Source organism: Dermacentor silvarum, chromosome 1, assembly GCF_013339745.2.
Source record: "Dermacentor silvarum isolate Dsil-2018 chromosome 1, BIME_Dsil_1.4, whole genome shotgun sequence".
In the NCBI taxonomy this organism is placed as follows: Eukaryota; Metazoa; Arthropoda; class Arachnida; order Ixodida; family Ixodidae; genus Dermacentor; species Dermacentor silvarum.
The window spans coordinates 404,353,368-404,425,456 of record NC_051154.1 but is presented as its reverse complement, the minus strand read 5'-3'; the positions used below and the strand labels follow the sequence as shown (position 1 = coordinate 404,425,456).

Below are 72,089 nucleotides of genomic sequence, written 5' to 3'. Positions count from 1 at the left end.
CCTTCATGACAATGAAGACAGTGCGTGATCGACTCGGATACAGCAAAAAAATTTTGGGCGTTTTGTCTTGCTTCGACATTTGCGGTAAACTATTGCAGCAGTAAACGCCTGAGGGGATCGTCTTAAAACCTCATAATGTATGAAGCATATTTGTCAATTCAGCGTTAAATCTTGTTTCGAAAATCTGTAACCATAACCTATAATGTATACAACAGATGCTGGAGAGACAGAAATACGTATAGTTGTATAATAGCGCAATACGAATTGCGCTAATTAATTTGACAGAAGCAAGCTTAGGTACAACTTCATACAATATTGTCATTACAATTTCTTCGGAGATGTCGTCAAATACTTATGAGAAAAGGTGAGAGGAAGTATCGAAGTACTAGTTCTTCTAGGAGGCGGTTACTCACTGCGGCGATGGTGTCATCGTTGAAGAATCGCGCATAATGGTCGTGTAAAAACAGAGTGGGCACCAGCGCCTCAGCAAGACGGAGACAGACCAGGGGCCTGGGCCAGCGGTACTGTGCTCGGCCCGTGATTTCCTCCATGCGGGCTTCCAAGAGTTCATCTCGTCCAGGCACCGCAGCTGACAGGTGCAGTAGTGCACGAAACCCCATGTAGTTCAGCAGAGAAGCACTGCGAGCGATTTAAAAAAGACCTGAATCCTGCACCTCTGTAAATCTATTGACAATCCCTCAAAAAACCTGATTGGGGATATACGGGAGCTACCACTGGTCGCCGCCGTACTTTGGGTTTATCCCATACATTACAGTTTGCAGCACGCACAAGGCTTGTTGGTTGGAGTTCGGAATTCGTGCTGCTTTAACCTTCACCGCGATTTTAGTGAAGAATTATAGAGCAGGCGCGCTTTGGCAAGTGTAGCCTCCCAAAGCTAACGTGAATACATGGTCCAGAAAATCACCTCGTCCCACCTTTCTATAACATTTGCATTCATATCCCTGCCTTTGCTTTGAAAAGGACACTTCTTCGACAGTGGGGTAGGTGCTTTCTTTTCCTTCTGTAGGGTTGTCTCACGGTGCATTTTTATGATGACGCACACCAAGCACAAGGCAACTTGGTGTTGGGAAATAGGTACAATGTATATCCACGTTCTAATGCATTTTCAAACGTCGTTGTGCCGTGAGCTGCCTTCTTCGTCCCCAAACCGGTGCTCTTGGCTGTTCGTACGTGCTGTGCGTACCCGAGGCATGCCTATTGTTTCCGAACAACTGGGGCATCTCCATTTCGATTCAGTGCCCTCTGTAAGGAAAGTGGCTTTGGAAGCGCCAAGGTAGGACAGACAGACGCATCGCACGTGTTTGGTAGCAACCTTTCTTGTATTGCAAAAGCGTACGCATTTTACGCGTTGCAAAAGCATACGCATTTGTGCACACTCTTCGCTCCAACACCTTTGTTGCCATATTCTCACACACTACAGACGAAAACACTTACACATAGACACGGCGCGCCATTCGTCTGGATTATTTTGACTATGACACTACTTTCTATATGGCATTCACAAGGTAAGAACACACCACAAAAAGAAAGAAACTTCAACACGCACTCAAAGACAAGATTGTCAGGCCCACCTGTACCCATCAACACGTGCTGGGGCCACAAAAAAGCCACATTGTTTCCCTGTTGACGCGGTAGAAGCAGCGCTGACAGTTCTTCCGGAGCTTCAGCCCCAATAATGGCTCGAGTGCGCCTATTCTAGCTTCGATCAACAGTACTCACAGTAAGAGATATACAGGGTGTTTCAGCGAACACTTTCAAAACTTATTTAAGGTTGCCTGTGGCAGATAGCCCAATTCTGGTTAAAGAGCTGATCTACTCGAAGAGGCGGACATTACTTGCACAAAATATTGAAATGCATAATCGAATAATTAACAGAAATTCACTAATTAAGTTTTTAACTAATTGCCTGATGGCCCATATTGCAATGTACAAATTGTAGCCGTGGAGTTCGCAAGGCGGATCCACTTGGAACGAATGCTCGGAATGACACCAGTTTCGAGATAATGATTCCCGAACTTTGCGGAGAAATGCATTGGCGTTCCAGTTAAGTTCTTAAAAAAACGTCGCTTTATGCATTGAAGCACAAAATTAACTGGAACGCCAATGCATTTCTCCGCAAAGTTCAGGGATTAATATCTCGAGACTGGTGTCACCCCGAGAATTCGTTCGAAGTGAATCCGCCTTGGGAACTCCACGGCTACAATTTGTAAATTGCAATATGGGCCATCAGGCAATTAGTTAAAAACTTAATTAGAGAATTTCTGTTAATTATTCGATTATGCATTTCAATTTCTTGTGCAAGTAATGTCCGCCTCTTCGAGTAGACCAGCTCATGAACTAGAATTGTGCTATTTTCCACGGGCAACCTTTAAGGATTTTTGAAAGTGTTCGCTGAAACACCCTGTATAAATATATATATAGTGAGTCCCACTGAAACTATCTACAACGTTTTTATGAACTCAGCGATCTTCGCTTACCGTGTCATTCATAACCACTCGTTTTTTCAATAATAGTTTGGCCGCAACGCAAAACACGGGAAAGCAAAACAAGCAAATTCCAGCACCCGTCTCGATTATGTTTCGCGAGGTGTTGGGTGGCTATCGTACTTTTAATTTATTTTTGTTTAAAACTACCTCACAGGCCTTGATATTAGGCATTTAGTAACCACATGGCTTGATTGGCTTGAGGCATCAGACAGATAATAAAAGAAGCAGGATACACAAGTAAAACGGCAAAAATATGACAGCAGCACCACTGGTAAGCGCAACGGAAAAATAATTGAGCAAACCTTTTCGAAGAGGAAAATTTGCGAATTCAATCGAGTACAAATGTTGCAGCAAAACAAACTTCAAGTATTGAATCACATACCGAACACTTATCATTTCTAAGCAATGTGGAGGACAAATGCTACATTTAATGAAAAAATTAATAAAGCCGATTATATTTACCACATGGAATGCCGATCACAGATTTGCAGGCTGCGTACTCACAGATCACAGTGTGAGTAGGCAGCCTGCAAAAATGTGCCGTTTCTTCATGCATTAGTGCATTTAAGATATTTTTAATTGCAATTAAATTTACGAAACATGTCCAAGGGCTCCTGAACTGAAGGCATACAGCTTTGCTTGGCGAGGCCCCGGGCCCCTTGGAGAAGCAGTACGCACATAAGTGCGAGCAAGCTGCCTCAGAGTTACAAGCACAGTGCGAAACAATGCAAGCACAAATTATAATTTATTATTATAATGCGAGAGTATGGTGAGACGTACACTTCAGTAAGTTATGATTTAATTAGACATTTAAATAACCTTCTCGGCTCATCCTCGCACGCTTTCCCTCGCACCTACAGCATACGGCGCGCGGCCACAACGTTATCGCACTCGGACTATACACGGAACATTACGGCAGTGTAAATTCGCCTATAGTGTTTATATATGTGATATCGCAATAAAGATAGGTTGTCGCGCCCAGGGCAAGTTTCACTTTAAGCGACTTCTATCCAATGGGCGTTGTATGTTTGCGGACTTTAGTGGGATCATTGTCATCAATATAGGCTAGAATCGATAGTGTATTCAGGAGTCTGATGAACGGCAAGAAGGCAGAAGCTTGCAGCAAGCCTCAGGAAAATAAAATGACTTTTTGAGCAACATTGTGAGGTGGTGTGCTATGGTAAAAACGTCTATGAAAAATCCTCAAAGGATCAACAGATGTCGACAACAATACGCGCATCATTGGAATAGTGAAACCACTGGAAATATCACGACAGCACTAAGTTTGTCTGGTTAAAAATAAGAACCTATAGCAGTGACAGGATGGGTAGGCAAATTTCGCGACGAATAAATTGGCTGTTGAAAGATTTCAGCTGAAGCGCAATAGTGCGACATAAGGTGAGGATATCAAAAGGCCTTGAACAAAGGCCCAGCCTGTCCGGCGGTCGGCGCCAGCACCCGGATCTATCGGGCCCAATATTGGGCATCTGGCCCAATATGCCAGATGCCTGATCGTCAGTCGTCACAGGGTGAGTCGGGGCTGAAATTTTGGCCGTGGACTTTGTCATATGAGCGACAATACAGTCCTCGGTGCCACTATTAGACTACTCAGTTGAGAACACTGATCTTCGCTTGATGATAACGCGAACAAATTGTCTCAAGTGCTGATTCTCACCATCCTCAAACTTCGAACATTCCATAATGACGTCCGTGACAGTCGCACAACTCTTGAATACAAGTTTATGGAGTTCTGCGCGTTGCCTTTGGTTATGTGAAACACGTTTTTGGCTTTCGATATCTGCTTGTCTACATTTCGGATATATTATAAAGGCGGAACGGCAGTATAGCAGACTATATGAAAAAGAGACAAATACCGGATGTATTACTGCACGATCATCTAAAAATAGCGATGTTGCTTCACGCACATGGATAATAATGATGGGACAGTATTTTGACAACTGCAAGTAATAGTCAGACAAATAACGTATTCACAAGGTCCTGAGAAGCCCTGCCCTAGGGCAGAGCTGCGGGCCGCTTCCACGTGGGGACAGGTAGGCCGAGCCTAACCACCGCATCGTGGGCTCTCTGGACAGCCCAAGTTTGTCGTGAAAGTTCTGAGCTCTGGATGGCGTAGCTGCATTCTTCTTCCGTGATGCGATTGGGACCCTGTAACGAGGGGCATCGCCAGCACCTGTGTTCTAGATTGCTAACAGCCGCACAGTCGGGGAACGTAGAACTAAAAGCCTCCGGAGTGATCGAATAAAAAAGGTCCAGGTTTGGATAGGACTTAGTCTGAAGCGTGCGTAAAGTGGACGACAGAGATCTAGCCAGTTTGCCATGAGAGGGAGGATAAGTCTTCCTACCCAGGTGAGAGTGCTTAGTGATTTCGTTGAAAGTAGCGAGAGCGTCCCGAAACTCGAGAACCCCGGCCTCTGAGCTCGCCTTTGGGAGTCCCGCACGGCGGGTTAGTAAGCGCGCTTGGGAGTGGGCGATGTAATTGAGATTGGGCAAGGAGTCAAGCTGGGGGCCGAGGTGCGCCGGAAACCAAGTGATGGTGTGCGTAGAGATTATCTTATTCTTGAGAATCTTGTGAGCCTCCTCGGCAATGGACCCGGAAGCAAAAGCCCTGACCGCCGATCTCGAATCAGTGAAGATTTGTGTTTTGCTGTTATCCAGCAGTGCCGTAGCAATTGCGACCTGCTCCGCTCTGGATGGAGTTCAGGACTTCAGGGAAGCTGCATTCACTATCTGTCCGCTGTGATCGACGATGGCAGTGGCAAAGTTAGACGACTGTCCATATTTGGCTGCGTCGACAAAACATGCCAAGTGGGGATCGTCTCTGATACTCTTGAGGAGGGCGAGGGCTCTTGCCCTGCGTCTGCCTACGTTGTGTTAAGGATGAACATTACGGGGAAACGGTGCGACTCGTATATTATTCCTTTGATCTTCTGAGATTTGATATTTCTGTTCTTCCATGAGTATAGGGTTGATCCCAAGAACCGCCAGGATCTTCTTTCCAGCCGGGGTGCAGGATAGACGGGCCAGTTGGGCCGACTCCTGTGCCTCGATTATCTCGTCTAATGTGTTGTGCACTCCTAGTTGCATAAGGAAGTCCGTGCTCGCCCGTAATGGAATGCCTAGCACTCTTTTGATACTCTTTTTGATGAGCGTGTTCAGTTTTTTCTTCTCGGAGTTATACCAATTGTGCATGGCGGCCACATAAACTATGTTACTCATTAGGAAGGCGTGGAATAACCTGAGGAGGTTGTCTTCCTGAAGTACTCCACGCCTATTCGAGACTGTTGATGAGCCTGATCATGTTCCCGGTCTTGGCTGTGAGCTTGTTGAGCGTCGTGTTGTTACTGCCATTGGATTCGATGAACATGCCCAGGACCCGAATGATGTCTACTCTGGCGATGGTACATGCGCTTTTAGTGTAGAGTTTTGTGTCTATTTCAGACAACGGTTTCAGGCCTCTAGGTTTGGGACCTCTCCTGACTGGCCTGTAGAGGAGGAGCTCAGACTTGCTCGGGGAGTATCTATGCCCCGTACTTTCCAGGTACATCTCTGTTTGATCTACAGCCTCCTGCAAGCCTAATTCAACATCTCCTTTGCTTCCTCCGGTGCACCAGATTGTGATGTCATCGGTGTAGAGCGTGTGATTGATCCCTTCTGTGTTAGAGAGCCTTTCCGATAGTTTCTTCATGGGAATGTTAAAAAGTAGTGGTGAGACTACCGCTCCTCCTGGCGTGCCTCTGGGGCCCAAACTGAAGTTGTCAGACTGGAGTTCACCAATTTTGAGCGTGGCCTTGCGATCACTGAGGAACGAGCTTATGTATCTGCGGAAGGCTTCTCCCAAACTGAGCTCAGAGGTGGAGTTCAGAATGTGCGCATGGGAGACATTGTCAAACGCCTTCTCCAGGTCTACACCTAAGATGCCTCTTAAAGCTCTTGTGGTGTTGTCAATGATTTGACACTTGATGAGCTTCATCACATCCTGCGTTAACAGGGCCGGACGAAAGCCGATCATGTTGTAGGGGAACATTACTTGTTTCTCGACGGGCTTCGAGATGCGGTTATATATGACATGTTCCGCCACCTTCCCCACGCAGGACGTGATTGAAGTGGGTCTGGAGTTTTCTAGATTCGGGGGTCTTCCAGGCTTTGGGATGAGGATGACCGAGGCCATTTTCCAGGAATCCGGACAACCCCTCGTTCCCATGTTTCATTGATCTCCTCTGTCAACCGTTTCTATGGAGCCGTCGTCCAGGTTTCTCAGGGCCCGGTTGGGGATGTCATCTGGACCAGGAGCTGACCTGCCATTTAGGTTCTGGAGGGCTTCCCTTAGTACGCATGACTTGAAGGGGCCCTCTAGCTCGGGGCAAGATGAGTCTTTGTAGGCCGCATAGTCTTCGTCACTCGAGCTGCCCAGTGGCAGGTACTTGCGACCGAGTCTTTCCAGTACGGTCTCTATTGTCTCTGATTGTGAAGCTTAGTGGAGAACCATCGCAATAACTTGTCTTTAGTTCGACTTGGTATTGGTGTCATCGAGTAGATGCTTAAGTAGGTTCTATTTAGCTCCAACTCTCATCTGACCATTTGCTGAATTGCAGACCTCATCCCACTGTTGTCTGCTCAGGGTTTGGCAGTGATCTTCTATAAGTTTGTTGAGCTCAGCGATCGTTTCCGGAGCCTTCGGTTTAGTTCCTGCCCTTTCCGTCTGTTTAACAATGACTTTTTAGCTTCTAGAAGATGAGCGAGGCGGCTATCCATCCTGTCCACCTCCAGTTCAGTCTGGACTTCCTTTGTTGCCGCCCTGATATCCTCTTTAAACTGTTCAGCCCACTGCTCTAGACTAAGTGCGGAGTCGTGTTTTGATGCTCGCTCCTCCTTAATCTTGCGAAAGGAGTCCCAGTCTGTAATAGTGAACTCTTTGAGGTTCCCGCTTCTCGCGTAGACGCAGGTGGCCAGGATATTGTGATTGCTGTCCAGGTCCACGTGGAGGTTGGACCAAGAGGCGGACTCTGCATTCCGGATGAAAAAGAGGTCAGGCGTGGCATCCCTAGAGCAGGAGTTGCCGATCCAGGGTCGGAAAAGCCGGTTCTGTTATAAGTGTGAGGTTATTATTGACTGTGGCTTGCCATAGGTCAACGCCCTTGCGGTTAGCTTGTGGGTACCTCCATGCTTGATGCAGAGCGTTAAAGTCTCCGGCCACCAGGAGTGGGAATCTCTTGGCCTTGCTAACGGCCCTGTTGATGATTGCTGTGAATCTTTGCCTGAGGTCTTTGGGTGTACTGTATATGTTAAGTATAAATGCACTGGTCTTGAACTGTCCGCTGGGGGTGATTTCCACGAGCGAGTGTTCAACCTTATTGGATTCGAGATTAGGATCGTGGACTATGAAAGTACATTTGTTAGTGACTAGCGTGCTGATTCCCCTTTTCCCATCACCATACTGGGTATGCGATTTATAGCCCGGTAGGGTGATCATATCCGTGAGCATTTCTTGTAATAAGACGGCATGCGGTTTTCCCGGGTGGGAGCGAATGAAATGTTGGAGGATGTTCTTTTTACGATGGAGTCCCCTGCAGTCCCAATGCCAGACATTAATTACCCTGTGATGTGCCGTATTAATTACCCATGGTGGTACGTAGTAGTTGGCTTGTCTTATAAAATGGTGGGGACTGCAGCCGCTGCCGACCTTTCAGTGTCGGTAGTATTCGGTTTGTCCGTCGACGTAATTGGAGCCGTTGCCAAAACCTGGCGTTCCAGAATATCGCATCTGACCTCTAGTGCTCTGACCGCCTCCGCGAGTTTGTCGATTACAATTCGAACTTTTTCGAGGGATTCGTCAATTTTATCTATCACCTTTTCCAATTTACGAACACTGGAGCTCTTGTCTAAGGCATGAACCGCCAACGCCCTCTTCTTGAGTAGACCAGTGGCAGTCGATTCCACTACTGGGATCTCCATGGGAGTTTCTGCCGCAGGGGCCTGAGTGGGTTGAACCGTCTCTCGCTTGCTAGCCTTTTTGAGTTCTGCAATTTCTGCTCTAAGCTGCTCCATTGCGCATTTTAACGAAGCGTTTTCTTTTTCCAACTGTGCTATCCTATTATGCTCTGGCGATTGGCCCCCCGTTACCTTTTTCGGCGATTTCGTGACCCGATCAGAACATTTGGTACCACGATCAGCAGGCTCTTGGGTCTGGAGTCCTGGTCCCCTGGAATGGGAGCGGCCCCTTGAGCGGTAGCGGGTCCTGGAAGCCTTGCGACCCCTGGAAGAAGAGCGTTCCGTGGGACGTCCCCTAGAAGGGGCGCGGTCCTGGCAGCCGCCATCGTCGTCGCCGGGGTCTCGGGATCGGCTCCTGGATCTGTGCGAGCTGCTGAGGGCCGGCGTGAGAGGGGTTGGCGACCTAGTTGACAGGTTGGATTGGTCGCGGTTGTGCCGTTCTCTACTCCGTTGTCTAACGACGACAAGAATTTGATACTTTTGCTGGCAAGTTCTGTCAGCCGTGGGGATCAGGGCCTCCGCAGAGGGGGCACTTCGGTGTACATTCGTGTTTATCGTCCGGTTTGCTCGCACCACAGCCGCGGTAGATTGCATTTTCAGGGGTTGGGCAAACGTCGGCTCTATGAACGAGCCTTCCACATGCTAGCAAACGTCAGTTTGTCTGCGAAACAGTGAGCATTTGACCAAACTGGGACCGCATTTTACGTAGTCCGGGACTTTGAGTACATCAAACAGGATTTCTACCGTGCTTGCGTTATTGATTCTTCTCACCTCGAGGGCGCTTGGACCCTTGGGTTGAATGATGAGGCGTTTGGGCTCCTCCAGCTCGATGGTTGGATCGATGCCGCAAATAACTCCCTTGCATGAGTTTTCTGGGGCAGCGAAATAGGCCCTGACTTCGTAACTTGCTTGTCCAATATGTATTGCTTTCACATCGGCGTAGGCGATGGCGTTGCGCTTTGATGGTGTGCTTGCCACCAGCATGTTTTCCACCATGTTTGGACATGTGATATTCTCCGCCGTATCCGCCTCCGTAAGCCTAGCGGCGGTAGTGAGGGCCTGGGAAACTCTGAGGTGGTTCATCTACCTGATGTCCAGTCCTCCACGGTGACGGATTATGACTCGAACGTGCTCTTTCGGTAGTCGAGGCAGTCTGGAAGCAGTGGTGGGGCGTTTCTTAAAACTCGCCGGAGCCGGGCTTTTGTTCCCGCCGCGTGGCATGTTGGGCGCTCGGCCGCCCTGCTCGATCGGGTTCGCGCTGATGGATTTTCGCTTGTATAATGCCGTGGTCCACCCAACGCTTTCGCTGACTTCGTCGGGAAGGATATCCTCACCCTCAACAGTGATTTGCATAAACGTAGATATCGTGGCTTGAGCGCGCGCCTCCGCGCAGAGCTCACCCGCCGAGCCTCTGGCGGTGGTCGTACAAAAAAGTCCTCCAAAGATTGGAAAAATGTCCACCCACCGTTGAAAACTTGGTATCGGCGTAATGTATATAAATAACGTAATAAATAATATTGTATACAAAGTAACGTGTATACCCATCCCAAAGGTGTACCTGGCCCGGTGGCCACTAATGTGACATACTATTATGAGCTCCGTCGGTCATAGCGTGCTATCGGACGACGACACAGAGACAGTTTGCACTATTGTGATGGCGTATTTTAAGCCTCAATGAACAAAACCAACTTGTTCAAGTGTCTATCAATTTACTTACGAACTTCCTTTCTCAATCTGCAGCTGCTGCGGTAGCCTGTGAGTGCGGACAGGAAATTTGTTTGGGAATTAATTGGGAGAACCTTAACGAAACCGATAGGTCGGAATCCAGAGCCTTCCGCAAGCGTCTCTCAAAGCCGCTGTGTCATTTTGGGACGCTAAATCTGACTATTTAAGACAGAACACGTTCTCACCAAATAAAGCTGCTTTGGAGCGTGCTCTATGATTATTCTAGCACGTTGACTTCCCAGCGTTTAAACATAGAAGAAAATAAAAGAAAACATTTCTGCCTCCATTCCACCCTGTGAAAGTGGACGTACAGCAAAGCTGTTGCCAACGTTACACAAGCGCCACCACCACAAGGCGTCGCACCATCGATATCAATGTAACGCCCACGAGCTCTTTCGCGCGCTTTCCGTTGGCGCTACGACGCCGCGGTGCACGTTCGCGGCGTCCATGCACTTGCGCGAAATCCGCGTTCACGAAGTGAACGTCACTGTAGTTATTTAACAGTCTAGCCCTGATGTTGATTACGGTCGCAGCACACTGCGCGTCCGATGCAACGGACAGAGCGCCCACTCATCAAGGACAGATACATCGTGTGCACACGTTCGTCACGCGTGCACGCAGGTGTGCCGGAGGGCAGCATATATCCTCATTCTAGTAGACACTCCGCCTGGCGCAAGAACGTTATCGAAGTAATTCAATTTCTCAAAGTCAATTACGTCTTAAAAATTGTAAAGTACGATTAACACACAACCTGTAGACATGATATAGCATCGCATTATAATTTTAACTTATGAGAAAACATAAATCTGTTACGCAGAAACTCAAAATTACACTAGCTCCGGAGACGAAAATGTTTCTCTGTCATCACGACGGTGTACACGCACGGACGCAGGAAATTTACTGGGGTAGCAATATACAACTTCGCTGTGAAAGAACCGTGGCTGGCTCTTCGGGAAGTCTCTCAAAAGCCCGGAATCTATCATCGCTGTGCTTTTCGTGTCGCGACTAAACGTTCTAAGCATAATAAGTCATTTCCAAGCCTATAGGTGCCTATTCCTTATCAGAGGGCACCTGTCATAATAGCCTATAAACTACTATTATGACGGGGCCCTTCACCGTATAGTTGCTAAAGCGAGGGGGCCCCCTTTTTATTCCATCACATGTTATGTTCAGATAGTTGCGCTTGTGAGTTGTTGGCCCGTGTAACTGGGACGCACAGTAACAACGCAACAACGAGTCATTATTAACTAGTCTGCGGCCGCTAAAGCGGCATCTACATAAGAATCCAATCCCCTAACCCTAGGCTATGCAGCGGGTCACTTCGCTCCCGTTGGCAAGAGCCCTATATGTCAGATCTGGTGGCGAAGCATAGGGCAAAAGAACAAGTACGGTACAAGTCAAACGAGAAAAATAATAAGCCAGCAACGTGAACAAAAACAGAAAAATTTGTTAGAACGCGATTCGAGCCTAGGACCCCAAAATCATGAACCCAACACTTTTCCTTTGCGCCACGAAACTAGACGAGAATGTCTGCATCGCTGCGGAACCAGAAACCAGAACACAGGTTCTGCATCTGTTGTTGTTGCCCCGTCACTATAGTGTTATGGATATTTTAAAGGGACCCCTCGCTATAGTCAGTCCCATATCAAAAACAGAAATAACACCCGAGGTACAAGGTTTGCGGTGAAGTTGAGTGCGTCAGAACAACATCATGGCGGAAAGTTTGAAAACTTTCCGTCACGCGAGCTACACTGATGTCCACGAAAGCTGGATATGCATGAACAAATATTCGACAACTTCGAACTGGTATATCTCAAATACAATAGGAATAAGTAGTATGAATAAGGTTCATTCAACAGTGGCAAATACCCAGTGACCGAAGTCGGCGTCAAAGAGGTTCATTGAAGAGCAACACATGCCTAGTGGCCTATGAACAGTGGCCCAAGTTGGTTCCAAAAAGGAACATTAAATAGCAGCGGATAGCACATGGGTGCGCTGACTAGTTGAAAGCAAAATTGTCGCCGCAAATGTGCACGAAGCTAAGGTGAATGTGCTATGTGCGAAGAGCGCAAAATGTAGTTTGAAGGTCTAATTCAAGGCGTAATGACGAGAGCAATAACTTTTGTGTGCTCTCACAAAAAGTACTGCATAGTTTTTCTTTCAAGTTTCATGCACTGCTGAATAAACATTGCTGTGAACAACCATCATACACTATTAGTCAAAAAAGCTTTTGCAAAAATGCAGTAATAGCGAAAACGCCCACGTTTGTTTTGGAGTACTCATAAACATAGATAAGACAACGGTTTACTTTTTCTGGAAACAGTCGGACACAAATACGAAAGGGATATGTTTAAACACAGCCGGCCTCTATTTCTACTGTCTGCACTTGAGCACTCGTTATGCTACGATCCTTCCTCTACAAATTTCCAGTGAAATGCCACTAATTCTTACACTGCTAGCTTACGCGCTTCTTTGTAACTGAACAAAATAGCAGCGTAGTTTCAGGCTAATTTCTGGAAAATCTACGATTACTTTTCTGGAATAGCCCTGCTAATGCTAATTCATTTGACAAGTGTTGAATAATTAAGACAAGGCAAAGTGGCGTGCTCTCAGTTTGTATTTCTTGAAAGTAAAACGTGCCTAACTCAGGCTTCTCGCAGCCTTTATGGTGAGGATAGCTCAAGACCCTTTGTAGCAGCTGGGCCCACAAAAAAAATTGTCGTTATTTTATGTACACTTCTTTCACTTCAATGAAAACGCATGCATAATGCTCACAAATTTCCGGGCTCGAAGACGTTGTCCATGAGGTCCACAAAAGCATGACAAGGAACGCCTACGCTGTTCTCTGCGTGGTCAGCGACATCCACCACGCTGGCTTGCACCACCACCGGCAAGGTGTCGAGGCTGACGAGGACCACGCTGTTCGACCACTTCTCATCACCGCACAGAGATCGTACCTGCAGCCAGAACGTGCAACCGGGTGAAACTTCCCTAACTGCGGGGACATTTGCATATGACAGAGCAACCAGGCCTTTTGACAGTCTATTACGCGAATTGCACCGTTGCCTGATTTATTACGCAAATTACGCGAATACTTGCACCTGTTACCTGAAAGAGGTGTAAGGGTGAGAGCTGAGTGTTTGAGAAATCTCTCAACACGATAACTAGCGAACACACAGTGTACGCACGCTTGAGGATGAAACAAGAGCTACACCACTGGAGTGTATCCATTTGCTGCTCGATGCGCTGTGTCCTCACGGAGAGGTGCGGTGTCGATGAACTGCATGGCACAACTTCATATTCAATATATTTCCTTCATGACACCATCACGGAAAGCCTTGAAAGAAACAGGATCGATTACTCATGAAGGCGTGGTACGAATCAAGGTGGCGTTTGAACGAGTGGGTTATAGTAGCTCAACGAAAGAAGGCCATTCGTTGAGCAGGTCTGCGAAGAAATACGAGGTGTGTTCAAAAAGAAACTGAACGTTTCAAATATCGCGCCAACCGTCACAGGGAGCACTCTGCGGCTGCTGAGTGCACGTAGCTGTAGGCTTAGACAACAAACTGCCGTTTGCCGCTTTTCGCTCTGAGCGTTAGTGGGCGAGCTAGAGTAACTGAAGTGAGCACATGCACAAGCTGTTCGTCGGATTAGTGCCGAAGTAACTATGAAAGAGTTTGATGAACAACGTTTGTGTGTGTGTGTGTGAAAGTTTCCTACAAACTAGACAAATCTTTCACAGAAACACTTGAATTGCTTAGCCAAGCGTACTAGGACGACTGTATGAGTCACACGCAGTTCTATGAGTGGCTGAAGCGTTTTGAACACGGCAGATTGTTGGTCGGTGACGATCCCTAGCCTGGATCACTTTTCACATCGTCACATGGTGACCATGTGGAGAGAGTTAGTGGTGTGATTCGTGCAAATCGTCGTTTAACTGTACGAGAAGTTGCTTACAAAGTGCGCATCAGCGTAAGATCATTCCACCAAATTTTCAGTGACAAACTTGAGGTGCGTTGTGTCAGTGCAAATTTCGTGCCGCGTTCATTGACTGACGATCAGAAACAGACGCTTGTTAATATTAGCGTGGCACTGCTTGCCACTGCCAATAAGAATGGTAACTTTCTTACCCCTTTCAGGCGCCACTTTTTCCTGTTAATTCAAAACTTACTTTCACCACACTCCTTGCATCTCCCGAATCATAGAAAGTGTACAGCTGCAGAAAAGATTAAGATTTTTCAATTCTTTAATGAGTTTTGTCAAGATTACAGACTGTGGACTCCACGCGAAAACTCACTAGAGGAACATCAAATATGAGAACGCCAACTATTTCGTGTATTGAAAGCCTGAAAAGCACTTATCCAGCTGCTTGAAAATTGTGCCTGGATGCATGTGTTGTGAATAACAATGAAAGAAGTGAACTCGCTACAAACAACACCATACTGACACCTAGCAAAAACACCCAACCGTCTACCTTACCACTCATTTTACTAAAACATTTTGCACATGTTATCCAAAATTGCAGCACAATTCCAATCCTAAGAGTTTCAAGATATATGCGATACATTTTAAATACCCTTACTTTCATCAGTGATTATTATGTTGATGCACTATCTTGGTGTACACCATTATGTACATAGTATTTCAAAGGATTAAGGACATCTTAACAGGTGATGAGACCTGGGTTTAAGGCTATGATATTGTAACGAATGTGCAGCCGTCGCAGTGGGTGGGCAAAAGTTCTCCTCGTCCAAAAAAAGAAGCACGCATGAGTCGGTCAAAGATCAAGGTGATGTTGGTTGTGTTTTTTGACTGCAAAGGCATTGTACCAGGGAATTCTAGCGCGTTTCAGGGATGCTGTGCGGAGTAAGAGGCCTGAATTTTGGGATAACTAGACTTGGATGTTGCCGGCTTACGCGTCGCTTCTTGTCCGCACCTATCTAGCAAAACATCACACTCCCGCTGTGCCCCATCCACTGTATTCTCTTGGCCTAGTCCCAGCAGACTTTTTCCTGTTTCCAAAACATAAAATCACGTTGAAACGACCTGGTTTTCAAACCATAGAGGAGATTCAGGCCAATGAGGCGAGAGACCTGCGCTCCAACCCATAAAGTGCGTTCCAGGAGGCTTTCCAAAAATGGAAAAAAACAATGCGAACGGTGTATTGCCAGTAGAATGCACTACTTTGAGGAGGACATTGCTTAAAATATTGTGCAATAAGCAATAACGATGTTGTACCAAAAGTTAGGTTTCCTATTGGAAACACCTCGTATGACGACGAAAAGGTGGTAATACCCGCATGTGGGTGAGCAACGTTTAAATGATAGTATGTACATAGCGATATGCGTGAGTGTGGTAGAATATATAGCTCGTGGCGAAGCAAATCGTTATTGAAAATGTGTAAATAATCCTGCACTCACGATCCGAAACGATGTCAGAGCCCGACCCTGCCTTTAATGGGAGACATTACCATTTAATAAAATGAATTAATGAACTTTGTCGAGCGAATGTACAGGTTTTCTGGTGCGTTTATAATAAATATCTGGCGAGAGTTTCATACTGGTGACATATGTTCGAACTTTTGCGGAATGAGTGTCTTGCGTATTTCCAACTCTACATGCACAGGAGCGTCATGTAGGTTACGTTTTAGAAACCTTGGACTTTATAAGCAAATGAGCTAACGTTAGCAACATACGAGTGCCAGTTTAAAACAATAGATATATGACATAAAGTAATTCGGACATGATTAAACATGCAGATGCTGTCATTGGATGCTAGCAACCGGGTAAGTGAAGAGAAAATGAAATTGAGGGGGCTCTAGACTGTATGAAGAGAACTAGGCGGTCAAATTTAAACTGTTCCCCTTTATGTGCCAGATCCACGTTCTGATTAGCAGGATACTTTATGAGACTTTATTCTTCTTATTATTATATTGAATTTAATTTAATTGAATTTTATTCTCCTTGAACAAATACACAAGGAAGGAGTAGCTACAAAGAGCTACTGAGGTTAGTAGCTTTTATATAACGAAGTTGTGTTTGTTATTTTCTCCTTGAAGTCGATCAAAGTCTATTCAAGGTGATTATAGGCATTGATGAAGCAGGAGGCAGGTTGGAGGTAACAAAACTTCAAGATATATTGCAACGAAAATATTTACACAGTCAAATGCAGAGTTAGCAAAAGAATACTGATGTAAAAACACACAAGTAAACAACGCCTTACTCTTCTACTTTTTCTTAAGTTAGAGCCTAGGACAACTCTCACTACATACGACGAATCGAGTCTCACCGTTCTACCACCAAGTGGTTACGGCCCAGACTAGCGTTGCATCGTACAGAGTTACTGATCTATCATGTTTAGTGATTACAGCCAAGACTGAGGAACAGCACCTCGTCTAGGTTGTTATTGGTGAAAGAGACAAAGAAAAAGGGCGGTAGGGCCGTTGGCCCGCCCCAGAGAAGCAGTTGCCAATTAGAGCTAAAAGTTTGTTAAGCCACGATCCAAAGGGATGGGCTTACAGTTAAACGAAAATGTATTGGAAAACAACCCTGTTTTCTATCGTTCTGCAACGTCGTTTCCCTCTCCTATTTCCACGTGGTCAGTAACAGTCCCAGCAAACCCGCCAGGCTCGCACCATTTATTGCTCAGCTGTCTCAAACCTCGGTGGCGTCTCTAGCGAGCAAAGGGCTCGGGAGCTGGTATCACAACACCGCGTGCCGCAGTCCCCCCCCCCCCCCCCTCGAGGTTTGTACGCGTGAAAAAAGTATGACCGTTGGCGCCATACGGACTCGCTGTTCTCAAGACGACGTTCTCGGAACGTGATCTTCGCATGCGCACCGCGCCTCTACGGCGCGCACTGCAAGTCGTCACTTGACACCACGCGAGCTTTTCTCAGCACTCAAACAAGATCCACGGGGTCGCCGCCCGGACGCATAGGGGAGTGGAGCCCCTCTCCGTAAACGCAACGTGTGGTCAACATTGCTAGGCCACTCTAAACCTCGGCGCCGTCTCTAGCCAGCAGGGAACTTGGAAGCCGGCGCCAGAACGCCACTCACAACAGTCCCACTCGGGGTTTTTCAGCGTGGGCCTATTACGACCATCGGCGGAATGCCAACCCAGTACGCGCAAGATCGCCTTCTCCGAATCCGTTCGCCGCATCGGCACCGCGGCCCCTGGCGCGCGCCTCGGCTCGTCACCTGACACCACGCGGGCCGTCCGACCCCTCAAAAACAGAAACGGACGCGCTGGGGAGTGGACGTCACCCTATTTATAAAACACGTGGGCAACTCGCGGCACTACGAAAGTATATACGAAACAATCATGCAGCCCTACACCGCCCATTCTGCATGCTCGAGAGATGAGCGGCCTAACATAGCGCCTAGGCAGGTCACAGAGTGTCAAGGGGTACATAATTATTCTGATGGCCAGCACATTATACCGGTACAAAGCATAATGGTACAGACACCCCCTATTCCGGCATCACTGAATAATGTTTGCCCCATTGGGTTCTACAACGTGCGCCTAAACCAAATTAAACAAATGTTCGTTTGTGCTTTCCCAGACTTCTATGTAACGAATTACATGTCAATAATTGTCGTAATCAATCACACCTATTGGTAGTATTGTAATTATATCATTACATTTTAATCGGTAAGGCTCACTGTAATCTCATTATTTGCAGTAGCCAATAAGCAATTACATGTAATCACATGTAATCAGTTACTGAAGAGATAAGCTCTAACCAGCGAAGCAGCTTTGAACACTTGAATTTGGCGTGAACGAGAGGAGAACTCTGGAAGTCGCGGCAAGTAGCGTTAAGCAGGAGCCTCCCGGATGCACATGCTCAGACAGGCAAACCCTGCGCTCAGTATTTGTTTCCCCTTTCTAACGGCAGGTTACAAGGTCTGTATTGTCATCATTTCATTCCGCCTCTGGCGATGATTGCGAATTTTTATGCGGCTCGAGCACCACTACGTCAGGACACTCGTGTTCAAGGAGTTTAGACTGCGATTTTTTTATCATCAGATGGTTCCCGAGAATTGTTCGCTAACTTTTATATTTCCTGTCCATGCGTTATTAGGTGCTCGTGAGTTAGAACGCCACCCTCCACTCCAGCGAGCACTTGGAGCGAGTTTTCAGTGACGCAGATGTATTCACAAAGAAGCGATGGAAGATGACTGAAGGAGACGAATTTTTGTGAAGTTAAAGCAGTGTATGAAGGGCTGCAGAGGACGCACTGAAAGAGTAAGCCCAGCTTGTTCTGTTTACTGTGTTTGCGGAGTGTTAATAAACGCTTGGGATGGAACTAACGTAAAAGTGACCGATTACTTTCAACTAATGGCGTGATTACTTTCGTGGGGCAGTATTGGTCATTGTATAATCAATTAGATTTTTCATAAAGCAATTCTAATCGGTTCCTATATTCTGTAACACGTGCAAGTCTGATTTCCTCCATCGAAATGCAGCCGCCGCGGCCGGCGTAATGGTGCTGAGCTCGAGGCACGACCTCGAGCTCACCATTACGCCATGGTGCTGAGCAGCGTTACGCCAGCACCATTACGCTACCGTGGCAAGTAACCCACTAGACGGTTATCACACCAGTCATGATACTGTTTGTGTCATTCAGCACCAAAATGTGATCGTTTAGGCTGACTTTACACCTATAGATAACGCAAGCGTCAGAAAACACACAAGCATTCAGAGCAACAGGCAGTGGCACAATTTGTGCAAGTGAGAAATAGCAGAAGGCCTGATACTAAAATTCAGGAAATGCCAGATTATTCCGGCAAACTGTTTTGAAGTAGTGCTGATAATACATGGATAACAGTGAGTAGTTAGAAAATAAATCTTCTAAAGAAGTAGGTCAGGGTGCAAGTTCAAGTGAGAATGTTTTAAGAGTAGTTGTTGATGAGTTACTTTGTGAAAAGCAACCAGGTCAACAGCTAGGCCGGTCTGTACATGATTAAGGTCAAAACGAGCGGAAACCACAGCGTATACAACCAAGCAGACGACGGGACGAGGCTGCAACTAACTGAAAGCCGAAAGGCGCTTTGTCGCAAGACTTTGCGAAGAGAATAAATATGTCCGTTTTAGTGTAACTGTCAAATTTTGAATATATATCGTCAATAATAGCTAAGTGCAGTGTCGCAGGACGATTCTTTGCGAAATCTGTGCTGAGACTTTGAAAGAGTTTTGTCATTTAGGAGGTTCATTATATTCGAGTATATGACAGGCTCCATGAATTCAAGAAAATAGCGCATTTTGATGAGCTGGTCGATGGCCTTTCTTGTCCAATAGCCACACGCGGCGTCGACTGATGCTGTAGTAGAAAGTGCAGTATAGATTTCAAGCCGGGTTCACTTGCATTTTAACCTCACTACAGCCTGCACGGATAAGCGTTGTGTTTTCGCAAGTTTAAGGGCAACTTCTTAGATACTGGCTAACGACATGAAATTCAGATCATCAGTCAGGAGTGATATTAATATTGGATTACGCGGTAAACATTGTCGAATACTGAAGATGTCGCTCGAGCAGAAAATTTTGTTTAATCGTGTTGATCCATTGAAAGTGATATTTTTTATGAGAATAAAAACTGGTGCGCACCCGACACTAGACACGCTCATACATAGCGCCACGTACTCGTATGTTTGCGTTTTGTGTCGCTCTTGTGTCGAGCGGCGGGTGCACTACGTCTAAGGTCCTTCAGTACATCATACCAACAAACCCAACGCGCTACCATAGGACATAATATGGTTGCTGGTAGCGCTGGTCTCTGTCTATTGTTTCTGCTTGTATGCCTCTCTATGGCGCTCCTCTAATGTGGCAATGTCCCCGCAGCGTATTTCTATTTGCGCCCCCGTACAGCGCTCGACCGCTGGCGCCACGCTGCGCCGCTCTCGCGTACCGCGTTTCTAGGTGGTTGCTTTCGCCGAGGGCGCTCGAACGCATTCATGTGGTTCGCGTGCTTGCAAGCCTAGCAAGTATGGCTGCGTGGCTGAGTGGTTACGGGGCTCGCTTCGGGATTATACGTACGCGGGTTCCAATCCCGCATGCCCTGGTTCGATTTTTTTTTTCATATCACGCTTTTTTTTTATTTGTTTTCCTGTCTGTTTGCCAGCGCGGTAGTTTGAACCCCGGCGCCACGGCGGAAGCCGTGGTGCCGGGCGCCGACGCGAAGCGGCGGTCGTTGGGGTGTTGCGGAGCGCAGCGTAGCAACACCCCAAATAAAAAAAATACTGCTCCAGTCAGGTAGACTGCTCCCTCCCTGATAGTGAGATTATATTTGGATCATCAAAACAGTGATGCGTTTATGAATACCACCGATCCCCTAACAGCAGGCTAGTCACCCCCAACCCAGCGTGTTCTCCGTCAACGCCTCCTCCGTTCCAACGGCGGCGGCTAGAAACATGGTACGCGCGAGCGGCGCAGCGCGGCGCCAGCGGTCGAGCGCTGTACGGGGGCGCAAATAGAAATACGCGCTCCGGCAATGATGGCGAAAAAACAACGCCAAATTCAGTTCGAAGCGGGCGACCGGGACCGCCGCCATGTTTTACGTACACTACGTACACCACGCTAACACGGTAACGTTAACTCTGAGAAATAGCGTGCGCACGGTAAACGGTATGGGTCGGTTAGCGTTCTGCGCATGCGCACTTCGATCCCGCTATTCCGGTACGCCCGCTATTCCGGTAACCACGCTAAACTAAACCTGTCTAAAGAGTGCTATTAGTTGGCTTCAACAAACCCGTTCGTTTGGTCGTTCCACTCAAATAAAAAAAATGTGGTTGATCCCTCTTATATAGGAATCGGTATAGAACACGAAAGTGAAACGTGTCTTGACAGAAGTAGTGTAATGTTTATTGCACATTGATATATAATGTCTATTGGTGTTTTGTGGCTAAAGCGCCCTTAGGCGTTGATGCACCCACGCTGACGCCTGGTGGCACGTCTCCTCCATCACGACTACCAACGTCGATGACCATGAGCAGCCGTAGTGCATATGGAAGCTGCACTACGCTGCACACGCTAGCACAACGCGAAAGACGAAGCACGTAACTGACACACTAATACAACGCGCAAGACAAAGCACGTAACTGAATCGTCACCGAGTCAAATCAGCGCGTACAGCGCGTCGTAATTGCAGCCTCCGCGATCAACTTCAGAAACATTTTCAGAGCTAATTGCGGAAGCCTCGCTCCGCTGTGCTGAGTACGGTGAACGCCACCACCTAGGTGGCGTTGGTAGTGCTTCTTGATGCCAGCGTCCCTTCGAATGCTGGCATCGAGGCGTCGTAGTGCAGAGACCACCGAAGCGTTCACTGTCGGTGCGCGTTAGTGTCATAATGCAGTACTTCTCTTTTCTGCTCGTAGGCGGCGGCACCGCCCCGAGCAAGAGCGCGGGTACACGGAGGAGTGTTAGATATATAAGGCGCGTCTGTGTAGCTCTCTGCAAATGCGTTTGTGGCGCAATGGGTTAAACGCTCGGCGATCTATCGTCGCGGACCGAGAGGTCGTGGGTTCGATTCCCAAATTTTGCATGTTTGTGGAACTTTTTCTTCCGGTTTCTTTCTTTGTATTATGTTCTATGACGTATTTCCGTGACGGAAATACGTCAGTGAAGTCTTGGTGGACCCCGGCATAAAACACTTTCGTGTTAAAACATATAAGGGAAACAACGAAGCAAGCACAACATAGGACTTTTAGAAATGGCTTACCTTGGTCAGCATGCAAGCAATACGGAAGGCGCTGTTCTCGGCGTCTAAGGTGTTTGGTGAATTCGGAGCGAGCAGCAACACCGCCTCGCTTGCCAATGCTCGTAGGCGGCTCACTGGACCAGCATGGGGATTTGGCAGATCACACCAGGGCGTCACCAGAGTAGGCTCTTGCACCTGCAGGATAGCATTACCCAACGCAAGGATTTTCGTGAACAAATCGAGTTTCTTGTCAGAAAGCTACACCGTGGCTTAGGGAGATGTGTAAAGTTCAAGCACCGGTTGACTTTCACGGTAATATCAGCACCGCTTCTGTCACAGCTGCCTTGCGCACTGTGGAATTCTGTTGTAAAGAAAAGATTGAGCGTAATCTTGTAGCAATCTCCAGATTGAAGATAAGGTGATAAAGAGTGTGTGATTTTCTGGTTCGCGTGGCTTTCTTTCAGGTCCTGCAATATCTCTCAAATAATGAATGTGGCCTCGAATCTATTATGCCACATTCAGCAGCATAGCGTGCCATCGCTCTAAATATAATAACGGCGATATTACAGACGCGATTCTGCGCCAAACACGCATTGGAATGCAGTCGCTACGTAGGCAATCAAAGTCCCCGCCTTCATACATGGGAGCATACCGCCACCGGGGGGGGGGGGGGGGGAATCTAGAAATTGTTTTTATATCAAGATTAATGCACTAGTTGCTTGAATACTGATGCAATTGCGTTTTCCAATTGCAATTTCTTGTCTGACCTACTGATTACGGTTTTTTAAATAATAAATGAAAAAGGCGGTCCCATGACAATGAGCGTGTTTGAACCTCCCCAACTGTATTTTCATTTGCTTGCCTGATATATAAGAGCACGGCTATGCCTTAAGAGTGACACCACTCTTTTTCGCGCCTAATACAGGTCATCCTGTTCTAGGCGCTACATTGACATAAATGAAGCGGAACCTGGAGAACTCATTTAAGAGACCAGTATAAATTGGCTATAAATTATTATGCACAAGACAAATATCATGTTCAATAAGCTTGTAAGGGAACAAAAATAATCATCGCCAGTTAGCCTCTAGAGTCTGTGCAGGAGTAAGTTTACGTAGGTCAATTACTCACACGGGATCCTGATCATGAAAAGAAAATTTGGAAAAGAACAAAATGGGTTGGAGTGCATACGCCAGGCATCACCAATTCGTGGATGGAAGCTTACTACTGTCGTTGAAAAGAAACGTGCACAATCATTGCATTCTACCAGTGCTAACATGTGGGGCAGAAACTTGGAGGTTAACAAAGAAGCTCGAGAACAAGTTAAGGACCGCACAAAGAGCGACGGAACCAAAAATGTTTGCCTAACGTTAAGAGACAGGAAGAGAGCGGTGTGGATCAGAGAGCAAACGTGGATGGCCGATATTCTAATTGACATTAAGAGAAAAAATGGAGCTGGGCAGGCCATGTAATGCGTAGGATGGATAACCGGTGGACCATTAGAGTTACAGAATGGTTGCCAAGGACTGCAAGCCACTCGAGATCAATAAAAAGCGTGGAGCTAATAAATCGTCGTACGACAATACAGCCAGAATGCAGGTGATACGCACTGCTCAGTAACCGACACAGTGAGCAGGGTGAATGACGAGGGCTTTTATTGGCATCTGTACTCTGGAATACTGTGTCGTGCAGAAACTGTGGGCAATAGTGAAATTTATTCAACGTAACTGCGCAAAAAACTGGGTTTTTGAAAGAAAGCTGCATCTAATGGCATACAGAGGGAGCCACAAGCTAATGTCAACCAGGCTTAGTAAGAACGCTAGTTAGTGTGCCTATGCTTTCGTTAATCCCAGATGTCACGATGTTAAACTTATAGATTAGGTAAGACTCGCGGACATCGCGATCGTGATGGGGATGAAAGCCTGATTCAAATATAGTGGTCCTGAGCTTTTCGAAAGAGTGCCCTGGTAAATGAATGTCTTGATAATGGTAGGTTATCATGCGTATTAGCATGCGATCTGTGGTTAATAAAGCGTATTCGAAACGAGGTTTCTGTTTGGCCAATATACTGTTTACTGCAGACGGTGCACTCAAGCATGTGTATAACGTTGAAGGTAACGTAATTAAAGGATCCGCGAATTTTTAGGGTAAAGTATGAAAACGTACTAATCACTTTCTCGATGGTTTGCATGTGCACCTCGCAATGTGCTTTGTGGCAGGAGGCGCAGCCAGATGTTTTGATGTGCTCATTTAATTTTGAGGATGTCCACATATCGCGGAGGGGCTTACACCGTCCGTACACGACACGAGGCGGTTCAGGAAAGATATCGAAGAGTTGTTTACTTTAGGCAAGGATATTGTGGTGGAGTTTCAATATAGAACGAAACTTTTGCCGCTGATGCCAAGAATGTAATTAACGCAAGATTAGTATTGGAACGACTATCGGGGAACCGGTTCCTGCTTAGAATGCCGGCTTTATTTAATTGGTCTGCTCGGCATATGGCGTCGTCAATTAAATTTGATGAATACTACCGTTTAACGAGAGCACTTTTAAGTTGTTCGCAATGAGAAATAAAATATTTGCGATCGGAACACAATCGCTTCAAACGGTGAGCCTGACTGTAGGGGATACCGGTTTTGCAATGTCGCACACGGCTGCTCTGGAAATGTAGAAGCTGGTTTCTATCAGTAGGGTTGCGATAAAGTTTTGCCAGCCGTTTAACTTCGTATAGCGTAACTGTGAGGTCCAGAAAGTTTACCGAAGATAACGTGTAATAGTGCGAAAATTTGATTGAAGGGGGAAAGTGATTATTCACTTCTATGAACTTTAAGAGGTTACCTTCACCATGTGCCCGAATCAAGAAGATATCGTCAATGAAGTGTTTATAAAAGAAAGGATGTAGGTTAGTTCTGGATAGAAAATCATTTTCCAGAACACCCATGGAGATATTAGCCTAATTTGGGCCTATTCGAGTTCCCAGTGACGCACCACTGGTCTGAACGTAATGACAATTGTTAAATTGAAAATTATTGAGCTCAAGAATAAGCTTTAACAGCGATCACAGGGTGTCGTTATCAACAGGTTTCTCGAAACGAGAATCTTCATGAGTCTTAAGGACTGTTGCAATTCCATCGGCATGCGGAATGTAGAGAGGGCGTCGAGCGTTACATTCATTATGGCGCTAAATGAGCAGTGCGTATCAACATTCTTGCTGTAGTACCGCACGGCGCTTTATCAGCTCCACGTTTTTTATTGATCTCTAGTGGTTTGCATTGTAATGTTTAATTAACCAACGATTCAGTTCTGTACTGCATACCACGTGTGTGCCCCATTTCCATATTTTTTATTGATCTCGAGTGGTTTGCATTGTATTGTTTAGTTCACTAAAGATTATTTCTGTACTGCCACGTGTGTACGACATTTCCATGTTTTTCATTGATCTCGAGTGGTTTGCAGTGCAATTCTTTAAACTAACGATTTATATCTGTGCTGTGTGCCACGTGGGTACACTGCGGCCACACCTGCTTATATTACTTGATTACCTTCGACCGTAACAAGTCTGCATATACTGTACTTGTGAACTGTATCCGTTTCTGTCACGTGTGTTCTGGTTGTACTGTCGCGAGTACTGAATGTATGTTAAACTTTCTATGACTTTCCGTATGATAAAATTCACCGGTGTTATCGCTATTTTTACGCTGCCTTTCCAATTGTCATAATCGTGCACAACCCTATCTCATGTATAGCGTGGTTATAAGGAAACCCAACTGCATGTACTTGTCACTTTGACAAAGGTGGGACCACCAGTGGAAACCCTAGCAATATATCCTGTACAAATGAAAAGTACGTTGTACTCTCTTCTTTTTCATGATACTACGGGGCCCATCGTGATTTCCTTAGCCACAACTATATATATATATATATATATATATATATATACGCACAAAATATTATCAGTAGACCAAGCATATATGATAACAATGACTTAGCTCATGAATGCGCAATTTGCGGGTCGCATTAGTCAATGTTTTTGTGAGCGCTGCACGCACACACAGATGGACATTCTTAGTCCTTCACTATGTGACAACCTTCGAAACGTATCGCATTCCTCCTTTTACGAGACAACCCCTTCTGATGGGCACACTAGGATTCTTAATCTCAAATGCACAATTCATGGTGTAGCGGTAACATCCACGCGCGTAGATTAAAGATTTAGTTGGCAGCATATCTATTACTGCCCTGACGTCAATACTCATTCTTGAAGACGTCTCTTTTTCTTCACGCACTTACAGTAAGGAAAATTATTCCCGTCTTCAAAAAAGGCAACAATACCGAAGACACGAACTATAGGCATATCGCTACTTTTCCCGTCTTTAGTAAAGTTGTAGAAACGCTTATTGCATCCCATATTTACATTTGCTTGCAACCATTCAGCGTGTTGAGAAATAGAAAATTTGGTTTCGTCATGAATGCTCAACTAGTATCCCCATGATTGCTTTTAGTAATAGAAAATATCGATGCTGGCAAATTAGTTGGATGAGTTTTTATTGATTGAACTAAAGCCTTGACAAAAATACCCATGATATTCTTATGCATAAGCTTGTTCTACATGAAATTACTCCCCCTCCCCACCCCCACCCCCCCACACAGACAGTAGAATCAATACGCAGTAGCCTTCAGAACAGTAAACAAACGATCTGCATGTCGGGAGCAATGTCTAACTCTAAAACAGTTAATATAGTAGAGTTCCGACGATTCAATTCTTGGTCCGCTTTTGTTTTAATTTACATCCATGACCTGGCTCACACACTAACTTCTCCTAGTGATTGTTTATTATATGCCGGCTACACGACTATAGTTTACTTTGGCTATGACATCAACCAACTAATGAACAGGCATTGTGACAACTTTACTAAATTTCTTCATCGTTTCCAACAAATAACTTAATAATAAATTCCTCTAAAACAAAGTACGCGGTGTTTTTATCGCACAACAATTATAGGGCCAACATTCCCCTAATATATATTAACTCTTTTCCTACCCGCCGTGGTTGCTCAGTGGCTATGGTGTTGGGCTGCTGAGCACGAGGTCGCGGAATCGAATCCCGGTCACGGCGGCCGCATTTTGATGGGGGCGAAAACACCTGTGTACTTAAGGTGCACGTTAAAGAAACCGAGGTGTTAGAAATTATTCCGGAGTCCTCCACTACGGCGTGCGTCATAATCAAATCATGGTTTAATTAGCGCGTAAAACACCATAATTTAATTTCTTCAATCCTTTCCTATCATGCTTATGGATCAATGTAGTTTCTGGGGGTGATGGTAAATAGTAGTTCAGAATTTAAAAACCATAATCTGGTCTTAAAGGGACAGACCGCAGATATTGTTACCCTACTCTTAAAATCTCGCGCTTATTCCATCTTGACAGCTTGGTTAGGCTTTACTATCCTTTCTTACATAGTCATAGTCATTACTGCATATCGCCATGGGATCTTACTTATTCAAGTCATTTAGCATTTATAGAACAAACACAAAATCAGCTTTACTATACATAAACTTTCTTGAAATAATGTACACATGTGTCTAATTTTTCGACAACTTCATATATTACCCAATAAAAACCTCATTACAGATTAGCTTGCCATTATGTTCTTTTACATGTTATCTAGCCCTAATCTATCATTTATCATTGGACACATCACCTAGTCAACCTAAAGAATGCTATATTTGCTTTAAATGATAACGTATTGCCTACAACCAATTGCGCGCAACTATGGGCAACAGGCTGTCGGGTTTGCTGATTTAAACCTGTGGAACTCCGTCCTTGTTGATTTAAATGTCGGTCATCTTCCTTTTTCAACTGCTCTGTGTATAGATACATACAGCGCGTTTCAACGAATACTTTCAAAGTTTTTTAAAGGTTGCCTGTGGCAGATTGCCCAATTCTAGTTAATGAGCTGGTCTACTCGAAGAGGTGGCCATAACTTGCACACAAATTACAATGCATAATCGAGGAATAAGGATTATAAACAGGGATAAGGTGCCTCAGAAAGGCTGGCCAACGTTTCGATAGGAGGACCTATCTTCGTCAAAGGCGGCCTCGTCATCCTCGGCGGGTTAGTTTTAAAGGGTTAGTGGAGTGACGTCACGTCGATGTCCGCTGTGGCTGTCTGTAAAGGGAGAAACTGAAAAGAAAACGAGCGCCGGCGCTTGACTGGCTAGGCGCGGTTTCTAAGACGAGGGGACAAGAGCGGGAGAGCGAGAAAGTGGCAAAAAAAAATTTATATATAAAGAAACACCGTCAGAGAGGGTTGGGGGAGCGAGAGGCGAGTGAGCGTTCGGAGGAGTCGTGGTCGGCGTGCGTTTGGGGTCCCTGAAGAGCCGGTCAGTGTGCAGGTCACAATACGAGTATACGACTCCATTAGTCAGCCATCTTTTTTTGATAATGCATAATCGACTAATTACCAAAAATTCACTAATGATGTTTTAACTAATTACCTGATGGCCCATACAGCAATTTACAAAGTGCCTCGTGGAAATCCATGCAGCAGTACCACGATACCTGCTTTCCTGTCTTTGCTCATGCCACGTCATCTGATTAATATTGATTAAATCATTAATTGAAAAATTGGGAGGAACAATTTTCCCGCAGATAGCACTACTAATAATGAAATCACCTCTAGCGCTTGTCGAATGGATGCCGCAGTGCTACAGTTGACCTGCCGAGGGGGGGGGGGGGGGGGGCTGGGCCCCCCTGAGCCTCCCGTGACTTTTAGCATAGCTTGAGCGTGATTACTTGGCAAGGCGTAGGGAAATCGTGGGCACGTGTTAAAGTGTTAAAAAGTTATCGGACATATCAGCGATGCACTGGCTCAGGGTACCCCCTTTTTTCTGTGTTTCTTTTTTCTGCTTGCTGCGCATATCATTCATGCTCATCTGTAAATAAAGATCAGCTGGAAGTTAGTGCTCTTTAATCTTCTCTGTCCTTTTTGTAGCGAGAGCTACATTGGCCGTATTCGCGTCATTTCGCTGTCGCCGGTGGGCGCACCGCGAGCTGAGCCGTTGCCCAGCAACCGCCGCAGCTTATAGCGCCGCTCACCGCGCCATCTGGCATGACGTCAGAGGAGGAGCCGGTGAAACCGCATTGCAACAACAGAGGAGGAGCCGGCGTTGCATCGTATATGTAGAAGGGGCGGTTCGGTGGGATTCATCGGCAGATATGGAAAGTGAGTCGGAGAGACTGAAAGAAGCCAGGCTTCGTCGTCGGAACGAAACCAAGAGGAGGCAGCGAGCCGAGGAGACGGAGGAAGAACGAGCCGCACGCCTCGAGAAGCGTCTTAAGTATGAAGCGGCCAGGCGAGCGGATTCAGATGAGGATAGCACCCGAAACGTGTTCAAATCACTGGACGACAACGCCTTATCCTCCCGCCTCACCAACTATCTTTGTGGCAATTGAGAAACAAGATGAAGATTTTCAAAATAAATGCGTTACACTTTAAAAATGTCTAGTCTTTAATGTAACCATACCTTAACTAGAGGTAATAACCAAACCTAACACTAAGACGTACGAAGCTAAACGATAACGATGTAACCGTAGAGAGAATCAAGCTAAACAATAAGATTAACCGTACCTCTCGCTACGCACACCCAGGCATAAGTGAATTAAGCCACACTCAATTTTATTTCCTACATTCGCGCGCTACGCAACACCGCCGTTAGTAACAAGCACCCATACCTTGTAGACGTGTCGCAGCTGCCCTTCGATAAGAAAAGGGGCTAGCGAAAGTCGAAAGAGCGCGTCGAGTCCGAGGCGGCGGCTGAGAGCTACGGTGACCGCAGCGACGGCCTTGTCGTCGACCGGCTGCTGCTCAGCCAGCGGCCACTCCTGGAGGCCCAGCCACGCAAAACACTCTCGCAGCACAGTAACCGTGGTAGTGGCCTCGGGTTGACCTGCACCGCGAGCCCCGGTGTCTCAGAATGTTTACCTAATTACGATGACTGGCAGATGTCACAGTTTATTCCCATCATTACGCCAGAGCTTCAGGTGATGTTAGCGACTGTGTCATTAGTTCTGATGTCGTTTTTTTTGGAGGACTTTATGGAAATATTGTTTTCCCCATGTTATTATTTACTCTTAGCACCAAATTTTTCGACTCTCGAGTACTAGTCACATGACCTGTTAATGGGAAAGCGAGGCATCGGATGAGTACCAAGTTTTGACTTTTAACAGCGGACTGTTGTAGGTGAGGCTGCGCCGTCCGTCTGTCCGCCGGTTTCACGCAGGGGGCAGGTTCCCAAACCCACCGCTAGTGGCGCCGTCGCCCCTAGCCGCGCCGGGGAAGCGTGCGCCCTTTCTCGCTATGCATTCCGCTCGGCGCGAGCGGCTGCGGGAGATCGGCCGAGAGCGGCAGCGCCGTCTTCGGGCGAATTCTGCTTTTCGAGAACGGGAATCGGCAGCGAAACGGCAGCGGCGCGAGACTTATCTGGAGCTACGCAGGAGGCAAGCGCAAGCCAGACGTAACCGCCGGGAGACCGCTACCAAGGAGGATCGTCGGCGGAAAGCGCAAGCGAAACGAAAGCGGCCGGAGGCTAATCCGGAACTACGCAAGAAAGAAACGCAAGTAAAGCGTACTTGGAGTAAAACGAACCGTGATGTGTCGCAGCAAGAGGCAGAAAAAAGACGCAAGTGCCGAGAGATCCTTTTGACCGACGGTGCAAGAGAACCTCGACTGGGAGTTACTGGTGAATGTTAAGCAGTACAAATCAAAACATAACCCATAATCACACGAAAACCACTGGAAAACAAACATAAGCACATAAACTCATACACAATCACAGAAACCCACAAATAACCACAGAAAATCACACAGAAACACAACATAATCACAGCTCCGCTGTTTCAACAGATTTCACATTGGGTGGAACTAAGTTTACTTTTTTTTTTAATTAAGCCAACATTCTAGAAACCATACAGCCACTAGGAAAACCGAAAGCCAACTTATTATTTTCCTACTCATTTCTTTTCATACGCCGCCGTACTTTATGTTGGAGTTGCGCACTTTTCTTTAGTGATGCACTAAGCTTTGATACAGAAGAACATTGCATAAATGAGTTCGTACATATTAAGTAGGCTTGTGCGGAACCTTCCCCGCTGTAAGAGTGGGACTCAACGGTTCGGGTTTAATGGAATGCATTCTTTGAAGAGGAGCTATTCAATACGCATACAAAAATTGAACAAATGCAGCAGATTCAACCCCAGGTTTACTTCCAAAAACGAGATGATATATATTTTTTTTTGCATAAAAGCAGCCAATACAACTTCCACAGACCCTTTACACACGCGAATGCAGGTCAAAACATGCTCCACATATTCTATTTCGTTTAGTGAGAAGGCTGCTTACACAGTTATTGCGTTCTCTTTGTGTGCTGTGCGTGTCATAGAACATCATCATCATCATCAGCCTATTATTTATGTCCACTGCAGGACGAAGGCCTCTCCCTACGATCTCCAATTACCCCTGTCATGCGCTAGCTGATCCCAACTTGCGCATACAAATTTACCAACTTAATATTCTGCTTGCTTCTTCTTCTTTCTGGGGTTTTACGCGCCAAAACCAATTCTGATTATGAGGCACGCCGTAGTGGAGGGCTCCGGATTAATTTTGACGACTACGGGTTCTTTAACGTGCACTACAACGCAAGCACACGGGCGTTTTTGCATTTCGCCTCCATCGAAATGCAGCCGCCGCGGCCGGGATTCGATCCCGCGATCTCGTGTTCAGCAGCGCAACGCCTTAGTTGACTGAGCATGATGATGATATTTGGTGTTTTTTGGCGCAAGGGCCAAATGTGGCCAAAGAGCGCCAAGACAATGAATAGTATGTTTGCCATGATCAGTGGGTTCCGATGGTAGGATGCTATGTGGCTGTAAAGAGGCCTAAAAGCAAATCGCGGTATATAAGCGTAAAACATATATCTAATAGAATTATGGCAGTGACGTGTGGAGTGATCTATGCGTCGTGAATGTATGAGAAGTGGTCATGGTGCTAAAGTTAAGAATATAAAAGCAGCACAACGCCTACGGAAGGGCTTTGTGAACAAAGACCACGAGGCACGTGCTTTCTTTAAAAAAAAATACCGCAGCAGCGGCCTCTCCAGAGAGGCCGTGCTACAAGTCACCTGCATATATAACATGAAAGTTAGGTATATCCTTTAAAAACGCGATAACGGATTGGTATTTAAAAAGAGGTTCATTGCCCAAAAACATACATGGATGTAATGGTAGGTTCTGCCGTAATGATAATGAAAAATGTATAATGTATTGTCCTCTGAGGCTCCAGTTCAGGGCATTGCAGGAGGACGTGAAGTACACTGAGTGGCTCGCCACATTCGTCACAGACAGGCGGATCGCCACCGGACAATAAGTATGCGTGTGTACTGTATGTGTGTCCTATCCTGAGTCTGCAAAGTGTAACCTGTGTGTAGCGTGTTTTCGATTCTGACGGCCAATGAGCGAGATGAGGCTTGATAGTATGTAGTTTGTTGTTCGTTTCTCTGTCCCACAGACGTTGCCAGTAGGCTCTGACCTTTTTCTTGATAAGTGGCTTTAGGTCCATTACAGGGACGGCTGTGGGCGAAGTGGCAGCGTCTGTATGAGCAGATGTGGCTAGCTTGTCGGCCAACTCATTCCCTTCGATCTCGCGGTGCCCTGGCACCCAGCACAGCACAATTTGTTGCTTAGATGCATACGCGGTGCAAAGTAGGGAATAAAGAGCTATAATGACGGGGTTTCTGTGCCTACTGAGAGTTTTTAAACATTTCAACACGCTCAAGGAGTCAGTGTAAATGACTGCCTTGCGTATGTCTAGCTGTTTGATCTGTTTAACCGCCGCCAGGATGGCGTAGGCCTCCGCTGTAAAGATGGTTGTGTTTGGGTGTAGAACTCCGGCAGCCCAAAAGGATGGACCGACCGCCGCGTAAGACACGCCAGTGTGCGACTTTGAGGCGTCAGTAAAATATTCCGGACTAGAGTATTTGTGCTGCAATTCGAGGAAGTGCATACGGATATGTGCGACCGGCGCATTCTTTGTAACATCAACGAAGGACAGATCACAGTCAATCAGCTGCCACTGCCATGGCGGCAGCTGTACAGGAGAGTACATGACATCGTGTTCGTGGAGCGACACATCCATCTCTTCGGCAAGACTTCTTACTCGCAGTGCGTAGGGCTTTCTTACGCTAGGGCGGTTCTGAAAGGTTTGGGCACTGGACAGGTCATTTATAGTTGTGTAGGTAGGGTGAGTTTTGCTTGAGTTTACTTTCAGGAAATACATAAAGGACAAGTACGTTCTCTGCAGATGGAGTGACCATTCATTTGATTCTGCATATAGGCTTTCTACGGGGCTTGTTCTGAATGCACCCGTAGAGAGGCGGATGCCCAGATGGTGGACAGGGTCCAGCATCTTCAAGGAGCTCGGAGTCGCGGAGTGGTATATAATGGAACCGTAGTCTATACGTGATCGAATCAGGCTCTTATAGAGATTCAGTAGACATTTTGTGTCACTACCCCACGTAGTGCGAGACAACACTTTCAAGATGCTCATTGTCTTCATGCACTTGTTTCTTAGATACTTTAGATGTGGGATAAATGTTAACTTCGCGTCCAGAATTATGCCTAGAAATTTGTGTTCAGTTTTTACAGGTAGACCCTCACCTTGCATCTCGATGTTGGGATCAGGGTGCAGACCTCTCTTTCTGGAGAAGAGGACGCATGTGGACTTTTGTGGGTTAAGCCTAAATCCATTCTCGTCTGCCCACTTACATAGTTTGTTCAAACCAAGCTGAACCTGCCGCTCACAGATTGCAAGGTTACATGAGGTGAACCCTATCTGCACATCGTCGACATATACTCAATAAAATATGTTGTGTGGGATGTACAGACGCAGAGAGTTCATTTTTATGATAAAAAGGGTGCAACTGAGCACACCACCCTGTGGTACTCCAGTTTCCTGAACATATGGTACTGATAAGGCATTACCCACACGGACACGGAATCTGCGGTTGGACAGGTAACTTTCAATGATATTCAGCATATTTCCACGTATTCCAAAGTGTGCGAGGTCTCGCAGTATTCCGAACCGCCACGTGGTGTCGTATGCCTTTTCCATATCGAGGAAAACAGACAGGAAGAATTGCTTGTGGACAAAGGCTTCACGAATCTGAGCCTCTATGCGTATTAGATGGTCAGTGGTGGATCGGCCATCGCGAAACCCACACTGGTATGGGTCAAGCAGCTTGCTTGATTCTAGGAAATGTATTAGACGCCGGTTTATCATCTTCTCGAAGACTTTGCAGATGCAGCTTGTTAGAGCTATGGGCCGATAGCTGGATACGGACGATGGATCCTTGCCCTGCTTTAGGATAGGGATCACTATGGCCTCTTTCCAGGCAGAGGGGATCTCGCCGGAGGTCCAAATAAAGTTATACAGACAGAGAAGCGTTTTCTTCGTTTCAGAGGGCAGGTTTTTTAACATTTCGTATAGTATGCGGTCAGAGCCTGGGGCAGATCGGTTGCAACAGGTGAGTGATGCATACAGCTCTGCTAGAGAGAAAGGTAAGTTATATGGCTCGTTCCCGGTGCTCTTTCGGTCTAGGTTTTTCTTTTCTATTGCTGCTTTGTATTTTGTAAATGCTGGAGAATAATGTGATGAACTGGACACATGTTCAAAATGAGCACCCAGATGATTTGCTTGGTCCTCCAGGCTGTCTCCCTGCGTGTGTATCAAGGGAGGCGGATGTGTTTGTCGTCCTCTTACTCTATTGACCCTGTTCCAAACCTTGGCCTCATCCGTGTACGAATTGATGCTTGATAAGAATTTTTGCCAGCTGTCTCTCCTGGCTTGTCTGCGCGTTCTCCTACCTTGGGACTTAATTTGCTTGAAATTGACAAGGTTTTCAGCAGTAGGAGAATCGCGAAGCTGCCTCCATGCTTTGTTCTGCTGCCTACGCGCGTTCCGACATTGTTCATTCCACCACGGAACACGAGGTTTACGAGAAAGTCCACTTGTTTGGGGAATACACTTAGATGCTGCATCAATTATGAAGTTGGTAAAATACTCGACGGCACCGTCAACTCCGAGCACAGACATGTCAGCCCACGAGATCGTACTGGTAAGTGTCTGGAATTTCTCCCAGTTCCCTGCATCGACCTTCCACTGGGGGGCATGTGGTGGAGATTCGTATTGTCTTTGTGCTCGCAGCAGTATAGGGAAATGGTCGCTCCCATAAGGGTTTTTTATAACTTCCCATTCGAGTTCAGGTAATATGGATGGAGAAGCTATGCTGAGATCTATGGAGGAAAAGGTTCTGTTTGCGAGACAATAATATGTAGGTTCTTTTTTGTTTAGCAGACACGCACCGGATGAGAAAAGAAAGTCTTCAATTAAACGGCCTCGCGCATCGATGCGAGAGTCGCCCCACAGGCCGCTGTGTGCATTGAGATCCCCAAGAACAAGGTAGGGTTCGGGGAGCTCATCAATGAAAGACTGAAATTCTTGTTTGTGCAGCTGGTAGTTTGGAGGTATATAGAGCGAGCAAATGGTTACCAGTTTATTTGAAAGGACAGCACGAACAGCCACGGCCTCCAGTGCGGTTTGCAGTGGAAAATGCTGACAGGCTACAGTTCTATCGAGTATTATGGCCACACCTCCAGATGATGCGGCAGCATCCTCGCGATCTCTTCGGAAAATATTATACTGACGGAGAAAGCTGCTGTTTCTAGAGTTAAGGTGAGTTTCCTGGACACACAGCACTTTTGGATTAAATTTGTGTAAAAGTTCTTGAATGTCGTCTAGGTTGTGCAGTAGTCCCCTTATATTCCACTGAATTATTGTGTTCATGTTGGAAGGAAATGTGCTGTGTGTCTTGGTCGAGTACTTGGACTTATCCTACAGAGCCTTTTCAGGCCCTGTAATTGGAGTTTTCCCCTTTTTGGGGTGCTCGAGAGAGCCTCGTCGCACCCTAGGCGCTCCATGCGCCATCTCGCATGTGGTAGTGTCCATTGCCTCATCCGGGGCTTTGGACACTCGCTCCAACGAGCGATGTGTACGTACAGGCTTCGTCTTTGAGGACAAAGCCTTTGCCCCCACCAGTGCGGAGGTTGATGGACCCTCCTTTGCCTCTGTGCGGCCCTGGCTGCTGCCAAGGTTTGCAGAGGCCACTGGTGTGGCCGAGTCGAGGGAGGGCAGGGCAGCCTTGGCTGCTCCCACCGTAGGGGCGGTTGCCCCAGCCGACGGCTCGCTACGTGCAGGCCGGGCTGGTGGCGGAAGCCGATGCGACCGTGCCCCCTGACGTGCCGCATCAGCGTATGTAGTGTTATGAAAAGGCGAGCACCTTTTGCGTGCTTCCCTGAACGAGATGTTCTCACGGACCTTTATAGTTATTATTTCTTTTTCTCTTTTCCAGCCTGGACAAGAGCGAGAATACGCCGGATGTTCGCCGTCACAATTTACACAGTGAGGCGTGGCCTCACAGCTATCTGAGGCATGGCCTTGCACTCCGCACTTGGCGCAGGTGAGTCGACCACGGCAACTCTGCGAACCGTGTCCGAACCTTTGGCACTGGTAGCATCGTCTCGGATTTGGGATGTAAGGTCGCACGTTCAGTTTGATGTAGCCTGTTAGGATCGTCTGGGGCAGAATGCTTGATGAAAATGTCAGAATTAGATGGTGTGTTGGTATTTCTTTATTGTCCCGCCTGATTTTTATGCGTTGCACATTGATGACATTTTGGTCGCTCCAGCCTTCTAGAAGCTCGGTTTCAGTCAATTCTAGGAGGTCTACGTCAGATACTACTCCGCGTGAGGTATTCATGGTTCGATGTGGCGTAACAGTTACCGGGTGCTGTCCGAGTGATTGAAGACTGGTGAGCTTTTGGTATTGTTGGTGATCCTTAACCTCCAACAGAAGGTCACCGCTGGTCATTCTGGTGATCTTGTAGCCAGGTCCAAGGTTTTCCGTCAGAGATTTTGCGACAACAAATGGTGAAATTATTCGGGCTGATTTTTCGGTTTTCTCACTGTGGATCACGTGGAATCGCGGGAAAGTTTCAGTTGGCTTTGTAAACGTATACAAGGATTCATCGGTGCGCCCCCTCTTCTGAGGCTGGCGATCAAGACGGGGAAATGTAGGGGTTCCCATGTAATTAGTTTTGTGTTCGGCAGCAATGGCGGCCACCCACCATGGAGCCCAACTTGGGGACGCTGCAGTTCTTAATGTTTAAGACAGCATACGCCAGCCGTACATCGCTACTATAACCGAATGTATTATGCCCATGGGAGGACAGGTACACAAGGTTAACCCAAGCCGCCTATGAAAAACGTGGAAGTAAGAGAAGAGAAGAGAAGACAGGACAGTAAAGAAAGGAGATAGGAAAGAAAAAGGTCAGAGAGGGGGATAGGAAAAGGCGACCAGCCGATTTCCTCTGGGTGGGTCAGCCCAGGGGTGCCGTCTATGTGAAGCAGAGGCCGAAGAGGTGTGTTGCCTCCGCCGGGGGGCCTTAAAGGTCCAAACACCCGGCATCGGCTCAACCCCCAGGATCCCCCTTTCCCCAGACACGGCTAAGCCGCGCACGGCTACACGCGGGAGGGTCCAACCCCCATGTGCTCGGGTCCGTGGTGTCGCAACACACCAAACGCCTGCTTTCGCAGACGCCCCTGCGGGTTAGTTGACTGAGCAACCACGGCGGGTTTTCCCAACTTAATCACCCAACCTAGTTTTCTGCCGTCCTCGACTGCGCTCCCCTTCTCTTGGTATCCATTCTGTAACCCTAATGGTCCACCGGTTATCCATCCTACGCATTACATGGCCTGCCCAGCTCCATTTCTTCCTCTTAATGCCAACTAGAATATCTGCTATCTCCGTTTGCTCTCTGATCCACGCCGCTCTCTTTCTGTCTCTTCACGTTAAGCCTAACATTTTTCGTTCCATCGCTCTTTGTGTGGTCCTTAACTTTTTCTCGAGGTTCTTAGTTAGCCTCCATGTTTCTGCCCCATATATTAGCACCGGTAGAATACAATGATTGTAAGCTTTTCTTTTCAACAACAGTGGTAAGCTCCCAGTCAGGATTTGGTAATGCCTGCCGTAGGCACTCCAGCCCAATTCTTCTGTAAATTTTTTCATGATCAGGATCCCCTGTGAGTAATTGACCTAGATAAACATACTCCTTTACAGACTCTATAGAGGATGACTGGCCATCCTGAATTCTTGTTTCCTTGCCAGGCTATTGGACATAATCTTTTTCTTCTGCATATTCGTCTTCAACCCCACTCTTACCCTTTCTCGGTTAAAGTCCTCAATCATTAGTTGTAATTCGTCTCCATTGTTGCTGAATAGGACAATGTCATCTGCAAACCGAAGGTTGCTTTGATATTCGCCGTTTATCGTCACTCCTAAGACTTCCCAGTCTCAGAGCTTGAATACTTCTTCTAAGCATACAGTGAATAGCATTGGAGAGATTATGTCTTCCTTCCTGTCCCCGTTCTTGAGAGGTAACTTTCTACTTTTCTTGTGGAGAGCCAAGGTAGCTGTGGAATCCGTGTAGATATTTGCCAAGATGTTCACGTATGCCTCCTGTATTCTTTGATTACACAATGCCTCTATGACTGCTGGTATCTCTACTGAATCCAATGCTTTTTTCATAATCAATGAAAGTCATATAGAGAGGTTGATCCATCGTAAAAATCATTTCCTGAAGCCCGCCTGTTCACTTAGTTGGCTGAAGTCAAGTGTTGCCGTGATTATATTGGAAATTATCTTGGTGAATATTTTATACAATACTGAAAGAAGCTAATGGGTCTGTAATTCTTCAATTCTTTAACGTCTCCCTTCTGATGGATTAGTATAATGTTGGCGTTCTTCCAGCTCTCTGGTACACTCGAAGTCGTGAGGCATCGCGTGTAAAGGGCCGCAAGCTTTTCAAGCATATCTATTCCATCTGATTAAATCGACGGTTATTCCATCGGCTCCAGCAGCTTTTCCAGCAGCGTGTCATAGATATCACCTTTCAATATCGCGGATTCTCTCCAAGGAGACAAGATGCCGCGAAGTCAGGATCAGCATTGCACGACTTTGAAAGCGCACATGGCGCGGTGCCATCTCAATGCCGAAAATAACCATTCAAGCCAGATTGCAGTCGTCTACCACGCAATGTAAACACTCAGCAACCAGCGCTTGCCAGGGCAATGCAAGCAAGCCCCTTAATTAAAATAAGTGCTCTTCGGGTCAGATAATGGATTTAGTAACAACTTGCATGGCGCACTCGCACAACGCAGAAATTCGTACCATTTTGCCACCATTTCGAATGCTATGATGCTACAGATTCAAAATTGTAGCATTTTAGATGCAACCTTGCAAGTGTGGTGACGTCAGACTTATCTGAGGGCAGCGCAAATTAATACAAGTTTTATGAAAACGGAAGAGAGAAAACTGAGTTGCTGCCACGTCTATTTTCTGTCGCCTAAAGAAAACCTTATAGAAGAGCGTACTTTCATCGTTGAGATCCGATTAGTGGTGTTGCTCGTCCGGAGCTTCTGGGCGGTCCTCAGGGACGGAAAAGCCGGACGCACTGGCAGTTGAAATGCTGCTGATAAGCCGTAGCATATTTACGCGGACATGTTGTTGATATTCCATTAGAGTAGAATAAATATATGCAAGTGAAAATTGCGTGTCTATGCTAAGAACATTTTGAAGTACTCCTACTCTTGCCATCCGGCAAAGGCAATGAATTCGAAAGTTCGTGGACACGAGCAAATAACGTTCTTGTGTCGCCCTCCCACCTCCAAAAAAAGGAAAAAAGCCGATAGTTTGAAGCTTAGACTTACCCTCTACGCAACTTTTCCAGACGTAATGATGAACCCAGGTAGTATCAGACCTTTCTACAAAATAACAAAAAGGTGTTCATGTTAGGGCATGTTTCTCAGACTACGAACGTGATGATTTGCTATAATAAATGTGATAAGAGACAATTTTTGTTTGGTTTTCTAGGGCGCGCTGCTTTTAGTAAATGTTTACAATTCGCAACGTGTCTAGATCATAAAATAAATAACTGGAGGACATCTCGCCTGTTGGGAAAGTAAAAGAGCACACCACTTTAATCGGCCTTGTGTTTCTTTCTTTTTTTTCGCTCTGTTTGGCGTCAACCATGTATAGAAAATTTGAAAGCTTTGAACTCCAACACGAGATACAAAAAGAACATAATGGCCAATAGATGTGCATGGTGAGCTATGCATTACAGCCAATGAGACGCTGCACGGGATCGAAAACTGCCGTTTAGTAGGTGCGTTGCAACACTCATAATATTATAATTCTAAGCGCTAAGAGGACGACACAAGCAGACAGCTCGAGGCACTATTCTAACCTGACATCATTGTGAATGAATGGTAAAGCGATTAGCTTTTAAAACGAATAGTTCTTTTTTTTTTGGGGGGGGGGGGGGCATCAAACCGGCATCAAACCGTGGGCCGATCTCGAAAGCAGTGCAGTATAGTAAATCGTCTGAAAGCGCTAGCTATCAAGAGGGAAAGATTTCAGAAACGGACGCCTGAAGAACGCGCGAGATATTTCAAAGAGCTTCTTTGGCACGAGCAAAGTATTGGTGTTATCGTGGCCTAATGGTCAGAGCTTTGGGCTGCTGTGCTCAATCCCACGGTCGCTCAAGCATTTCTTTATAGCATTATAGGCGGACTTCACCAACTTTATAGATATCTAACGGAAAACTCGACCTGTGCATCGCGTACACGAGCACTCATCCGAAGTTAATAAAATATACGATGTATTGGAAAAGCCACTTTAATAAAGCCAATGGCTTTCTGGGTGCGTTCGGCTATTTGCTTAGGTTGACAATTATCTCGATGGCTTCTCCACAATATTTTTATTAATCAGTTTGCACGCATTCGTCTATGTTATGGATGCTTACCAACTAGCTCATGAATGAATTAGACAGATGAGGATAATTTCTACTGGCGTGCACTTCCAACCGGCGTGATGAGAGTCACTTAGCCTGCCCTGAACTAATTATGTTGAATATATATATATATATATATATATATATATATATATATATATATATACGAATAAAAACAGCGCGTGAAACGAGAGAAGGTAGAGGGCCGTTTCTTGCGTTGTTTTTGTTCTTAGCTTCATGTATCCCAAGAGCAAAGTCTCCCGAAGTATGCATCCATTGCAGTTCACCATTTTTCATATCTATCATTATTCTTACGTTTCTACATTACAGCCTCCACCTCTACATTAAACAGGTATACTTATGCCTGTAACAACCGCGGCTTTATCTATATCTTCCCTGTGCCCTCCCAATAGCCTAAACGCCTTTACTTATCTCCCCCGATGAGCAGTTAATGCTTCCATCAGCTTTGCGTCCCAACGCTTCTGGAAAGTGACGGAGTGAATATCTTCGTATTTCATTAGGACGTGCTGAACTACCTCTAGATATTGCAGTAGCAGACACGCTTATGATCCTGCTGCGAATATTTCCTTCGGTATGTTTTTCTTCCCCTCAGAACAGCCAGCTGGGCCTCAAATGGCAAGGCACTGCCATTTGTCTTATCGTACAAATTTTCTCTCCTTTATTCTTTCTTGCCGTACTTGTTAATCTCCATGGACGTTCTGTTTCCATCATTTGCACTGTCTCTGTTTCTCTCACTGTCTTGTTGCTGTAGCCTGATTGTCTGTTTGCACTTTCAATTATCTTGTACATTCCTGTCAACTTTCTTCGCCTTTTTCTCCCTTCTGCGATCACGATTTAGAGGCACAGTTATTTCTGAATGTTTGCTTCCGATTTCTTTTCATCCGTGTTCCTGAGACTTTCTTCAAGACATATTTTTTTGTGGTTTTCTGGCTTCAAAAGTGACCCAACCCACGTCACCCTACACGGCCTTACATGTGGTTTTACCGTAGGCCCCCAATTCCAGTCGGTCACTCGACCATTGGTAAGCTTTGAACCATGACAATATATCTAATTTCAGGCACACATTGGCATTTACGATCACCATTACTCCTTTATTAATTCCTCACACTTCCTCATAATAATTGTGTCCCCAAAGTGTTCTATGTTTTATAATACTTGTATTTCGCTTCCTCATTATCCTCATATTACCTTGGTGAATGCTTGACTCGGTGTTTCTTTTGTTTACGCGTACACCAAGGTATTATGATTGCTTATGATTGATATTCAGCGACTGAATATAACTTACCTACGGATATTATTTTCTCTTGAATTGCTACCACGTCATTACTCATCTCTTCAATAGAGATGACGATTCCCGATTTCTCTGTGCTAAAATTGAGGCATAAGATGTCGATTTATTGCCACGCATATTCGCACGTTTCTGTAAATATGTTGGTTAATCCGCTAATAGCAGTATGTCTTCCCATACACCAACCCAGGGGCCCTCTCTTGCGCCATCTGCCCAATACAGATGAAAGATAAATCGAAACTTAATCATTGTTTTCCAGTCGTCTTTCTGTTCCCTCAACCTAAAGCGTAAATATCAGTGGAGACAGAAGGGATCCTTGCTTCAGTCCTCGGTACATTTGAACTAGCTCTGTGCATTTTCGGCTGGGCTATGGTAGCGCAACATAGATAATTTTGAAGTTTCGTGCAGCTTAACTTGAAGTGTGTTTGCGCGCTTTTATTGTCGGAATTGTTTCTTGCACTCTGTATTATTTATTTATTGGAGGATTATGCATACCCTGGAGAAAAAGCAGCATGCGGCGTTCCAGACTATCAGCCACCAGAGTTCGCTGAGCGACCGGTGACCAGGACGCAGATGCCTTCAGCTCGCGCTCCATACGGCCACACACGAACTCGTAGAAGTCATTGCACGGCGCCTTGGTTAGACTCACCAGTCGCAGCAGACGGTGCTCTGGACAGTGTAATTCATTGAAAACGTACTTGCATACCTTTTGGTGCAACCATAATCGACGACAGTACGAAAACTATGGTGTAACGCAAGCCCTTATGCAAGCAACTATGGCGCGATCAAGCAGCGGTTTCATATAATTTGATTTATTGCAGCCTTAATGGGACCCAAAGATATTACATAAGGCGGCCGCTCTAACAAGGTAGTATGACACATAGGAAAGAAAACACCAATGACACAAGAGAAATGAGATGGGATATTTCAATAGAAATTAGTTGTGCATGTACTGAAACAAAGAAGCAGTGAAAAAATATTTAAAAAACACTAAAACTGGTATGTTAATAAGGCAGTAGTAAGATTCATTTCAATGAAAACAACAGTAATTCAGGGCAACGATAAAATTGTTTTCTCATGTGATGTTGGACAGTTGTTGCCGGAAGAAGACAGGGTCTGTACTCGAAAATGTGCTATCGCGAATGGCGCTCCACATGGTTGTTGCATTTGGAAAAAAAAAAAACTTCATCGGTCATCGCTGATGTGCCGTTCGCGAATGTGCGCTATCAGATGACTGCGATTAAGGCGGGAACATAATCTTGACGGTGGTTTGAATACGCGGCGGTATTAGGAAATTTGATTATTGTGTTGAATGCGGATTGTAGTAAAGAGGGGAAGAGGCTGGAGATGACGCGGCGAGAAAGGAGAGATCGTAGGTCATGTATGCGCATGAGTGCATATCTTGGGCCTCATTCAGTAGCGATAACCCTTGCAAAAAATTTTGGACTGCTTCTAGTATGTTAATAGGGTATTCACGAGAGCGATGCCATATAGCCACGTACTCAAATTTAGGGGGAACATACCTCTGGCATGAGAGCTTGTTAAATTTCTGGTGGAGCTAGCTACAAGCTCCGTCGCAAGTAACCTAGCGTGCGTGAAGGTCCCGACCAAATAGTTTCAGTATGAGCTGCCCATGAGAAGGAGGCCATGAAATGAACTCAATTATAGGATGATGTCCGGAATATGGGACCTCAAATTATATGCTATGTGATATCAACTGTTGTGTGTTTGCGTGCAAATGTCATGGCCAAGTATTCTGCAAACATTTGCTTCATGCACCATTTTTTACACCACTTTCTATTGTATTGATGCGCTTTTGTAGCGTGGTTCTGTCCCCAGCCGAGCAGATGGAGTTCTACGCGATGCAATTGTCAGTAAATAGTCTTAATTTTTTCTTTAGTTTACTAGGCAGGTTATCGACGTAGACAAAAAATAACACCGACGATAGGCCTGCATCTTGGGGAACATCATATCTACAGGGGAATCGTAGCTGTTCGTAGACGTGAACTAAACAGCACTTTTCTTAGAAAGTGTTCCAGCCAAGTGATCAAAGCATCGTGTAGGCCAAGATTAGAAAAGTTTACAAGCATATGATTGCGTCTGCTTATTTGAGTGGTCGCTATCATAAAAAAAATTATCAAATATACATTCTTTTTTTTTGTTTTCTCGACTCGCACAGGAATTGACATATAAAGCCAGAAAAAGGCACTGTTGCGGTACAATCGGCCAGCGAAACAGAAGAGTTAACGCAGCAAAGACAAGCGACTGAATTGTAGGCTGAGATCAGTAGATCTACCCTAGTGGCCGTCTAGTGTCTAAGTGCGGAAAAATAAAACCATCTGCTTTAACGTTCTTATCAAAGCAGACGTCAACACATTCGCTATTCAGTGAGATGTGCTAATGTGAAGTAAATATCCACCGCATAGCGAATTATACAGTTACATGTACCGTAATTGAAACAAGAAAATGTGAACCTAACCAATTCTATCCATCTCCGTGCGCGGAACATGGCGGAATATACCTTCCGACATGATTTATTGTCTCACGTGGGCTATAGGAGCTGCTATGTGTCTAAGATGTGGGCTCAGTTGCATGTGCAAGGCGAGCCGTGGGCTCGCAAACTATTTGCGTTGCCTAAACTTCGAGCATGCAGTGCGACAGAAACTCTAAAATCGCCTGATGAAAATTTCCGAACACAGAATATTTGTAAATATTGTCACGTTGTAGTACGTTGTTATGCGTCAAAATTCCACAAACTTCAGATGCTGTTGGCATGTCTTGGGCCGTGCGATATATCGATAACAGCGATAAATGTGTGAATATTTTTTAGACAAATATAGAACAATGCACTCAGGGTTAGATTGCCTGATGCAACTGAAAAGTACGCCTTACCTTCGGCTTCACAAATTCTGCAAGTTTCTCTTCTGGGCAAAGCTGCAAAAAGTAGCGTTTATTATTTACACTTGTCCTCATCACAGCGCTTCGTATAAGTGTTCGAAAACAATACCGACTGATAAGCACACGCTTTTCGGCAACGCAACCTTTTCCCCTTTTATAGCAATTAGCTATTTATTAGTAGCAGAAATGTCTGGTTCCCCAAGATATTCGATTTAGATATGAGGAGCTTTACGTTAGTTACTGTCAAGTAGGTCGGTTGCAGTAAAAGAAAGTGAGGGGACACTGCTGTCATACAGTTAGATAAACAACTTCCATACAAAAAGTTATTTAAAAAGACAGTAATAGCATGTGGTACAACAATATGAAGACGGTGAGCGCTACAACTGGCAGTTGTGCTCAAGTGCCAACAGACGCCTGGACGACGGAGTGGCGTCAAAAACATGGAAGCACGTGTACCGCGGCGCCTGCATCGTCCACACCAAGTACGACACCTCGCTGCACTAGCACTCGTGGCCTAGCAAAATAACAAATCAAGAAGAAAACAACGAATCGAGGCAGCGAATCAGCGAATAGCGCGTGGCTCAAACAGCCTGCAGAAGGAGAAGATACCACGTCGGGCAGGACAGATGGAGCTGAGAAGAGGAGCAAGGAAGACGTGTTGGCTTCGGTCGTAAGTCAACGTTCTGAAGTCCAACAGCTGTCGGAGAGACCCGGTCGAGCGCCAGCGCATGAGGGGACCTCTTAACGACACGTCTTCCACTCCCGCCAACCACCCGACGAAACAAGAGTCTGCGAGAGCTCGCCTGCCATCTCCGCTCGTGCAGTTTCTCAAACTCTGAGTGTGCTGTGGCAGTCTGTCTCAACGCTTTGTGGGGATGCTTGCTATCCCTTGCTCCCATGCCCTGTGTTCCCGTATTTGCACTTTCTATGTTTGTGTGCTATGTGTTGACATTCTTACCTTGCCGCCCTCGTAGGCGTCTCTGACTCTCACAATTAAGCCTGCTCCCCGAACCACATCGTAACAGCAGAACTTGTAGAAGAGCAAATGTATATTGCTGAAAGTCTCAGAAGCTGTTTCTAGATAACAGGCTAAGAACATTGTCGAGCTGATTGCGCAATTTAAATATGCCTCAATAATAAAGTTTATAGTCCCGAAACCGGCACAATCAGCAGTGTCCCCTCAGTGTCCGCTCACAGAGACACAAAAAACAAACATAGAAAGACACATAGAAACAATTATCAATTCAACGGCAGCACAGTTGATGAGAAAAAGACGAACACTGACATACATACACACACATGAACATGTGTTTAATGTTCGTCTTAGTCTCACCGAGTGCGCGGTTGTTGAATCGATAATGTTCAGTCAACTAGCCCAACAGTACCTCTTCAACATGGAAACAACACCCGCCATGCGTAGTGCATAGATGTAACACGTCAAGTCACAGGAGTGAACACAGAGTAAGCCATAATGACGTCACATCATGCGAATGACATTGACACAGGTACTATTCACACGTAGTGAAACAAGTTTTTTTACCGATAAATCCTGCCAAGAGGAGCTAGCATACATGCTTTGCAGTCTTTTTCCGTCCATAATTTTTCAGGTGGTGTTCTCACAACTCCTTTCTTTTGTTTAACTGTAGACTGCAGTCGCAACCTATTGAACAGAATTTCCAGCGCCGGTAGGCAGCCGCCATGTTTTTTGATGTGACGATGGTGAGGGGACTGCGGAAACGGTGCGGGCCGCAGAGCGTTTGCGGTTGTCAGTCGGCTGCAGTGGCTGGCTCTGAGAGCGCTGCAGCCGTCTTGTCGTCTCTGAATGCCGGTTAGTGTGCCTTCTTTAATTCGATCGCATTTCAGATCACAGAAATATACCAGAGATCCACCTGAGAGTGCCCTGTGGCGCCGTCGGCTTCACTGCAGCTGAAACGTCGTGCAGTTGGCTACGCTTTTTTCTGCGAGATATCCATAAATATAGACGTATGTTAGGCATTGACGTACTGTATGAAAGATACTAGACAACGTCCAATATGCTGTACTTTGTTTTGTTTGTGTGTTTGTGTGTTTGTTTTTAAAGAGGAGTATCATATTTATTCCTCTCGCTACGGATATATATATATATGTGCTGTATTTTTCCCGTGCTTTGTCATCTCGATTACCGTGTGCTTTAAGCATACCACGATTCATATGAGTACATTTAAGTTTTTCTCCGTTTTTCACGCTGCACGGCAGTCACAGGTTAAGCCCTAGCTCATACACGTCTATTGTGTAGGACTGACACGAAGCTAGTTAAGCAGAATTTCACACTGACCACGAACACACTTAGCAACAAAACGAATTAGTCCGCCGGTGCTGTGTGCACAAGATAGAAGCACATCTTTTATCGCGAGTGCTTCCAGTTGCAGGCGCTTTATTATTTTCTCCATGCAGTCCATAGAGAACACACAATAATTTGCCTATCCACGTACGTCATAGCTAAAGCAGGCACAAGCTATATTGAATAACTTGATTCTCTTGTGGCTGAGTCGGAGCATCCATATCCAGCTTTTCTGTACACGTACCAACGAGCGCCCCAAGCGACCGCAGCGCGAAGCTTGCACGTTTTCAATGGGACGAGTTGGTTTTTCGCGAATAGTTAAAAGTACAGAGCGATTATTGAAAAATGCAGGTGACAGACGTCTTCTATAAGACAAACCACACTACACAAATGCAGTGATTGTGCTATGAAACGTTAGAATTTTGTTCCCAGGGCCGGTATTTTGTAGCGATGCGTTATGCTTTATTCTACACTAGTCTTATCATCCACCGCTCACGGCAGGCTGATCCCGTTGATAACGTGAGCGGACCGTTGCTCTGACCACTGACCAAGCGCGAAAAGGCATTATCATCGGAAAGGCACCGCTACAAAATACCAGCCCAGGGCCGGTATTTTGTAGCGATGCCTTTCCAGGATTAATGCCTTTTCGCGCTTATCGCGCTTTATCAGTGGTCGGAGCGACGGTCCGCTCGCGTTATCAACGGGATCCGCCGGCCGAGAGCGGTGGATGATAAGACTAGAGTACACTCTTTAAAAAAAGGTCGTCATATTCACTAAGTAAATACTAACACGTTACTAGTCCCAAAAAGCACTACCTTCTTAGTAAATGCAAGTAGTAAAATGATGGTTAGTACTTTTCACTACCTGCTGAAGCTAGCAAAAAGCACTAACTTAGTAGTAACTAAATACTACCTCGGTAGTGCAGTTACTAACACAACTGAAATATAATTACCAACAATACAATGGGACCTATTCGATTTATAAGAGCCGATTGCATTGTCCTATGAAGTCGATGGTATTGTAAAAGCATAAAAAAGTGAAATAATAAATATACATGAAAAGAACCGCGTCCTATTGCTATATATTACGGCCTTAATTGGTGGCATATACGTAATGTAAATTTGCCAAGGACATGAAGCCGCACTGCCTCCGGGTAAGAATTGACTGCATATGTCCAACAAGCAAGAAAGCATATTCGCAACTCAAATGAACTGCAGGGGGCGCTGCGAGAACTGGCCGCGTCTGGCTACACTGTGCAACATGGCGGTTATACGGAGGTCCCCGCGTCGCCGAAACCACTGTGTTTGATGATTTTCGTGCGGTGTGATGCTGGTTTGCGCTGTTTTGTGGAAGGAAAGCGTGTAGCTTACGCCGACCAAATCATTTTAGCTGATCTAAGAGAGGCACAGTGGGTAATGAGGCTAAAGTGGTCGCACGGTGTGTGCAAACATCTGGCGTGACAGCGGACCCGCACGAGATTCTGATGAAAATCACCGATGTATTCTTGAACCCATTGGTCGTGGAACCAACGTATACTCGTGCATTGTTGGACGTTCGGAAATGTACAAGCACGTTTCTGCTGCTTTGATTCACTGTTAAGACGCGGATAGATTGTCCGGTGTTTCGAGCGTACGAGACAGCGGCTGGCGAAGTTGGATACGTCACGCTAGCCTCGCCAGGATTGCCGAAATCTTACAACCTGCTCAGATAGGAACGTTTAACATGGCCCGCAGCAGCGCACCGACTTGCTCGATTAGCTGTTGCCGCTGTACATGCGGATAAATGCGCAGCTGGCGCGCACTTTCTCACTGTTGTTGCCTTAACACATTTTCGTTCGGCGAAGGCGCAAACTCTGCACGCTCTTTTCTGTCCAGAGAGCCAGCGAAACTAAAATCAAGCTTTGCACCTTATCGCGAGCATGCACTACGAATCTGTGGCGAACCTTTCCCGCTACTTTTGCGTTCGTGTTATCTATTTTACATTCGAGATTTGCGCGACGTCACTGCTGCTTCACTTAGCTGTAGTTACTGCAGTAGTTGGCGCATTGTTTCTCTCGTAGAGAACAAAACGATAAATAAGAAACTGAAAGATCTGCTTACTACAATAAAAACACATTTGCACACCATGTACAGGTATGGCTTGTGCTGAGTGGCCTGACCATGACTGATTATTACTCCCCGCTGTCTACGAACATGTCGCTTATGGCTGCTGTGTAAACTAATGAAATACAACAAATGTTTCTGTGTAAATTAATGTTAACTAAGCTAATGCATTACGAATCTAATTAATTTTCTCTGTTATTGTATAATTTACGTATCCTGCACTTTAAGTGGCCAAAACTGTGTTCGCCTCTGAACTGCCAATTTCCTTCAGACACTGATGAGAGATACAATTGCTTTCATAATTACGCATTTTCAAATGAGGGCCTACTAATTTGCACTAGTTACACGGGTAGCGTGCCCAGGTCGCAAGGAAGGCGTACCGCTTTGCCGCCACATAGTTATTTTGCACGCTGGTGCCTACATGTTGTGCTTACATAGAACGATTTACCGACGTTACTCGGGAGTTCCTGAAACTCCGATGTACCGATTTTCGCTGATGTACCATACTCGGTAGTTCCACGTTGTGCGCTGCATGTATCCGATGTAGCAGCTATAATCAAGGAAAGCTTGAGTACCGCGGCGAGATTTGCATCATAAACTGCATAACCACACTGGCTATCACATGAAACTGCATGTTGCAGCACGCATACGCTGAACGTTATCACGATGGCAGTAACAACCTCTACGCAAACTTTCTGAAGTTCGCTGAAGCGCTTTAGTGCAAATATAGTACAAGCAACAGGATCGCGTTATCTTCACACAAACAAACCGACCCTCGCCTAGAAAAAAATGAGAACTTTCTCGAGCAAGATGTTGAGAACACAACATTTGCCGTTGTCTCTGATAAGATTCGCAATCCATGTGGCTCTTCGGCGCCGCAAAACTGCAAAACTCAGCATAATTCCAGGGCCGTGTGGAGTTTCGTAGGTCATATGGTGACTCCATCGTACTAGAAGCGCACCCGATCGCAATGCGAAGGTACGGTGCTAGCCACTGCTCCGACGCTCGGACCTCCGTACGCTGTTTCCGGCGCTCGCCGCTAGGTGTCGCATGAATTGCTGGAGTCGCGAATATAGAGCGACCAAGGTGCTACGCAACACTTGCTGAATAAGCAACTTCACCAGTATTTATAGGCCTAGTTTGAGGGAGCACATGTGGCACCTGTGAGCACCTATGCATTTGGTTGAATAATCAAAGCTTTGTGCTCAAATGTCTAAAGCCTACTGTCTGTACATATGTGTGATACGACGTCGCATATAACTGTTAATCCAACATAATGAACAACACTACAGTTAATCTCAATTTCGCATAAGACTGTTACAATCACAGCAAAATAGGCCAAGGCCAGACAAGTTAGTAGTTGCTTAGTAGTTACTTAGTAAAAACTACTAAGAAGCATTTCTGGTTAGTAAAGGTAGCACTTACTAGCTTTACTAACCACTGGCTAGTACAGAACTAGTCAGAAGGTAGTAAAATACACAGTAACCTAGTAAAAACGTGCATTTACTAGCTATTTACTAATTTTATTTTTAAGAGTGTAGAAGAAGTCATAATGCCTCGCTACAAAATCGCGGCCCAGAGCAGTTAAGATTGAGCAATGGAAGCCTACAGAAACGACGAAAATTTGTACTCGATTTTCGTGACAAAGACGGTCGCTGTGATAAAACTACGCAGGAATCGTAATCGCCGCTACAGCGTATGTAGTCCGGAGACGCAGCTTTGAAGCGATCCCAATCCGGACTTTCTAAGCGCGGCGTAACATTGTTCCCAGACGCGGTTTTGTAGCGTTAGCTACACTGGCCTAGCCAAGCCCGTTTCGCGCGGCACATCAATAGCCGTGCTGCGCATGCGCAAGGATCAGTGATGTCACACGGCTTGCGCACCGGAGCCACCGGAGCCGGCACCTCTCGCGCACTCCGCCGCCGCCGCCGCGCGCGACTCACCGCCGCCGGTCTGCGCATTCCAGAGGAGTGACGTCGTAGCCGTGGTAGACGCACTGGCGCCGGCGCGCGCTCGCTGTGCAGTCGCCGTCTGACACTGCGCTGGAGCCGCTGCGCTCCTGACTGGCGTTTGCCAGTGTGGTATAGCCATGGAGAAGGAGAGCGCAAATGCTGCTCAACAGCGCAGAAGAACGGAGAAGCTTGACTCATCGGATCCCGAAGTAGTTACCTGGCAATTAGCGGTTGAGCGTAGGAGAGAACCAGGAAAGCTAAGAATAATCAGCTGAACCTTTGCTAACGCTACGTATATCCTGGCATAGCCGAGCTAAGCCACTGCAAGTTTTTTTGAAACACAGTCGTGCAACTTCACGTGGTATCTTTAAAACTCCCAGCGTATCACTACCGGGGCGTTGGAAGCCGCGTTCGAATGGCCTAATAACTCCTCGTCATGCTGGCAGCGGTTCCATACCGCGCTTTCTTTAACGCCAGGTAGCACTTCGTTCCACAGTCTCTCTCCAGATGGCTGAAACACAAGACTCAAGATTTGTTTTCAGTTTTGGTTTTTTTTAGTGGTGCTCTTCAAATATGATATTTAATATTTTTACTTACTAAAACGTAGCAATGTGTCGCTCATTTCTTAACTGATCACTTTTATAATCAGATTTAATTCCTTAACAACATGACTACAAGCATGCGCATGTCCTTGTGTTACGTTAAAAAAAAATAAAGCTTTCGTGCTTTGTAGCATAGACATGCCCAGGAATTCTGAACACTTCCTCTTCCCCATTCTGTGGAACTTCAAGGCCGAACTTGGAAAATTGTATTTCAAAATAAATATCGGTCGAGTGTCAACAAACATGAAGAAGAGCCAAATATAAAACGTAAAGCGATATATTATTCCTGGAGTTTGAACGGTAATTGCAGAGTGAGTGTCACTGAATCTGTTTGCACGCCCAGGTTTTTGAGAGGCAGCAGGGAGGAGGAGTGTATATGCGTGGCTTGAGCGTGCGCGCGTGTGTACTTGCATTTGCGTGTGCGCGCTTGAACTGGACACGTCGGACAGCGTTTTAAATCCCGGAAGAGGTCGGGAAGAAGGTGCACATATTCATGAGTAGACAGAGCAGCCGAAGGTGGTTGTGGTGGGAAGCAGTCGTTGACAGATGGAGCGTAGTACCGTAGACGAGCTCCGCACTCGAGCACCCGATGGCCGACTTCAAGGGGCACCCTATACCCAGAATTACCAGTGGCAGACGTTGAACCCATTGCGATGGCGTGCCATGAGCAATCAGCGCTCACTTGAGATGGCGATGAACGCGTTCCACGAGGCCATTGGTTTGGGGATGGTTCGCGGCCGTGCGCAGACAATTAGTGCCAAGAAACCGCAGGAGCTCTTGAAAGAGAGCGGACTCGAATTGCTGTCCTCTGTCAGTAATAATTTTGCAGCAACCGGAGCGAGCAACCCATGTTGTGACAAAAGCTGTCGCGACAGTTGCAGTAGAACTGTTTTGAAGTGGCGTTGCTTCTGGCCAACGGGTAAACCTGTCGATAGAGGTGAGCAGGTAGCGAAATCCCCGACACGGTTGTAGGGGTCCAAGAAGGTCAGTGGAAAACGTCGAAACGATGATCAGGTTGAAGAAACTGGCGTGTCGGGGGAACAGGATACCGATGAACTTTTGCACGTTCCCAGTCGCGAACATCGGCGTTCATCCGGAGCCATACGTAGCGCAATGAAAGAAGGCGTTGTGGAGTAGAGTAGCTGTCTGGGTCAGTTGGTACATACTGAATAGTAAAAACCAGTCAAAAGAAGACGAGACGTGGCACACACGACGACTGGATTGTGGAGCACGACCACCTGGGTGAGCGAGCTGGTGCAGTGTGTCGAAAAGCTGCTTGCGTAACATCCTGGGTACAAATGGTATCGGTGTGCCTGTAGAAGTTTCGCAGATGCGTGTGACGCCATCAAGCAGCATATCGGCCAACCGCAGTGCTGTTTTGGATAAGCGCATTTGAAGGAGCTCAGGATCATTAATTGATGTGCGGCGAGTGTCTGCACATCGAGTGGCGCAGGACGTGTAGGTGCTGTCACGGCGTTCACATGGCTCAGGGTGTCAGCAGGTACATTCAGGTCACCGCTGAGGTGTCGTATGTCGGTGGAGAATTCCGATATAAACAAGAGATTGCGGATTTCTCGTGGCGTATGTGTCGACGACTCTCTGCAAAGCGCATACGTCAAGGTCTTGTGATCCGTGAAGATGGTAAGGGGTCGGCCTTCGACGATAGGGCGAAAGTGACGGATGGCGAGGTAAATTCCAAGCGACTCTCGACCGAAAGTGCTGTAGCGAGCTAGGGTTGGAGCGAGTTTCTTGGAGAAAAATGCTAAGGGTTGCCGTAAATTATCGATGCGCTGCTAGAGGACCGCTCCCATGGCTGTTCTGGACGCGTCAGCCATGAGGGCCACTGATGCCGTGGGGTCAGGATGTGCAAGAAGGAGGGCGTTTGCCAATGCGCCCTTGATCTTGATGAAGGCGTCTTCAGCGGCGGCGTCCCAATGCAGCTAAGACGTCGTGTTCTTTTGGTAAGGAGGTGATCCAGAGGCGCTACTATGGCAGGACAGTTTCTGATAAATGGGCGGTAAAAAACATGGAGTACGCTTAAGCTTCGCCTTTAAGAGTGGAACGCGATAGCGTTATTGGACGCTGTTGATATCGACACCGACAACGTATTTTCTGCGACATAGGCCCGATCAAACTTTTGAAATCTCGGTTTTCAACATTCCCCTCAATGTTGTCTAGAATCAAAGTACACCGAAACACCATCAGAATTGGAGAACGCTTAAGCATTGCCTTTAAGAGTACAACACAATAGCATTCAAAGATCCCTGGCTGCTTATAAGCCTTTTTTCTCCTATATTCAAGTTACAATTCGACGCTATGATGTCTCTAGATTGTGGTTAAGTCGTACTTTAGGATTTTTCTGACGGATTTTACTTTGAGAAATTCAATTTTGTTCACTAACGCCTTGCGCCATGCTAAGGGCTCGCCCGATCGGGGTGGTTCGGGATGATGTGGTTCGGCATGATTATTTCCGCCAGACGCCGATGCTGAGGCCGACGGCGACACCGAGACCGACGCTGACGCCGGATTTTCTGCGACACGGGGCCCTTAACGCTATCGCGTTAAAATTAACCCTGCCGAGGAACTGCCGCAGCTTTGTGATCGTTGTGGGCTTGGGGAAGCTCTCTGCTGCTTCCATTTTTGATGAAAGTCGCCAAATGCCGCTGGCATCGAGGTTATGTCCTAGAAACTGTCAACGCCGAGGTCGCTTTTGGAGAAGTTTATGACGATGCCGTTTTTAGATTGTCCTTGGAGCAAAAGTCGTAGATGTTATAAATGCTCTTCGACGGACCTGCTTGATATCAACAAGTCGTTGACGTGGGCGAAGACTAAGGGTAGCCCACGCGTTACCGCATCAATAAAACGTGGAATGACTGGGCGGCGTTCATGAGACTAAACGTCATTCGCAGAAACTCTGAGTCCGAATGGCGTTGTAATGACCGTCGCAGGTATGTATGTCTTGCTCAGCCACAGGAATTTGGTGGTAGGCGCGGACAAGGTCAATTTTTGAAAAGTTGTTGGCGCCGTGAAGAACGACGGTGAAATGTTGTAAGTTGTGCAAAGGGTACCGATCAGGAATAGTCTTAGTATTGAGACATCTGTAATCGCCACATGGCATCCAGTCACCCGATTTCTTAGGCACCATGTGGAGTGAAGCTGTCGAGTTACTGGCGGATGGACGAATAATGCCTAAATCTAACATGTGCTCGAACTCTGCACGTGCGACTTCGAGCTTGTCCGGACCAAGCCGACGTGGCCGGAAGAATGCAGGATGCCCGGAAGCGATGATATGGTGTCGCACGTCGTGGCAGACGGTTTTTTTTTTTTTTTTTGCAGTTGGGCGGTGCGGTGATTTAGGAAAATTCTCGTAAGAAAGCCACGAAGGATCCATTGGAAACTAGCGCAAGATAGCGTTAAATCTGGCTTGCGGCGCAGAAATGCCTTGCACCTAGAGATAAGCTGTCACTTCCAGGAGAAGTTGTCCGTTGATGTCTACAATGAGGCCATGGTCGGTGAGGAAATTCTTGGAGACGTTGTTCCAGTACCGAAGCTCAAACTCAACCGTTGTTTTATTTCTTCGCTTCCCAGTTCGCTTCCCAGCACCGGCGCCGCTCGTGACATCGCCTGATCTCGTCTTCTTTCCTAGGGCGATCGCGTCGACGTCACTGGCGCTACAGAGGATAAGTATATGCCAATGCAAATGAATCAGCGTCGTCACACTTGCGTGGCACGCCATGGTGACTTGCCGCCAGGGCATCATGGAGTTGCACGATGATGGTTTATATTGTATACTCGAGAATAACTTGCCCATGAGCCCTTGAGATACATCAGGTTGAAGTTTCTGCGGTACAAGAACACAGCCTGTAAAAAATAAACTTTCGAATACAGGCACTAAATGATTAATTACTACGGCACTTGTTAATCTTGTTCAGGATGTCGTCAGCGTTTTATTCAGCCTTTAATTCGGAGAGAACGAGTTCAAGGTATGTTTATTTGCATCACAATGGCGGCCGTGGTCCGGCAAGAAGTGAATGCATTCCTTTTCAGGGTGCCGGAGTATTCTATGTAAGTAGATTACGTACGACAATGATAGCAAGAATACAACCTTAATAAACGAATAGGATTCAAAAACAAGTTTCATTTATTAGTGCACTAACGTAAAAATGAAGCACCTTCACAATATAACTGTGAAGGACGCAAATAATGAACAGTCTGAAAGAAACAGTGTTGTATGTCGGTAGTAAACTGGTACTAAAAATAGGGGGCACCTTAACCTGGGTTGCCCTGACGTGCTCTCCGGAACACTCTTGAAGTCCACTTCAACGGCGTCCCTGTCAGAGCTTTGATCGATAGGGGGGCGCACGTCTCTGTCATGAGTGCCAATATTCATCGTCGCATGAAAAAGATCCTTACACCTCCTGCGACCCGAGTCGTATGTGTCGCTGATGGTGCGACGGTCGCTGCTGCTCGAATGAGCATAGCTCGCGTTACTGTTGCTGGCCACCAGGTAGTTATTTTTATGGTCTTTGCCCAGCGCCCTCACGACCTCAGAATTGGATTTATCGGCCTGTCTCTTCTGGTGTGACCCAGGGCAGTGCACTCGGACCCTTGCTTTTCTTAGTTTATGTGAATGAGCTCATTGAATTTTTGTCTGATACAGTGTGTATAAAACTTTTTGCTGATGACTGTACCATATACAAGGAGATATTGTGTGAGAGTGATCATGTTGTATTGCAGGAACAATTGTTCCAGATTGAACAGTGGTGTCGAACTTGGGATATAGAAATTAACGCGCAAAAAACAGTCTTATTAACAGTTACACGTAAATTACAGCCTAGTTCTTATTCCTATACGCTTTGTAACCAAGCTATAGCAAAGGTTACAAGCTATAAGTATTTACGCGTTACAATTACTTCTAAATTATCCTGGTCAGGTCACGTTTCAGATATATGTGCATCAGCATTTACGAAGTTGTGTTTCCTAAGAAGGAAACTAAACAAAGCTCCAACAAAGCTAAAGTTATTAGCGTAGAATACTTACATAAGGTCGAAATTAGAATATGCTTCCGTAATTTGGGATCCCGTAACTAAGCAGGATACATATAGACTTGAGATGTTGCAAAGAAAGGCAATCAGATTTATTTTTGGTAAATATAAAAGGTGTGACTCCCCTACTAAACTTATGCAAGAACACGGGATTACAACATTACAGGTGCGTCGAAAATATGCTCGGATAGTGTTCTTGCATAACATGTTGAAAGGTAAATTTGACATGTCCATACCTTCATATGTAAAACCCTTAGACACCAGAAAGACTCGACACAATCATGACCATGCACTGAAACCAATATTTGCTAAAACCAATGCATTTAAACAAAGTTTCTTTCCCTAGACAATTTCTGACTGGAATGCTATGCCTAAAACCATTTTTGAGGAGGCTGATTTTCAAACGGCACTGGAAAAATTTTTGTTCTAGTTTTCTTTTTGCTGGTTCCTAAGCACGTATTTTATGTGTAGCGATGTAACCCTGTTTGATTGTTAATGACATTATTCATTTGTAATCCCGATTTATACTAGTTATGTTTTGATTTCCCACTCCTGCTTGGGCCTGTCATGGCCTGCAGTATTGTGAAATAAATAAATAAAATAAATAAATAAAATAAACTTGCAAACACTCGTTTACCAACTAAGCTAACAAGCACGCTGCTACGCGCGCCATTATGAGTACATCTCGTTCGATAACCGCGGAAACTCGCTGTCAAAACGCTGCAGTCATGACGCGCAGCAGCAGCAGCAGCAGCAGCAGCAGCAGCGAGGGAATTGGCCTTCGTGCTGTCTCTCGCTTCAACGCGAACTAAACGTCGACAGCACAGCGTATACGAAGCTACTGGCCCCTGTGCCTCGCACGCGACAGAAGATGGCGCGCTTCCGCCCCGCCTTTCTCCCTCAAGCGCTGGAGATTGAGCCGCGATCGTCGGCTAGCCCTCGCAAGCTTTTGCTCGCACATACGGCGTACGGTGCGCGGCGTTGATGTTATCGTGATTGCACATTATACGGAACGTCCTGGCGACGGCAGCAATGAGCTTGAAGTGTCCATATAATTGCTATCGCAATAAAAAAAGGTCTGTTTCGCCCGAAAGGCGAAGCATCAATTGCGATAGCAATTAGGTTAGTAAGGATAGTAGTTTTATCGGCCGTATAAACCTGGAACCATTCGCTTCCTCACTTAGTTAACAAGCATGGTGTCAGTGCGCCCAAGAAAACATGAACACATCACACTCGCTGACCGGGGTCACTCGCTGTCTTCTTTCTGGGGTTTTACGTGCCAAAACCATTTCTGATTATAAGGCACGCTGTAGCGGAGGGCTCCGGAATAATTTTGACCACCTGAAGTTGTTTAATGTGTACTACAACGCTAGCACACAGGCGTTTTTACATTTCGCCTCTATGGAAATGCGGTCCCTCGCTGTCAAAACGCTGGCGTGAGCAAGCGCCGCCGCAGCAGCGAGCGAAGTGACCTTTGTGCGGTCTATCGCTTCAACGGAAACTGAGAGGCAAAAGCACAGCGCGCATAAAGTCATAGAGAAAATAATTGAACAGCAGACACTCCCATAGAGTCCAGCGGCCGAATTGACTGCAGCGCACCAAGAGTCAGAATTAACACCTGAGCCACACTTCCGGTTTCGGTTTTCGGCGCGCGCATTTTTAACGCCACTGCTGGTAGGCGTTACGGCGCCTGCGCGGATCGGCGGTGCATTTTCTTGCTACTGCTCAACCTTCTACTGCTCAACCCCGCGGTCTTGGCGCGGAATTGTTTTATTATTTATTAAAATTGATTGCGAACGATCTTTACAAACCTCCATCGAATCTGTGCAACGTGCGATTTCATAAAGTAGACGCAAGACGCCTTGTGAAATGAGGAAACGTTTATTTTGCTCTGTATAAATGCTCGTTCCGAGTTTTTGGGAATTCATCCAACGTTGTGGCACCTGGTAAGCAGCAGTAGGTTGTGCACGAATCTCCGCCGGACGGCATCAGCTGAAAAAAGTAAATTACAAGCATGTGTCATTTTGGTATTTAGACATTATAGTAACACTGCGTGTAGAGGCGAAACGTGCGAAAGTGGTGAATTGGTGGTTTACAAACAAAAGCTTATTCGCTTTTACAGGCATGGCGCAGAAAATGCGTGACTCATCTCGAACAATACCCTAAAATATGCAGAAAACATCCGATTTGCAAGCATTCTCTCAATCCCGGCCATAATTTCCTGCCCTTGAACAGCAGAAATACACGGGCGACTGCGCGTTTACATAACAAGTTGGCCTCAGCCGACGCGATGGTACGCTATACGTAAAAACAACTTCTTAGTAAGGTTTTAGTTATTAGTCGATTATGCATTTTCATTTCTCGTGCCAGTCATGTCTGCCTCTTCGAGTAATCGAGCTCGAGGGCTAGAATTGTGCTATGTGCCACAGGTATTTAAAAAAATGTCACAGTTTCGCCCTAGGGGCGAAGCAATGAATGCGATAGCAACACAGCAATTTCATACGAAGTAAGGTGAGCGGATTTGGTAGGAATATGAATTGTAGTAAACATGCGCTGATTAAGTAAACAGGTGTGCTGCAGCGTAAGTAGACCGACATGAAGAGAGACTCGATGACCACGAGAAGGCGCGTGTGAAAAGGTGGTGTTGATGAGAAGCGCTTCCCGTGGGCAGCGCGTGCGAAGGGACACACCTGTAGCGCTGCACTGCCGATCTGGGCAGCATTGCATGTGTAGCGTGCGTTGGAAAATGTGGCCCGACTATTACTAACTGAATGAACAAGCGTGGTGTGAGCGCGCACAGCATGAATAGATCACACTGGATGACTGCAGACGACTGTCAAAACGCTGGCAGCAAGCGCATACGCCGCAGCGGGCGAGGTACGTGCGGTCTATCGCTTCAACGGAAACTGAGCGGCGAATGCACAGCGCATACAAAGGTCAGAGCCGTGTGGAGATAAGAGACGGTGCGGGCGAGCGACGGGCGCGGTTGTTGGCAGAGTAGAAGTGCGCCCCCCCCCCTGCCCCCCCCCGCTCCCTCCGACGCTGGCTTCCCGCTTCCTTGCTTGCCCATGGGAGATTGAGTGCGTTCGCTCTCCGTGTTAGCGCCACGTCTCCGCACGCTTCCGCTCGGGCATACGGCGCGCGGCGAAGATTTTATCTATACGGAACCTCACGGCGACGGCGACGCCGACGGCAGAAATCCGGTTGACGTGTCCATATAATTGCTAGACGTGTCCATATAATTGCTATCGCAATAAAAAGTTATGGTTGATCCCTCTTTCATAGGAATCGGTACTACACGAAAGTGAAAAGTGTCTTACATAGTACACAGAGATGATCACAAGAGGATCCCAGCCAGACCATGCTAGACGCTCGCAGAATGCCTTCTACTCGCACTGCAAACAAATGCATGGGTGCGAAGCCTGTTTTAATTCGTTCAGAAGACGGAATTTCTAGTTACAACTCCCTGGTTGTTGCGTTCCTCGGTGTTATCTTTTGTGCGTTTAGCTGCCGGTGCAAGCAACAGACACCCGTGTTTTAACTCTTGGCAATCGCTCGTCGCGTTTTCGTCAAGCGCGTGAGTACCGAAAGAAGGTGTATGTTGTTGCGGGGCCATAAAAAGTGTCAGAAACTTGTCTTCGTAAGATGCAGTACACTGAGCACCGCGGCCGAGCTGATTATCGCTAGCTGCGTCACAGCGGCCTGTGCGGCCAGCGTGCCTCAAAAGTACCCCATAAAGTAGCGAAATTACTTTTCAGTAATGTTGGGTGTCGGAGAAAGCACTGCAAACTTGTACTAGTAAGATGCCGTACACGCGAAACTAACTGTGCACCACGGCCCAGCTGGTTCTCGCTAACTGCCTCACAGCGCCCTATGCGGCCAGCGTGCCTCAAAATTACTCCAAAAAGAAGCGAAATTACTTTTCAGTAATGTTTGGCGTCGGAGAAAGCACCACAAACTTGTACTAGTAAGATGCAGTACACACGAAACTAACTGTGCACCCCGGCCGAGCTGGTTCTCGCTAACTTCGTCATAGCGCCCAGCATGCCTCAAAAGTACCGAAATAAGTTACAATAATGTTGGGGCCCATAAAAAGCGTCGCAAACATGTCCCAGATCGATTAATTAGCTCAAGTTAACTGCGCCAGGACTGCCGAGCTGTTTTTCGCTAAATGTGCCGGGTCTGGGCCTCAGTCAGGCGCATGCTAGCGCCTTTAGTCCTGACCCTTCTGGTTTTCTGCAAGCAAACTGGAGAATTTGTGAATAAAAAAAAGGTCTCAGTTCCGTGCCGTAAGCTTAAATACGTCGCAGGCTGTCAGATAAAATTTCTCACCTTGCCGTAGTCCAATAGTGGTGCCGTGTTGGAGTACAGAAGGAACGCAAGAATACGCCGAGAGCCCGAGCAATCAGGCTACATTAAAAAAAAAGCACAGACGGGTTGCCGAACAGGCGAGCGCTCACATGCAGCCGGTCTCGCTCGCGTCGGTGGCGTGTCTGGCGCATGACGCATGCATCTGGCGCGACATTGGCGTGTCGCTGGGTAACGCAAGAACAATAAGTGTCAAAGCATAAGTTCATTTATAGGCAAAACTTTTTAGTTTTAGCGGGAAAGAATAAAAGAAACTAAAAAAGTCTTTTAGCTTTATTTCACATTCTTTTTTTTTTCGATGCTCGCGGCAGCTGACGGATGGCATCAATACTAGCGTGACGTAGTTCCTGTGGCCAGTTATCGCCGAGTGTACCCTCTTGTTGAATTTCTTTTTCTATGATAAAGGTATGAACCGTCTGCAAATCGTTTGAGAGATACGGCGCGCGCGACCACCCGCGGCCGCGCAAAGTACACGTACGCAGTTGCTGGCAGAGTAGAAGCCGCATCCCCTCCTTCCCGCGCTACCTTTCCGCTTTCCTCCTTTCGCGCGCGAGATTGAGTCGCCAGTTCCCCTTGCGCGCGGTCGCGAAATACCCAATTCATGGCGGAGCAGAATGTCCGTACCTCCCTCGTTCCCATCCCCCCACGGCCTTTCGCGCGACGGAAGACGTCGCGTTTGCACTCCGCCGTGCGTTTGTTCTCGGCGAAAGCGCGTGTCCCTCGCGCGCTTTCACTCGCACATGCCGCATACGGCGAGCGGCGACGATTTTATCGCCCTTAGACTTTATACGGAACCTCACGGCGACACCAATTGGCTGAAATCCGCTTGAAGTGTCCATATAATTGCTATCGCAATAAAGAAATAGGGCATAACAGCACGCATATGTCTGTCGTGACAACAGCAGCAAGCTCTTTCAGACGAGTGGCGCCTGCGTCAGACGCGTAGTATATGTTGTCGAACGAGCGCATGCGCCAGTTTCATTATGCCACAGCCATAGGTATGAAATGGGCGAATTATAGGCCGTCTATCGTGCACATCACAATGCATAGCAACAACTTGCCTACAAAAGCGAGGGCGTGCCGATTTGTGCCATGCTTCCCTTATGGCAGATAGCGCTTTGAGACGATGTGTAAAGTGGAATGTCTTCGGAATGGGCCTAAATTTCCGAGTCATTCGTTCGTAGCAGCAAACGTTATGCAAAAGCTGTGCGAGATTTAACCGCCTTCTCTATCTGTCCACCTCGTACTAAAATAGGCTGAAGCATTTCTTTGCCGCAGTACGAAAATTGGCCGTCATGCCATCTCCTTCACAGCACCGCCGTCGTCTTGCTACTAACGTCACATACAAACTTGCGACCCACACACAATTTCGCACAAGCCATTTTTATAAACTTGTACTATTGAATACAGCCGAAGAAGCTACTCGAAATAACCTTGAGAAGTGCACCAGTGTAGCGAACTACAGCGAACTACCGGACACACTGTGGGAGGCATGCGTATACGCCGTTAGGACTCCAGCGAACGACCGACGTGAGTTATGGCCCGGACGTCACGGAAAGGGCCTACCAATTTAAAATTTAAAAAGTCTCACTGTTGGGTTATCTGATATTGCGTTCTGACTTTGGTAGCTATGTGGTGGACAGACAAAAAAAGAACGCTCGCCTTTGTCTGTGCGCGACTTTGCATTCAGCTATCTACGATAATTGGTTTATGATATCACGGAGACCACAGAAATTACTGGCACCTCCTTCATATTGCAGCTAGGTAGATGAACTAGTCTCTCCCGCATAAGCTGCATTTTGTTGTTTGAAATCTTGAGGCCAGTGGACTGGGGTGCTAGCACGTGATAAAATGTTTATTACGCGTGACTTTTGTTCTCAAATCAGTTGCATAAACTGCAGGAAACCAAATGCCTCGGAACCAGCTGCAATGACAGCTTTAAGGAAATTTATGAAGTTCAAAAGCGAGCAGTGAAGTTCGATGGAGATGCCACGACCGAGCTTACGTCATTCTGCCTTTGCTGTTATTGGTTATATTGTTACTCACCCCGTCCTCTATTCAGAATGGCTGTAGGCAGTGAGGATGAGGAGCCGCTTCTGTGTTCCTTTGGCAAGGGTTCCGCAACCGTGGATCCATTTTGAGCTAGTAAAAACGGAATCAAAGAGATGAACATATTTCTCAATTTGGAGGATAATCTGTAAGAAATGTGCTTATTTGCGTATTGGAATCTGAATAGCCATTTTTAAGCGCACTTTGTTTCCAAGGCTGTATTCCGTAATAGCGCAAGCGTCGGTGTCTGTTAAGAAAAACTACCTCTTGTGATTTTGTGCCTTCGGCACACAAACGCTGTTAGTAATATCTGTTCGTGAGTACGTTCGAAGGATGCTGAAAATCAAAAATTCTGGAAATAAGAATTGGGAAACAATGATTTATTTCATCAGGCACATTTCATCAATATGCATTGATCTATGTCTGCCTGTCTCTGCTGCCGACAGCCAAAATAGTGAAACCTCCGTATTCTATGACGTTCCTTCACCGAACAATTCACCTTAATTCCAGGAAATGAACCCCAAGTAACGCAAAATGTTGCCGTAACTTTCTGTGAAAGTGCACAAATGTCGGTGCATAACGTTGCCTACATGCTTCTAATGTCCGCTTTTTTGATCGCCACGCAACGTTGGGCCGTAACGTTATGGCAACGTTGAGCAGCACATTGATGACGTTGACATAACATTAACGGAACTTCCTGACAACGTAATCTGGATGTTGCCTTATGTCACTTGAGCTTTCAGGCAACGTACGTATGTGACGTTCAAGCAACACTTAAGTGGCATTGCAGAATATTTATAGACATACATAACACCAGTGCTGTCAGCATGGTAAGGCTGACAGCACCACAAGCCTTTAAATTTATATTTGCATGACAGATTGTGCATTCTAGTACTCATGTTGCATATGCATGAAAATGTGAGACAAGAATTTGTGAAAAATTTGTTCAATGCCAACATTACAGTTTCTTAGGCGAAACGTCAAATTTGCGTTACATTACGAAAGCAAATTAGGGTTATGGGCACCATTTTGTAAGCGTCACGCTTACGTCACGCCTCGAAGAAAATGGCGGAATGTCCAGAGTAGCGGCTCAGGTCTTCGTTTTGCTCCAGAAAGAACTAGATCGGGGACACTTCCGCAACGTGGCACCACACGGCTAAGTGTCCTGATTACTGGCCAATAAAACATACGAGTACAATTAGTTTCTGCACCTCAAACGACTTGTGCCATGACTGTAAGGATTCCTGTAGTTCATTGCCATCTTTCTTCTCTGGCTTACGAGATAATCTCCGCTCCACTGTAGAAATCCGTAGGACCCACACGTTTTTTCTTTCGGTATTAGCAATATCGTTCTGCTAATACCGAAAAAAACGTGAGGTCATTGCCATACTCCGCTGCCTGTCCGTTTTCACGTGTGACCTATCGAGAACCCATTACCTCAGTTTAATTGAGAGCTGCTCTAGGCTGCTCAAAGCTGCTCTAGGCAAATTTCCTCAAACGTTTTCGCCTTGTCATGATACGCTTCAGCCCCTTTCATCCATTTTCCAGAAAGCCTGCTAGCTTGTACGCAAACTCTGAGTAGCTTCCGTGTAGCCGTTTAACTGTTTCTGTAACCTTTAACCGGAAAGCTTCAGGTGACAGCCTATACTTTGGCAACAACCCGCCTTTTACGTCCTCGCAACGCTCCGTTTCTTCGGGGCTCAGCCTGGCCAGAATATCGGCGGCTTGTGCCGGCAACAAGCTCAGAAGTCTCTGGGGCTGGGAAGACAGCTCAAAGCCCATTATTTTACAAATGCGATGAACGTTTGTCAAAGAGCCGCAATTCCCTACTGATGGCAAAAGGCTGAAGAAAGTTTCTCATGTCATAATTGACGGGTCTTCGCTCTGCCTTGTTTGCCAGTGTCTGCTTTAGTTGCTCTAGTTGGCAATGCTTCAGTTCTTAATCTGTTTCTCTGACACGGCGTGTCCTTTGGACTTCATCCACTGCTTCAGCAATTTCGTCGGCCTTGGCCGAGCAATCTAAAGTTTTGCCTGCAATTTCGGGTTTCCGAACAGCTTTGCTACATTCCACATGCTCTTCTGCTATAGCTAACAAATCTGCACTTAGCAAGTTATTCAGTTCCTTGGCTACCCGCAGCTGTGACAATAATCCCCTCTAGTCGCCCTTCCTGTTTCCTGCTTCGGCCAAGAAATGATAAAACCCGGCGTACCAGGGTACAAAACGAAAGCCTCATTGACTGCTGCCGCAGAGCTTCAGAGGGCTTGCCATTCCACCGCTGCCACCAGCTGTTACGTTTGGCCGAGAAGGGCTCCGAGCCGAGTCAGGAACATGAGACCGGATGAGGAACAACGTTTTAATAGGGCATAGTTGCCGTAAGAAGATACACAGAATCGCCTCGGCGTGGCTCCGCTATCCTATTTAAAACCCCGCCGTGACAAGAGCAGAGGGAAACACAACAGCCTTGTAGACAACACGCATGCGTGCCGGCTTCGGCGCTTGGTGAAAACAGACGCATGGGTGCGAGCGCAACACCGCTACGTAAAAGTAAAACAAACAATACATCCCCCTTGTTTACAGCGATATTTAAACGGCTTCTGGGATTCTGCATAAAAAGAAACGCATATATCGAAAAGCTAGGTCCTCCATTAACCCAGCGTGGTGGACAGCTTATCATGATGGGGCGGCCAAGTAGACAAGTGCGTATTTAATTCTGTTGCAGCGCGAAAGGACGAAGACGTAGACCAGATACACAGGCTGAGCGCTGTTTTCATTGGAAAGGCTAATACGGCCACATCGCAAAGGTACCTGTGCAGAAGAAATGACTAGGCTCGAAAGTTGAACGAGTTGGTAATTTTGCTGCAGCGCGAAAGGACGAACAGGCAGATCAGATATGCCGAGCTCGTCCCGTGTATCTCGTCTACATCGTCGTCTGTTCGAGATGCAACAGAATTATGCTACCGTACCAACTCGCCTATGGCAACACAAGTGATTGTTCTACGGCCAAGCGTACATTCTACGAAATAACCATGCGGTGATTGTTCGTGACCAACCCACGCTAGATTTGGCATGTCGTAAATAGTGACAATGAAGAACGAATTCGACTAACAGTTGATAACGATCGAAGTGTGCCGTGAAAACGTTTGCACTAATTTCAACTCAGTATTTCCAGCTTGCTTCAGTTTATTCCGCCTTCACTACCAAAAGTTACTGCTCGTGATTGCAACTTAATGGAACCGATTACTTTTTGCTTTAATGGCATACGCCACCTACGAGGGCGAACCCGAAAGTGTTTTCCCCTATTTTTTATTTAGCCAAAATAAGGCAATCGAAAGTAAACGTACTATTCTGAGTACCTTACACGGTTTTCCCCCACACCGGTTGAGACATCAGTCCCATCGCAGCACTAAACTTGAGAATTCGTCCGGCTCACGGTGGAACCACCGTTGGACTGCTGTCTTGGTTCACGGCGAACTCACAAACCACCACCTCACACTTCTCAAAGCGAGACACCTTTCCTCATACGTGGGCTACATTTACCTGTGGATTTCGATAGGCGTTCGTGCATTGCTGCTTAGAAAACGAATCACACTTCGTTGCTCTTACGCTGTGAACGTGTGAAGCACAACCGCCATCTTCAACAACAGACAGCACCGCCGTGCCGAGGAACTACCGGCAGATAAGGTCGGGCCGGTCCAAGAAAGGTCCACCACTGGGAATGAATATTTTGACTTCGCCTTTACATCCTTAGTTTGGCTAAAAATAAATAGGGGCAAAGACTTTCTGATTCGCCCTCGTAGTTTAATATTTCAAGATGCATTATTCTCCAGGTGAAAATAGTATAAGCCAGAAAGTTTTTAAAAACATCGACACTTCTTCCTCAGTAATTTCTTTCTAAGGTATTCTCAGAATCCCTGGATTCCTGCGTACTGCCGAACGACTGGAAGACTGGGAAGATGGTTCCGCTAGACAACTCTGGTAATGCTGATGATCCTAACAACTATATGGGAATTTAATTAACAAGAATACGGCGTAAAATCATGCAACATGTGACTTACATCTCGTCTTTTTTCTCGAGAACAATTCATTTTTTTTCAGCTCATCAACATGGCTTTAGAAATCGATCTGTTAAAGTTTACGAACTATTTGTAACTTCTGTTTGCCACAAGTTACTACTCTTAAAACTAACCCTGCTCAAAATTGTCGATTATATCTTGAAATGGACCGAGTGCTTTTTTTCTAACGTACCGCAATTTGTAACTGCTAGCGAAAACAAATTGCCTTCGAACAAGGTAACATCTGGCGTCCCGAAAGGCTCGGTTTTCGGACTCCTACTGTTCACCTACATTAACGACGTTCCAAAAAACATTTCTTCGATAGTAAAGCTTTTCGCTGATGATTGTGCTAGTTATCATGAACTTTCAAACCACTCTTACCATTTTGCGCTTCAAGCTGACCTAATTAATGCATCGTTCGATTCTTTTGGATAATCATTCGCTAAGAATTCTCTACTCTTTGCAGTCTGTATTGACGACTTATTCAGCTGTTTCTTCCTGAATACGGCTTTTTTTTTTGCAGACTGCGCAATATATCGTGTCATTTCCTCCGTCAGCGACCGGCTAGCCATCCAATCTGACTTGTATGCAGTAACCACGTGGTGCTCGTCTTGGCTAATTACACTAAACCCTTCTAAAACAAAAGCAACGTCATTTACCCATCACACTCACAACAGTGCCGTTGAACTTACCGATAACTATAAATACCTTCCTGTCTAGTTGCAATGTCATTTAAGCTGGAACTACAATACGCGTATTAACATCCCCCTTACCGCAACTAACCGCTACCTTGGTTTTCTAAGACGAAATCTGAAACAAGCTCCAATAAGCATTTGAAAGCTCGCCTATAGAACACTAATTCTACCAAAAACTGCGTACGGCGTAAAGTTTCGCGCTTATCAATCACGCCCTCACAAGCTTTATCCCGACGCATCGCTTCATGACGATTTTTTCGCTCAACCAGCAGCTCTTTCAGTGCCGAGACCATTAAAAAATAAAACTTCCCATATGTGACACATCTTTTTGTGCGACATCATTTCTACCACCCACAACAAAACACTGGAACACTGGAAGTGATGTGTGACTACCCTCCCCCTGTGTACTACCATCATGTTGATGGCCTTTATGTGTATATTGAATAAAAGTGAAATATACCCGCAATAAATGTAAACCGGTGATAGTTTCACGTCGTATTTCTAACTATGGGCCTTGCATGTACTTTCTTAATAACGCTAGCTTAACGCAAGTCAATACTTAAAATACCTCGGCGTGTATACCTCTGGCAATCTTTCCTGGCAGACTGATATTGACCCTGCGCTCGCAAAGCGCTCGCGATGTGTTTTTCGTCTCACTTTTATTTATCTTGGCTTCAACCCTTGAGCTTCCCCCAATCATGAGTACATTGCGCACATCTGAAAAGGAGCCATACGTTTTCTGGAAAGGAAATTGATTTATCCAGGTTTGCAAGCTAGCCAACCACACCAACATTTATTCCGACAGCATTGGGCGTTTGCACTGCCCCGTTATCCATTTTGGTAAACGGTGTCGACCTATACGTGCTTGGTTTCGCGTAGTTTGCCTTCTTCACAGTGTTACTTCTTGTGCGACAACCTAAAATTGGGCAGATTGGCACAATCAAGACGCCAACAGGAGGCTCGGATTAGCAACGCAGCAGCGCGATCAGCGTGGTACCTAGCGCGCTCGCGAAACAATCCGGAAGTGACGCACCTGCAAACCATGTATCTGCTTTCGCGAGGTTCAGAATACTCAGGCGCCTCACCAAATGGCGCCAGGTGTATCCAATCACAGTTACCAATAAGGAAAAATTATGTTTTCGTCTGTTGTTCCTGGGTAACCCTGGGCACCAACGGGACTATCGACGTGCAAGGGCAACAATAGAAGAGCTTTAGTAATTTTAGCAGGAGTCGCTGCCTACACGGTCGCGAGCAGCACCGCCGGTGACAAGGTGGCCGAGGCCGGAATTTCGCGCTAAAATGAATGCTGTCGGAATTTCACCGGGAGTATTCTGCGCCACAGACGTTGCATGCATTCTAGGTAGAATACGAAATGGCTGAGCTGTAGTCAATTGAACCCCCTTCTTTTACGAGCAGAATGTTTACAACACAGGTAACCGGTAGGAGGATGTGGTGCTTCGATTTTCATTAAGTTGTTCAGAGGCGCAGCTCGCCGTTTCATGCTATGGTCAACCTGTAAGGTACAACAAGTTATCATGCTTATTTGTTCGTTAATGCTTGCAAAGCGAAACATACGTATGTATGGTTTCAAAAGAGTTCTACAGCTGTCCGCAGAAATTATGATGCACTTCTTCTTCTTTCTGGGGTTTTACGTGCCAAAACCAGTTCTGATTATGAGGCATGCCGTAGTGGAGGGCTCCGGAATAATTTTTGACCACCTGGGCTTCTTTAACGTGCACTACAACGCAAGTACACGGGCGTTTTTGCATTTCGCCTCCATCGAAATGCGGCCGCCGCGGCCGGGATTCGATCCCGCGATCTCGTGCTCAGCAGCGCAACGCCTTAGCTGACTGAGCCACCCCGGCGGGTATTATGATGCACTGAGATGTGCGTAAAAACTGTGATAACTCCCTCCTAAGATCTCGATGTTACTTTAACCTCGGTATATGCACACCTATTTTACGGCCATAAAAATACAATGATAGCCACCGGTGTGATCCGCAGCCTATGGTTTAATCTACTTCTGCGCTATCCTGCTCTGCAGCTCTGCTGACAGGTGATGATGAGTGGAGGCACACACGACGGCATCTACTTTGTATAAAGGAAAGAAATCGCAATGCTTACTTGCTGTTAGTTCGCCTACGCTCTTGTCAAGCGTTGCGTTCTCTGGAAATATGAGCGAAACACGTAAGTCCTTCCTCCACCCGCAGTTCTGCTACATCCCGAATAGTTTAGCGAAGTATCCTTGCTGGAATGTGATAATAAAGGAGGCCGTAGTTCGCAGTTCAAAATCAGGATAAAAACCAGGTAATTGTGCAGGCTGCTTCTGCATTACTGCTGAATTTAAAGGAAAATTTACGATCATGTCAGACACGAAGACCGAGCACCACTGAAAAGTATATTTACAAGGATTTCATAACGTGTAATAATAACCCTTATTGCAATTCAACATAAGGAGACTCATGTAAGAGAAAGCAATCTTCTGCACGGCTGCCTGGAAGGACACAATTTTCCCAATCCCTGAGGATGGAGGTAGTAACCTGCCGTGTAGCTTTTTCTCATATTTTAATTACCAGCATGTGTTGTCGAATTTCCGAGCTCATCATTCTTAAACACAAAACATTTTCCTTGAGATAATACATATATATATATATATATATATATATATATATATATATATATATATATATATATATTCTAGTGCCATAATAGCATGGACTTTCGTAGCGGATTGTCAGCTGTTATGCTATTAGAGGTAGTTCACGGCGGCCCTTCTCCCATCAATAATCTCCGCGAGATATATATGATCTTTTAGGACTTACGAAAACATTTGATTCCCTCTGTCATTGCAAAGTAATCTTGAAGGCCCTTTCTGTGTAGCGCGACTAGTACGCACGAAGAGACAAACAGGACACACACGCAGAACTATGAGTGTTTTGTTCGTTCTCTGCGTCCATTTGCTAGTCGCTCCACACCAAAAACATCTTCAAGATGAAGTTCCAACACGTATTTTGTTAGAAAATTTTGCAAGTTAGAGCAAGACAAATAAGCACTCAATTAAATCAAACAAGAGCTATACACGCAGCAGATAATTCGTGGATTAGGAAGATAGTACAATGAAAATAGCATAGTAAAGAAAACTGGACAGAGGAAAACGTAACTGCTTTACATACATTCCCATCAAAGAACGCTAAACAAGTTAGTAACGAATTTATTTATTTATTTATTTATTTATTTATTTATTTATTGACAATACCCCAAGGACCCTATACGGAGTTCTGGTGTCGGTGTTTTGTTTGTTGTTCCCGTTTTCACGCTATATAGGCGTACGGTTGTCCAGTAAAATTTAGTAGGTAGGCAACTCTGCGTCCTTGGTATATTCTTGGGTTTAACGCAGCTTGTTGTGGGCGTAGCGCGCTGACCGCCAGCATGATTGAACTGCGCCAACTCGTCCAAATCATCACTCTGTTAACATGTACAAAGAGTTTTACATGAGCGGTAGTTGAAAAAACAAGTTGATGTTGCTAATAGTTGACCCAATGGTTGCTTTGAAGTAAGCAAGCTTTACGCAAACAGTTCTTTTGACAAGTATGAAACGCGCCAAAGCGGAAGTGGGAGAGCACTAGAGGTGGAGGGGGTGGAAGAGGCGAATAATGAAGTCAGAAATGTCGAATGACGCTTGTTTCGTGTATTTATTACATGTGGGCTTTTTACATAATTTAGCGCAGCCGATTAGAGGACGAAAATATGGGTCTTTTTCGGGGAGAGGTGCAACGACCGAGTGGTATCCAAGAGCTGCAAGTGTG

The 72,089-nt window shown here is 46.2% G+C and overlaps 1 protein-coding gene across 1 annotated transcript; it reads right to left on the bottom strand.

The window, feature by feature from the left end:
* Positions 1-13,012: 13,012 nt before the first annotated feature.
* Positions 13,013-52,789, bottom strand: LOC119446756 (uncharacterized). The gene is made up of 5 exons (XM_049663578.1): positions 52,756-52,789; positions 42,695-42,868; positions 29,666-29,880; positions 21,955-22,128; positions 13,013-13,198 (listed from the first exon to the last, which is right to left on the bottom strand). The coding sequence occupies exons 1-5, from the start codon at positions 52,787-52,789 to the stop codon at positions 13,013-13,015; spliced, it is 783 nt and encodes a 260-aa protein (XP_049519535.1).
* Positions 52,790-72,089: the final 19,300 nt, after the last annotated feature.

Coding starts and splice junctions, on each gene's coding strand:
- LOC119446756 (XM_049663578.1), bottom strand. CDS start 52,789: ATGGCCTCGTGGAACGCGTTCATCGCCATCTCAA. Junction 42,869..52,755: donor CGCGTTCATCGCCATCTCAA/GTGAGCGCTGAT, acceptor TACACTGTCCAG/AGCACCGTCTGCTGCGACTG. Junction 13,199..21,954: donor TTGCTTGCATGCTGACCAAG/GTAAGCCATTTC, acceptor TTCTGGCTGCAG/GTACGATCTCTGTGCGGTGA.